This window comes from Pteronotus mesoamericanus, unplaced genomic scaffold (assembly GCF_021234165.1).
Source record: "Pteronotus mesoamericanus isolate MK-2021 breed Mesoamerican mustached bat unplaced genomic scaffold, CSHL_Meso_final contig_169, whole genome shotgun sequence".
Classification (NCBI taxonomy): Eukaryota; Metazoa; Chordata; class Mammalia; order Chiroptera; family Mormoopidae; genus Pteronotus; species Pteronotus mesoamericanus.
The window spans coordinates 27,027,964-27,098,680 of NW_026555068.1; the positions used below are offsets into that span (position 1 = coordinate 27,027,964).

Below are 70,717 nucleotides of genomic sequence, written 5' to 3' on the forward strand. Positions count from 1 at the left end.
TCCCCAGTTCCCATGAGAGGACTGCCGTGGACACCCACCCCACCCCCCGCCCTGTCAGGGCCGGTGCCCGCAGACTCCCTGGGATACCCAGCAAGCAGCGTGCTCCGCAGCCAGGCAGGCTCTCCGGGTGGGCCGGGCCGGGCTGCCCGCCCGCATCCCAGGTAACAGGGTCAACCGGACAGTCTCCCTTGGCCACTGTCGTCTAAAAGCTGCCGTTTCTGGGGCCTCTTCGGGGACAGCGACTTGCAGTTGAGTGCGGTCCCACGTCCTGTCTAAGTGCCATGGGCCTAGGAAGCGCTTTTCATTACTGTGGGTGGCAGCGGGGCCCTTCACAGGCCCCGGCGCGGGACTCGGCTGTGAAGAAACGGGCTACGGAGCCGTGGAAAGGGGGGGAACCCTACTGCGTGTTTCTGAGTGGAAGGAGACACCCCGAAAGAGCTCCCTGCAGCAACTCTCCGACACGTGCCGACAGCAAAAGGCCGGTGGTGCAGGCCGGGGCAGCAGCAAGCGGGGAGCGCGGGGTTTCCAGGCGGGGAAACCGCCCTGTGGGACACTGGAATGCTGGACACGTGCCACGGTATGTTCGTCCAAACCCACAGATGTGCAACACGAGAGCGACCCTAAGGTCAACGGCGGACCGGGGTGACGGTGGCCAGCCAGGGCAGGTTCACAAGGTGCGGCGGACGTCTCATCTGCTGGGGATGGGGCGGGGGGGGGGGGTGGAATATCTGCCTCCTTTCCCCTCCATTCTCCTGTGAACCTGAAGCTGCTCTTAAAGAAATGAAGTCTATTTTTTTTTTATTTTTTAAAGTTATACTCTTCTCAGCCATGACCTAAAACCTATGCTTCACCACTGACACATTTAATTGAGCACCTACAAGGGCCAGGCCGTGCGCCACGTGCTGGAGACAGAGGTCCGGGCCCTGAGGCTCAGAGCCTGGTGGGCGACGGGCCCACGAAAGGCGGGGCGGGCCCCCTCCGCCCTCCTGCTGCGGCGGCGGGTCACTCGGCCGGCGCGATGCAGCCCGGCTGTCCGCCGCCCGCAGGCGCTGTGCAGGCGCCACGTCAGCACCCGTGGGCTTGTTCGGAGAGGATCCTGGCTGAGCGGCAGGAAGGCTTGGCGGCCCCCAGGCTCCCGGGTGCCCGGGAGGCGTCTCCCTCAGCGTGCGGGCCGGCGGCCAGGGTCAGCGCTGCACTCGTCGGCCGCCCAGGGCCTGAGACCCTGTCGGGGGCGTGAGCTCGGAGCGGGCCTGTGTCACCCTTCGCGGTGTCCTCGCCTCTCTCCGCAGCAGGCGGCGGTCACAGCCCGCACCGCAGGGCTGTGCAGGGAGTGGAGTGGGGAAAGAGCCGCAAGCATGAGGCACCGACTAGCGCACGTCATTTCCAGGTGGGAGGCAGGTGGGGCGAGGTGCGGGAGGCACGAGCTCGTTATCTTGGTGGCTGCGTGTCAGTACACGGCTTTTCTCTGAGACGTCTGCAGTCCCTCCAAACATGCAGGTGCCCGTGGCAGCCGTCGCCTGCCCCGCGTGCGCCAGGAAGGGGGGCCCCATGCCGGCGGAGGGTGGTCGAGGGAACAGCACGCGCCGCCCTGCACGTTCTGAGCCCCGCTGCCTCCCACCTGCCAGGGTGTCCAGACCTTCACCGGCAAGAGCGAAACTCCTAGACGTCTTTTGGGACCAAAGATACAGACGAGGAGTGTCACGCCTAGAACTTTCTTTAGGAAAAAAGAAAGAAAAAGTTAGAGGGTTTTTTCTCTTCTGGGTCAGAGCTCTGACGTGCTTCCCCTTGTTTTTCTTCATACTTGGGGACAGCAGAAATGACACACAGCCTCTCCAGAATCAGTGGGCCGTGATATATTTACTGAGAAATTTTTAATAAATAAACCACAGAGTGAACCTCCGTGCCCTTACAAACCAGCCAGTTCTCATGGGGAGAGATCAGGAGCTTTTATGGAGCAATACGACGTTCTCATGAGAATTTTATTAGAAATCAGAGATTTGAAATGCATCAAGCAGGAAATTTATGAGGCTGCCTGGGAACCATCCTTTCATTTTGTCATTCTGGGTGAATTTACTTCTTCGGAATACGGTGATTTACTTTGGAAGTTTCAGCCATGAACGCTATTCTGAATTTCTCAGCAAATTCAAGCCAGCTAATTGATTCCTTGAACTTTTCACTTTCCATTTTTATCCTTAAACGCAGATAGATAATTATTGGTAGTCTGTATACGAAAGCCCCCAAATCTATGGGAAACACTTAGCACTCATCGGAAATGTGTCCCAACAGGTCTTTCCTAATGCCAAGGAATAAACAGAGCCTAATGGAAAACATTTTTATAACCACATGCAAGTCTTTGTCTCTAATGTTTCCACTTAATCGTTTCTCCAAATAATCCTTTTTTAATTGTGTTTTGTGAAGTACCCAAGTTAAAAATTTCACTCACCCAGAAAAACTTGTTTATCACCGTGTGGCCCAACTTGGAAGGCAGCCCGGCCCCAGAATAGCTGTTTGTGCCGGTGCCGCGGGCAGGAAGTTTTCTAAACAAGGCCGGCCTGGGCCCCGTCCAAAGGGTCGTTCGCTGTCGGGGCTGACGGTGCGAGGGTGGAGGCCTGGCCGGCGAAGGCCGCGGGCCCTGGCCGCCCATCGTGACCCCTTTGCCGCGCTTCCAGCCCGGCTCCTGGGTGAAGTCCCAAAGTGAGGCAGCTCCCCTTCACCTCTAAATTTCACCCTTAAACCGTGACTGTGGTTTTCCAGCCAAGTACTCGCTTTGGGAGTTGGAGGATATCGAAAGGTCTCCCTGGTAGGTCAGTTTCTTCTTTCTTCCCTACCTACCTGTGGCCCCCAAGTTCCCAGGCACCCACGTCAGCAAAAAACACTCCTCAAGCGATGCAGGAAGGCACCTTGGCTCCTGGGCCCCCCATTTCCCCGGGGCCTCTGGAGGAGACCCGCTGCCCTGCCCAGCTCCCCTCTTCTTTGGAGGCATGGGATCAGGTCATTCCTCCGAGATGCAAAATCGATGACCAGTAATCGTCACCATTCCCTCGTCTTCTCTTCGTATACGCTGCATGTACATCGGCACATTTGCTACTCGACACCCCTCTCGAAAAGAAGTCCTGTTGTTTCTTCATATTTCATAGACAGGGAGCGTGAGGCTCAGGGGGCGACCACAGAAGCAGGCGTGGCTCCTCCCCGGCTGGGCCCAGACCCCTCGGGGCCCAGTGACGACCGAGGTGGCGGAGCGGACAAGAGACACGGGCCCTGCCCTCGGGAAGCGCTCTCCCGATCTCAGGACCGGAGGGCGGGGAGTAAGGCCAGGACTCAGACCCGGCAGGGACGCTGCCGTTGTGGGGGGAACAGATGCCTTCCGGGCCGAGAAGCTCTGGGAGGCTGCTCCCTATCACGTGTCATCAGGGACACGCATGCCAAACACGTGTGAGACTATCCTAAAGCTGGAGCCCTGGCAACGCCACGTGCCGGTGCGCACATGATGCGGCAGGAACGCCTGCTCACTGCTGGCGGGAGCCAAACAGGGCAGCCACGTCGGACAACGGTAGGGTCATGTGTTAGGAATTAAACTGACTCTTAACCGCACGGTCCAGAGATCGCACTACTTGGTATTGATTCAAAGGCGTTAAAGATGTATGTCCACACAGAAACCTGCACACAGATGTTTATAGCAGTTTATTCATAATTCCCAAAACTGGGAAGCAGCTAAGATGTGGATACACTAAGACACTGTGTATCCGTTCACCTACAGAACAACATTCCGGACAGGGGAATGTTATTCAGCTAAAAAGAAATGAGGTCTCAAACTATGAAGACATGAAGGCACCGTAAATACATCTGACTCAGAGTAGAAGCCATTCTGAAAAGGCTACACCCTGTGTGATTCCAACTCAGTGCCACTCTGGAAAAGGCAAAACCAGGGGGACAGTGACAGGTTGGTGGTTGCCCGGGGCTGGGGGGAGGGGTGGGCAGGCGGAGAACAGGGAGTTTTCCGGGCAGGGAACCAGGTCGGCGTGACGGACACCCATCACTGTCCATTTATCCAAACTCACAGAATGTGCAACGCAAGAGTGACCCTGCTGGCAGCGTTGGACTCTGGGTGACGCTGACGTGTCAGTGCAGGTTCCGCGATTGTGAGAAATGTCCCACCTTGAGGGGGCGCTCGTGATGGGGGAGGCAGTTCATGGTGCGGGGGTGGGGGGCGGGGAACGGGCAGGGGATGTGGGAAACCTCCGCTCCTTCCTCTCAGTTTCGCTGTGAACCTAAAACTGCTCTAAAGAAAACAAAGTCTGTTAAAGAACCAAAACAAACAAAGGCACCCTGGGCTTCGGAAAGGGTCAGGCCTGCGTCCCAGGGCGCTTTGAAACAAGCCTGGAAGCAAATCCAAAGGCCCCGGCAGCTCCGGGCGGGTGCTGAGCGGGGCCAGAGGGAGGGCTGCCCCGCACTGGGGCCTGGCAGGGCGCGGGGCCGGGTCTCCCGGACGAGGGGGCAGAGGCGGGCCTGGACTGGGGCCTCCGCCCCGGAGGCCTGTGCCCTGGGGTTTCTGCCTCCAGATTCTTCCCCCCCCGCCCTCGCGCCCCTTTCCCTGAGAACTGTTGCCGAAGCCGGGTCCTCCACCTCCAGGCAGGCAAGACGGCCCTGGTCAGGCCCAGGACGGCGCCGCAGGAAATGCTTGTAAGCATTCGCAAGAAGCCACAGAGCCGCCTCCCCGGCCCTGCCTCCGCCCGAGGCCTGAGGCCCCAGGACAGAGGTCCCTGCAGGCCCACGCTGTCCCTGGGTGCGGCCGCCGGGGGATGAGGAAGGATGGACGGGTCTTGGCAGGGCCTCCGTCCGCCCTCCGTTGGGGCCATTCCAGCAGCCACACTCAGATGACAGCCTTCCAGCCCTGGGAGAGGCTGCGGGCGGCGCTCCAGAGAGCTCGCCTCCGGACGAGGCCGCGCAGGAGCGGGGCCGCGGTGGGGGCCGCCGCGGTGCGGTCCGAGGGTAGCCCGGTAGAGCCGGGTGGCCCTGACGGCACCCAGCCTCCTCCGCACCCAGCTGCCGGCCGGGCCTGTGAAGACCACGGAGACGCACGGGTCCCCCGTGAGGTTCCACGCAGGCTCCGGGCGCTGCCAGCCGGGCCTCAGGAACTTCCCGCTGCACTGAGGTTCGTCTGGCCCCTGAGGTCAGTTCCGTGAGGACGGAGCCCACTTGTCACCCTTCCGTGTGTCCCCTGCTCTCCCTGTGCCTCAGGGGCACTCAGAAAAGCTCCCCCGCACCGTGTTTGGGTGGGTTTCAGCTCACCCCCTCTCCCTCCCACCAGATGCCCGCCACAGGGACAGCTACACGGCTCTGCCCGCGGCTCTGACCCCTGCGGCCCCGCTCAGCACACAGCCCAGGACAGCTGGGCCCACGGGTGCTCCCTCAGCCCCCTCCACAGCTGAGAGCGCTCGGGTCCCTGATTCACGGGTCTCACTCCCTGCAGGTGGGGCGCGGCCTTCGGAGCTTAATGTCTCTCGTGTCCCCAATTCAAAGGCCTCCGTGGGGCCTGCGACCTCTGCCACGAATCCACACAAAAAGGCCTTGGAGTTCCCCTCACAGAACTGAGCCCCCGGCGGAGGCCCCGGCGTCTGCGGGAGCAGCCCTGCCCACAGGGGCAGCAGCCGGTGTAGGAAGAAAGGCCCCGCGCGGAGAACGGGAGGGAGCTGACCGGGGCCGCACTGACCAGCAAGGGTGGGACGTGGGTGCTGGCCGGTCTCGGGGGCGGTAATGCAGCTCAGAGACCTCCCAGCCCGCCCTCTGCAGCCCCGTGGTCTGCTCCTGCCCCATGTCCACCAGCAAAGCCGGGGCGCGTGGCAGGGGCGGCCCTGTGTGGCCGCTGTCTCCGCGAAGTGCTTGGGGAGTTCGCCCAAGCGTCCTCACGCAGCACCACACACCTGACCTCTGCTAGGAGCGCTCCCCCCGCCAGGGGCCAGCGTGGGAGATGAGGGACGGGTTAATGAGCTCGATTGCAGCAATCATTTCACGAGGCGCGCACATGTCAAACTGTCACGGGGTCCCCCTTCAGGGCACCCAGCTTTATTTGTCAGTAGCTTGTGGGTGGCATTTCCGTGGCGCTGGGAAAGGTTCTTCCCCGCAGCTGGTCACGCGCATGCATCTCAGAAGGAAAATTACAGAAGGTCCTTCCCTCCCTGTCGGCTCTGTGACCCGGGTGAGTGACAGAGAAGCGGCTCACAGGGCTGAGTCTGGCATCGGGGACGCCGCAAGGCCTGGGGGACGGACAGCAGCCAGGGACCCCGACAAGCCCCACACGCCCCCCTTCGAAGGGGGAGCCTCCGAGAGGGGAGGCTGCCCGGGCACCAGCGGCGCCCCCAGGGCCCCCTGCGTGGAAGTGGGGGGACGCAGGGACACCCGTCAGCCCCAGCACCACCCCCCGCCCGTCACCTGCCCGGCAGGCGTCTCCAGCGCCAGGCGCGTTTCAGGCTCTGGGCGCGGACAGCGACAGCGCAGGGAGAACAGCCGGCGGGAACCCGCCGGGGGACCCGCGCGGAACGAGGGAGCAGACCCCTGCAGCGCCACTGGGGGGCCTTGAAGGTGGCCTTGAAACTGGGCAGGATCCAGACGTGAAGCCTGCGCTGAACAAAGAATTGGTCGCAGCGACTGTCGTGCGCCCACGCCACACACGCGGGGTCGGAGCGGCGGGACGGAGCCCGGTTGAACGACAGGCGAGGGCCCGGGTCTGCAGGGGCACCGCCTCTCTCCGGGGCGGGCTCCCGTGCAGCTCCGGCCGGCGCCGGGGCAGAGGTGCGAGGCCAGGCGGGGCCCGCTACGGTGGCGGAATGTCACTGCAGGGGGACCGAGGGGGAAGGCAATGGGACAATAGCACACAACCATGCGGAAGGTATAAACAGCAGGAAAGGGGCCGTGGGGGCTGGCACGAGGACACCGCAGCAAGAGTGATGGGATGTCATTAAGGAAGAGGAAATGGGGGCTGCCTTGCCAGGAGAACTTCCTGCCGGCCTGGCCCGCGGACAGACGTGCAGCTCTCTCTGCGCTGGGTCCTGGCTGCCCCCTCGGGCTGCGGGGGACCATGGCTACGCCGCCCCCACTGTGGCCCGGCACCGCTCAGGAGCCTGGTGGCCAAGACCAAGAACAGGGGGAGCAAGGGAAGGGACCGAGGGGTGCCCGGGGCCAGGCAGGTGTGCGGCGGGGAGGTCAGCTGGGAGCCCAGAGGCCCCTGGACAGAGCGGACAGAAAGTGGAGGGTGATCCGGGGGACCGCGGCCTGCGGGCGGTCCCTGGACCTGGCCTTGGGCGGGGATTCCGGGGCTCAGCGAAACAGGGAAGCAGGGGGGGGAGGGAGCGTCCCGGCAGCCTCCCCCTCCACCTGCCTGCCAGTGAGCGTGGGTGGGTGGCCTTTTGCCTCTTGAGGAAAAAAAAGAAAACAGGGTCACTTCCTGAAATGAAGCTAAGTGAACCCCAGCCAAGTGGGCCTGTGATCCGTACCATTTGCCCATCTTGTCAAGGCCAATGTGGAAAACTACTGGGCTGAGAAAGGTGTCCCCACACCATAGAAAGGGCATGTGACAGAGCACCGCGATCCCGCGGGGGGCCCCCGCTCCACCCGGGTCGGGGGCCTCACCCACCACACCCACCTGCAGCCGCCCCAAGGGAGAACCCTGCTCGCAAAGCATGGGTTTAGCGATCCTTTGCTTGGTTCCATTTTTAGTTCCATGAGCTAAAGTAATTTTTAAGAAAGAGAGCATTGTTTGTAAATGGCCACTTGAGTAACAAACAATCCGTGGTGGTTTATGAAAGCGCCCGCGGGCGGGCAGGCCTGGTGGGGCGTGGGGTCTCAAGAAAGACACACAACAGCCTAGACGTGGGAGCCGCCGGAGGGCCCACCCCCAGGCGAAGGAGGGCGAACGCACGGCGGAGCAGCCGTGAGCCTGGAAACGGAAGGGCGTTTTCCTGTGCCCCACGACACGGACGAACCTCGAGGACCCGATGCTGAGCGACACAGGCCAGTCACAGAAGACCACGGTCCTGCGCGGTTCCTCTTATCGGAGGTGCCCCGAGGAGTCAAATTCAGAGACAGAAAGTAGACGGGTGGCGGGCGGAGAGGGAGTGGGGACTCAGCGTTTCATGGGGACAGAGTTTCAGGCTGGGAAGGTGGTGGGGATGGTGGCACCACACTGTGAAAGTAATTAATGCCACTGAATTTTCACATTAAAAGGGCTATTACATATGTGACGTTCGCTGCGGAAGTACATTTTATACAGAGTTTCATGCAATTAGACACCCTTCTCGCCCTGGCTGGGGTGGCTCAGTGGATTGTGTCCCAGCCTGAGCATCAAAGGCCTCTGGTTCGATTCCCAGTCAGGGCACGTGCCTGGGATGCAGGCCATGTCCCCAGTAGGGGGCACGCAAGAGACAGCCACACATTGATGTTTCTCTCCCTCTCCGCCTCCCTTCCCCTCTCTAAAAATAAATAAAATCTTAAAAACTAGAGAAAAAAGAAGAAAAAGGAAACCCTTCTCCAGTCTTCGTTGACTGCCCGCTGCTAACCATTGCTAACATCCCACGGTTGTTCCCCCTCGCTTTCTCTAAAACACAGCTTTAAACTCTCAAAAGTTAGACTCTGACTTTTCTGCAGGTTTTTCCCCAAAAGCCTTTATAAGCATTAGTCCTACAGCCTCTGACCCCTCTTCATCTCGCTCTGCTTGGCATTTTTCCGGCCACATGGTGGAGTCGAGAACAAACAGCGGGGGGCAGGGGGTGGTCACGGGGGTCCCGCCAGCCCTGTCCTAACAGAAATGATACTGGCTTTCCTGCCGTCTTGCTCTCTCAGTCCTAAAACTCCACCTCCTTCCTGTGCTGATGTTGAATGCACATCTTTAATTGGTGTCTCCAACCTCTGATTGCTGTAAAACAAAAGCTGTTTGGTATTGACTACTAGTTACAATGATGAGAACAAGAAGGCACTGACTTGAGCCCTCGCCAACGTGGCTAAGTGTGCTGGGCGTTGCCCTGCCAAGCCAGGGCCAGCGCCCAGTCGGATGCCTGAGTTGCGGGTTCCGTCCCTGTTGCAGGTGCATGCAAGAAGCAATCGATGGATGTTTCACACACCGATGTTTCTCTCCCTCTCCTTCTCCCTCCCTTTCCCCCTTTCTAAAAATAAATAAATAAAATCTTTAAAAAGAGAGAGAGAAACTGTACTGATTTGAGTCTGCAAGGAACAGAGGCGCAGAGGCCACCCTCAGAAGGGGCCCCGGGAAGGTCGGCCCTCGCTCTCTTCTTGACCCCAGGCTGCACAGCTCATGCGTGTGGGACCGGGCAGCGGTCCCGCACAACCCAGGAGGTGTCTAAAGCAAGAGCACCCGTGTCTCAGGGTCCAGCTCACACTTTGTACACCCCCGGTGAGGGGCTCCAATGGGCGGTTTGCACCAACATGGTGGGCCTGTGGCAGGGGGACACCTGTACCAGGTCGGCTGGAACCAGCCTCCTTCTCCTCGGCCTGGTCTATGTGTTGTTGCCCTAGGCCCCTTCCTTTGCCCCTGGGCCTGCAGGGTTTCTAGTGTCCTCCCAGTGCATGTGGTACAACTCATAATAGTTTATGTTGAGGGAAACCATCTAAAAAAGTAACAAACACCTTAAGTTTCAGAGACCCTTCTGGAAGTTTCTAGAAAATAGGCTAACGTCTATGCCCTTGCTGACAATGCTGCCTGGTGCTGACCTATCTTACAGAATAAATGGAAACTGCTTGGCCAACATTACAGACACTCTAGAAGTTTCTTCCTGTGGCTTCCACAGTCCCAGCCTATCCTTTCCCACATACAACGAAGGTATGCAAAAAGCATGGACCAAGGAAACCGCATATTCCTCCGTTTCAGCCTTTGTTGGTTTTTACTGCCTCGTGTTGCATGGGACTTCGTGAAGATGGAGAAAGAAGACCCTTCTCAAAGCCCTCAGGGTGGGGGCCTGACTCTGGCTGAGGCCCATTCATCCCCGAGCCACAGCCCCGTCCACGAGCGGCATCCACACTCACAGACCGGCCGCCGGGAAAATCCCAGTGATGCCAGATGGACTTGCACGTGTCCAACAGGGTCATGCCTGCTGGTGGCCCGACTCCAGGGAAATGGGCTAGGAAATGCTTCTGTCCGTCACGAGATGCAGAGGATTCCACGGCCTTGATTTCTCTCATTCAATGCGGTTTTTCCATGCGGAAAGAAAGCAGTCACCCAGCCCCAGGCGTCCCGTTGGTCAGCGGCCAGTGGGAACCAACCTCGGGGCAGCGCGGACATCACGGAGGGAAGCGCGGCCGCAGGGTTGGTCCGCCCGGGAAGGACATTCTCCACCGCCCCGTCCCAGGGGAGGCTGGGATTAAACGACTCCCCACAGTTGTAAATTTCCTTCAGTTCATTTGCTTGTTTACATTTGGGGAGAGGTTTTTTTTTTTTTTTTTTTTTTTTTTTTTTAATGAAAAAACTGAGCCAAAAAGAAAAACAAAATGGTTCTTTTTTTAGCCAAAAGATTATAGTTTCCCATTCACAGAAAGATTTCCACGGATGCCCCCAGGCTCTCTGAATGAGTTGGGCTGTCTTCAGATGACAGTCGCAGGCATCTCTCAAGCGCTGGTTGGGTCCCTTTGCTCGGCCCCCGGGTCTGACATCCGTTGAGCATGGACTTGAGGGCCGGGCTCTCAGCGAGGACCCTGCAGTGTCTCGTAGAAACTGTCCCCTCGCTTCATGTTTGCAGTGAGGATCTTTCCTCTGGTGTCCAGAGAGCAGAGCTGCCTGTTTCCAGCTGTCCTGCCCAGTGACCTCAGGGCCCCAGGGGGCAGTGGGTGTGCGCCAGCGAGGAGGCTGGCCCTGCACTGCTGGCAGGGGACGGAAATTGGGGGCCAGCCCGGCTCTGCCATTCGGACACACCGTGCTTCCTCGATGGGCCTCACTCAGGCAGCCATACACCGCCTGGGCCAGAATCGCCCGGTGGGTGGTTAGCAAAGCGCGTTTCTGGGTTCCTCTGAGACCTGATCACTCGGTCTCTGGAGGGTGGGCCTGGGAGATTTAACACCCAGAGGAATGGGGGTCCACTCACCCCACCCTCTCTGCTCATCCTGGGGCCAAGGGCGGATAAGGGCTGTGCCGCTCCCCAAGGGAGGGAGCCGCGGGGAAAAGGGCTGGGCTCCGGCAGCAGCTGGCAGGCAGGAGAGGAACGGGGTGGGGGTGGGGGGCAGAAGGGCACGGGCCCCTCGGTCGCGCCAGGGCCTCCCGCCCATGCACAGCATCTCTTTTCCGTCAGGGCCCAGGACAAAATGAAGACCAGCTGTGCTAACACGCACCAAAGCTCACGTGTTTTGTTGTCGTTTTGTTTTTTTCTATCGATTTGTGTGTGTGAGCTCGCCCCCCACCCGACAATTCACAGGGCGTGTTTATTCCCAGGCACAGGTGCGGCCTTGAGTGGCCTAAGCTGGCTGGCCCCCCTGCGCTGGCCCTTCGACGGTGCCTACCAGGCCTGCGACCCTGGACCCTGGAGAAGGGCCACAGCCCCCGTGAGCTGGCGGCAGCTCAGCGCAGGGGAGGGGAGGGAGGTTGGATCTGGCAGCGCCATTCAAGAGCAACGAGGAAAAGAGCCAAACACAACGGACTAAATCTGGAGGCTAGTGTGGGAACGCAGGGAGCCGGGGCAGGGCCTGGGGCACTGACGCTGGGAGCCTCCTGCTGAGAACCACGACGAGGCCCCCCAAAAGGCAAAAAGTGGATGTGAAACGGGGGACCCCCAACCAGAGCCCCTAACACTCGGGAAAAGCTCATCCCACCGGGCGCCCGAAGGCCAAGGGCACCCACGCTGCCCAACCCCTTCTCTCTGCGCAGGCGCCTCCTCTCCCAGAGCGGCCTCTGTCCGAGGCGGCTGCCCACCCCCCGCCCAGGACGCCTGCTGTCCACGCCTCTGCATCCACGGCCCCCCACCGGACACGCTCCCGGTGTGGACGAGGCTGTCGTAAATCTGCTGGCACCGCTGCGGGCCCCTCTCCTGACGGGCAGCACGCTGCCCCTCGTGCCCTGTCCTGCGGGCGCTGCCCCGGCTTCTGGGGGTCGGGGCGCGGCCCGGCCGGCCCAGCGGCTCTGAGACGCCACATCCTCTGCTGTCACTGGCCTGTCGGAGCCGCAGGACGCGGTCCCAGGAAAACAGGAAGGCCTGGGTGAGACGCTGTCGCCGCAGGGATGAGGCCCTTCCCGGCCCTCAAATGCCACCTGTCTTCCCTCTGCCTCCCCGCGAAGCCCCCGCGTGTTTCCAGGCAGACCCCGAGGGCGCCCGGGTGCAGCCACCTGCTGCTGACCGGAGCCCTCCGGGCCGCTCTGCCCAGGTGCCGCCTGCGCAGGGGACAGGCCGCCGCCCTCCCTGGGCGCAGCTGGCGGGCAGCTGGAGCCGGGCCCCGGGGCCTCAGCGACGGCGCGGGCCGCTCTGGCGGCCGGAGGTCCGAGCCGGGCACCAGCAGTCCCGCGGCTGCGGACGGCCCCTTCCGGGCTCCAGACGCGCCTCCTCCCGGTGTCCCCACACGGTGGGGCGGCAGCCCCGGTCCCGTCCTCGTCCCCCCCTTCTCGGGGGGCTACCCTCCCCGTCACACAGCCCCGTGCTCATGGCCTCATCCAACGCGCTCACCTCCCGAAGGCCCCGGCCCAGCGCCGCGGACGTGGGGGTCGGGGGTGCGTAATTCGCCCCGCCACGGCCCCCGGGGGCCCCAGGGCCGAGCGCAGGCGCCGGGCGCACTTGGGGTGGGGGGCTCTCCCTCCCTCGGCCAGGCCCGGGGCGCTGCACCCCGTCCCCGCCCCTCAGGAAGGCGGGCGCCGTGGCACCGAGAGCGGACCGGCCCTCGGGGCAGGCGCCCAGGCCGGGCTCCGACTCCCTCTGGCCTCTGTCTCCTTGACTGGAAGTCACTGTCCCGCGGGCACAAGGACCCGGCGGCGGGGCCCCAGGGGCGCCCCGGGGCCCCATCCAAGGGCGTCTGCTGCCCGCCTGGGGGGGGGCGTCCCTCTGCTGCGGGGGGGCAGCACATTTTGTGGGGAGGGGGCACACACGGCAGGACGCCCACCCACAGCGCCGTCCCCGTCGTGGGGCACAGGGACGTGGCAGCGTGGCACCCAAGGGCTCCCTGCGCCCCGGGCGCCGAGGGGCAGGGCGAGGTCCCTGGGAGGGGACGGCCGGGGGCGTGGCCCGCGGGAGTGGGTGGCAGGGGGGACCCGGCATCGTCCCGCAGGGCGCCGCCTTCAGGGTGCGCGTGGGGACGGGGCGGCCGGCGCCGCTCCCTGTGGGCGCGAAGGCGCCGCGCGGGGCGGGAGGCCTGTCCCCTTCTGGAGCCCGTTTCCGTCCTGCGGCGGCCGCCAGGGGGTGGCAGAGGCACTCGAGTGCGGCGGCGCCTCCGCTCGCTCGGCCCCCGCCCGCGGGCTGGACGTGAGGGCCCGCGGCGCCGTCGTGGGGGCGGCCTCAGGGGCGCGCCGGCCGCTCCGCCCCCTCCCACGCGCGAGGACCGCGGGGCTGCTCTCGGCCCTTCAGCCCTGGCCGCCCCGGGGGCGGAGCGAAGGGCTGCGGGGCGGGCGGCCCGGACGCGGGGCCGGCGCGGCGGCGGGGCCAGGCCAGCGGCTCGGGGACTGGCTACCGCCGCTGGGAAGCGCCCCGCGCCCAACCGGGGGCCCCGTGGGGCTCGGGAGGCGCTGCGCCGCCCCCCACAGCACGCCCGTGGCAGCCCGGGCCGCCCGCCCTCAGCCTCCGAGCCGGGCGGGACGGCAGACGTGCGACGCCCCGCTCGGCGCCCACCTCCCCCGAGCCCAGGGCCCACAGGAGAAAGGAGGACGACGATGTCAGTAAAACACTTTCGAGGGGGTGGCTCGCTTGCTTGCCCCCGCTCCTCCATCAGTCACAGGCCCCCCATCAGTTAGTCAGTCAGTCAGTCAGTCACTGGCTCCCCCACCAACCAGTCAGTCAGTCAGTCACTGGCTCCCCCACCAACCAGTCAGTCAGTCAGTCAGTCACTGGCTCCCCCACCAACCAGTCAGTCCGTCAGTCAGTCACTGGCTCCCCCACCAACCAGTCAGTCAGTCAGTCAGTCACTGGCTCCCCGACCAACCAGTCAGTCAGTCAGTCACTGGCTCCCCCACCAACCAGTCAGTCAGTCAGTCACTGGCTCCCCCACCAACCAGTCAGTCAGTCAGTCACTGGCTCCCCCACCAACCAGTCAGTCAGTCAGTCACTGGCTCCCCCACCAACCAGTCAGTCAGTCAGTCAGTCAGTCACTGGCTTCCCCACACAGCGCCGCCCTCTTCCATGGCAAGCGCTCCAGGTCTGACAGAGCTCCCAAGCTGTCATGCTGCAGGAGGGGGCACACCGCAGGGCAGCCACGGGGGCCCGGCCGGCCCACTACACTCTGCACACCCCTCGACCTGTACTGTCACTCCACATGGCAAGCCAGCAGCTGTGACACTCACTGCCATGACTTGTGGTGACGGCTCTTGCCATGTTTTTTGTGCCTGCCAGCCACCCAGCATGTGACTTGACTTCGTCCCCACAACCTCCCTGCACAGCAGACCTTACGGTTCGCAGGCCGGCGCTCCGTCCTCTGAGCCACACCAGCCAGGACTTCACCTGTGACATCCTGGTCGTGTCTAGGCGTCGCCCTTCATCGTCACGGTCCTTTCAGCACCTGTCCAGCAAGCCAGGCATGCCCAACTCACTCCAGCTTTTCCAACTCCTGTGGTTCCCAATGGTGTCACTGTACTGAGCCATTTAGAAATTTATCTTACATGTGACTATTAGTTCTAACCCAAAGGGCCAAAATTATTTACAAGATAATTTGGTCTGTTAACAACTCGGGGGGAGTTGCCTGGTTTTCTATGCACTTCCTGGAGTGATTAACTGAGACCTCATTTAAAAAATGACATTCTTTTGCTCTGAGCATGTTCAATGTGTCTTCCGAGGCCATTAAAGACATACTGTCAACACAATTCGTCCTCAGTAATTTGCTTTGGGAAGAATGAAAGCACCAGAGAGGAGTATAATAGCCCTTCATCTCTTCATTAGAAGCAGATGCAACGGCAAGAATTTTCAAAATTCCTGTTTGGAACCGCAGTACCACGTACTGTTAACTGCTGGCATTCATTGAGATCTACCAGGAACTTATACAAGGGTTTTCCAATATTTGCAGACTATAAGGTTGTACTGATTCCGTTCATCCTCGGATGAGTGACCGAGAAAAAGTGGGGACATATATAACTAGTGACTGACATGATACGGAATCGCCTTGAGGTAATATGACTAAACAAAGGCGGCCATGTGCCGAGGCTTGCTATTTTAACACTTGGACATACATGAAGATGTAAAAACGCCCCCGCAGGACAGCATGATGTAGCCCTGCAGGCCCAGGCCAGAGCGAGCACATCTCAGCGCTGCTGGGACCGCCTTCGGTCAGGTCCTCGGCTGCACTTCCTTGCCTTGGACATCAGCAAATTCTGGATGACCCTGTGGAATCACAACTGCCCTATCTGTTCTTACATGTTTAATAAATACTATTAAAAGCCATTTACTTCTTAAAAGAATTTGACTTCGGACCATGAGATGAAAACAACTGATTTAGAAAACCTTCAGCCAGTATTTAACCTGATCATCGTGCTGACGAGGCGAACCGCACAATGTCCCGCCTCACATCTGCATCCACTGAGTGAGGTCAGCCCTGTCGCATGCCCCTTACATGCTGCAGCTGTAGTGGTCTTGGGGTGCAAGAGTTGGCGCCAAGCCCCCACCCTCTGTCATCCTGGAGACTAGGTCTGTGCAAGAGAAATATATGAGGCAGGCAAATGTAGGCCCACTGTGCCCTGTGACATCCTTTTAAATTAACGCCATGGTGAGAATCATCACCTGCACGTCTTTGTCTACACGAACAACTGTAAACCTCTCTTTTCCCATCCCTGTATGGCCAGATGCGTATGTGACTGCATTTCCTGGTAGCCACATTTTAACAAGTAAAACAGGAAAAATTAATCGCAATCTTTTATTCAGCATGATAGATCCACATTATCATCACAAGGTGTAATCAATACAGAGATTAATAAAGCAGTTCACATTCTTTTTTTGGAACTAATTTTTAAAAATCTGGTAGGCATTTTATACTCATAGCACATTTCACGGGCTCTACCACAGAGGACTGAGGCCATCAGCCAGACAGCACAGAGGTGAAGGTGGGGTGTGACTCACATTCAAAGAGGCTAACTGGGAACGGGCAATGGCCAGGCGCTCGGGGGCCAGGGGCTGTGGGCGGCGTGGAGGCAGGTAAAGAGAGGAAGCTGATGGCGGTGAGAAGAAAGGATCATCGTGTACGCTCTTCTGGGAGACAGGCAGGTCTGACTGCGGGTGGCCCGGGCACCAGGTGGGCGCTGGGAGGGCGCTGGAAAATGTGGAGTGTGGGGGCAGCCGGCTGGAGGACGCGACGACCTCAGCCGCTGTGATTCAGCCCTGTCACACAAGACTATGGTCTCGACAGAAGGGACCCACCATCAGGGATTTGGCACCTGGCCCCAACTCCCAATCTCCTGTCCCTCAGATGAGTGTCTCTGTGCTTTGCGCTGCCCTAAGGCCAAGTTCGGCAGACTCGCCTTGCTGGTTTTGTGTCAGATTGGAGCTAATGGTCCGTAGTACCACGTATCAGGAAACGGAGTGGCAGCCTAGAGAAGTCAGACGTGGCTGACACCCAGGGGGTGCCTGCGGGCCAGCTGCAGAGCCGGGAAGTGCCAAAGACAAAGACACAGGGAGGGGCCTTTGTACTGGATTATTGCTGATCTGAAATCCTTTACAGCAGAGGGATAGAAATACAGAGACAAGAAAGTAAACATATTAGCACACAAGGAGAGGGCTACAACGCTTGGCATGGAAGTCTTCAAATACTTTTATTTCATTTCACAGCATCACATACCAAGTCAGCCCACAAGCCAAATAGCTACAACAAAAACGACGCCAGCGTTAGTCCCATGCAGAGCCCACGTAGGGACAGGAATGGGGACAAGGATCTGATGTGGTTTACAAAAAAAGGCACGAGTATAACAGAATTTCAGATAGCCTAGTGGCTCAGTTGAATCCTGGGATTCTGGGGAGAGGTGTCCTCACCACCGTCCTGGCAGAAGATTGTTAGAACACTGGTCGTAACATCAAATGATCCTGGACGCTTTGCATGGGGTGGGCTCAAGTCCAGGATCCTCCAGGTTTGCACTGAATCCTCACAACCACCCTAGGAGATAGGCCCCACTCTTATCATCGCTTTTAAAGGAAACCGGGGCACAGAGATCAGGAACTGGCCCGAGGCACTCTGTCGGCAAGGGGATGCCCCAGCCACACCTCCCCAAACTAGACTCCCCAAACTAGACGTGTGAATAGAATGAATGATAAAGAACCAGTTTCCACCCCAGGGAACAGAAAGCTGCTCTCCCGAGGACACAGTGTTGCCCTGTCGTAGCCCTGATGTGCCCACATCCACAAGCTTGCCTGGGTGGGGCTGGTACCTGCTCTCCCTCTGGGTTCAGGTAACAGACACCTCCCTCCCATAAATGGCAGGCCTAACCTGGAAGCATCAGAAACACTCTAGGTCCCAAACATCAGGCATGGACAGGGTTGGGAGGACCTCGCCCCTTGGCAGAGGGCGAGATGGGAGTGGGCAGCCACCAGGCCTTGCAGGAGGGCGGCGATAGTCCCTTTCTGTCTCTGCTTTGCTGCGCTCTTCACACCCCAGGTACCAGGCACCTCCGACAAGAGCCGTGTTAGTTCAGCCCCAAGCCCAGCACCTAACATCGCAGGCCAATGCACGACACTGGCTGCGGTTTGAATTCCTTGGACAGGAACTTAGTCGCAGCCCCGGGAAGCTTTAACAGGGACAACAGCGCTGCTGCTAGCACTTCTGCCTGACTTGAACTAGAAGGTGAGACTTCAGCTACCACCACCCAGAATCAAATCAAATCAAATCAGCCCGAGCACGCCAAAGCAAATCCCGGAGGGGTTTCCAGAGGTCCCAGACTCCAGGACTTAAGCCACCTCCTCCCCCCCACCCTGGGCCACCCTGCAGCCTGACACTCCCCTTCAGCTCTCATTGTCAACTGCTCCTTACTTTGGAAGTGCTCTTCCTTTGAAGTCAGCTTTTCTCCATCCTTGTTCCTATTATATAAGAAATGATCTCCAAGAGTGGCTTCTGGCATTTTCCGTCCTGGCCAGTGATAAAAGATTGGGATGGCATGGTGGGTGGGGGAAAAAACACAATTTTCTCTGCCATCTTACCTGCAACGAACACCCAAAGACCTTATAAAAGGTGGGTGCAGGTGAGCGAAGAGGACAGAGGCTGCCACAAACCGACGGGAACTGGTTACCTGTCCGTATGTTACTAGAAAACAGGTCTGTGACCCACATAAAAGCAACTGACGGATGCATGGAGAAACACAACCCAAGGATGGTCCTGAGTGCCTGAGAAATAATAGTAAGTATTCCCGACAGTCATGTCTTTGGGTTCCTAAATACACCAGAAAACAAAGGTCAATTACTTATTTATATGGTGGGCAGCTGAAATGTAGGGAAAATGCTCATCTCTCACATCTAGGTGGAGCTTTGTATGAGAATGTGTTTTGGCAACTATCATTCCATTGGACTCTTCTTCTAGGTTCTCTGAATAAGGTGTGTCCTCATTTCACAGACAGCGGAGGGTTCCCACGGGGTGGCAACTGCCTTGCACGTGCGCGTGCCTGGCCACAGCGCAGGTCTGCAGGGCAGGCTCTCCATTAGCACGGAATCTACTGCGGGACCACGGCCACTACTGTTGTCCTGTAGCCACTGCAAGGAAAGGCCTTAGGATCTGCCAGGACTCTTCACCTCTCACTGACCTAAGGACCCTCTGCCATCACCATGGGGACCCACAGAGGACAGACTGTGAGACTTTCTCATGAAAGATGGATCATCTCTCCTTTTGTGATCTCTGCGCTGTGTGGTCACATTTTAAACAAAACCTGTAGTCTTCAAGTGGCTGTGACTGTACTTTGGACCACTTACTGCTAAGGGCCCAGAAGTAGCCTGAAACGCCACACTGCATCTTCGTTCAGTGGGCAGGAATGAGCGCGCACCTGTCAGCAGCCAGTGTTAGCCACGTGGTTTGGTGCCCTTTGTCCACGCATTCTGAGCCCGTTGCCTTATATATCGGTAAAGCAAGGAGCAGGAGAAGTCCAAGGACAAGATGTGTTTAGCACTTGCTACATTCCTCACTCGACAGTGCTTCACACACAGCGTACAGAGACCTCAGCAAAGCAGGCAAACACGATGATTGTAGGTGTTTCACCAGGGAGAAAATGGGGACGCAGACACTAATACAAGTGGGAGCACCAGACCCGACACCTGGAAGTCTGCCCGTGGGTTCCCTCCCTCGGTCAGGCCTGTTCTACATGTCCTCCGTCACGAGGATTAGACCACACAGCGCCGCGGGAGGTTAACACGCTGCCCAGTGCACAGCAAGTGCTCAGCACATCCTGGCAGGTATCAGAACAAAATGAGCTTATTAAAAATTACATATAGCATTCTGTAGCGATGCTTGGGAATAAAATATATATATCATATAGACATATCATCACACATATATGAAAGTTATCACCAAGTGGATCTTTTATTATACATATCACCAAATAACTAACTTTGCAGATTTGTATTTTTTCTTCTTTTTTTTTTTTGCTGAGCTAATGAAGCACCAACAAACACAAGAATGTTAAGTCAGGATCAACCCTGAACATACCACAGGGAGACAAAGTTGTCAGCCAAACATTCTCTCCTGCTGGGCACACAGGTCGGTGACGTTTTCTGTCTCCTCTTTCTTGAATATAACGATGTTTAAAAATAAAATTTTGGAGTCTGTCTTTCCTACATGATCCTGAGTCAAACCCTGAGCCACTCCTCCCTTGGTTGAAGTAACGCATCTGTCTCGTCTCTTATCAATCAACATTTATGGGGCTCACCTCCCATTTCAGGTTTCCTTCAGTACATACAGTAAGGAACTGAGCTATTTGTTGTGGCTTTCTGAAAAAGCAGCTGCTTTTTTTCCGCTCAGGATATCAACTAGGTATTTGTCTCTTGGACCTCATACACCTCTACTCCAAGACTGACTCCATGGTTGGTACAAGTGATTGATTTACTCTAGCATCCAAACTTGGAACAAACGCCAAATAAGCCTTGGGGAAAATGTCGTCATGACTACTCTAAACGGAAATCAATTAGTGATTCTATACACAGCACTCCAATATATAAGGAAAAAGTTTAAAATTCAATTACTTGGATATTTTGTCTATATAATAGCAAATATCTGAATGCTTCCAAATATTGATACTTTGACCAAATACTGATTTTCATCCTAATGCTTGGGTATTAGATTGTTAGCCTGTCTTAATGCCAATTATACTAAATAACAACATAATATTCCAAGTTAGACGATCTTTAACATAAAAGTATGTGTAACTCATAATAAAAACTGTCCTCCCAAAGTCCTCCTTAAAAACAAAGATAATGTAACTTACTATAGGTGGTATCTGGAATATAGCCAAGACAATCCTTTTCCCCAAAATAATACTTCAAGAACAAACATTATCAAGGTTAAAATTTATTTTTATTATACACTGCAATTGTACACAGGAAATACTACTGTGGTAGACATTTCTCCATCTTCTTAGATGTGAGTCTGGTGTGTATCTGACAGGCACTTTGCGTTGCCCATACTTGGTGGGCAAATTTCCTGTACATTTCATTTTTATTTTTTTTAACAATCAATCTAATGAGATCACTTTATTGACGCAGACCCATTCAGTAAACATAATGATAAACCATATAATGTTACAAAGAAAAGGACAAAGCTTACATCCTCTGCACGTAAAGGTACCACATGAAATGAAACAGAAACCCCGTGGACGTGAAGCAGGAAAGGAATCATTACAGTGAGCGACGGAAGGATGTGTCCTATGGGTGCCCGGCTCACCAGCCTGCTGCTGTCAGGCATCTGACATCTCCGCAAGCTGTCCCCATGATTAAAGAATCATCATGCAATTCACACTTGCCATACATCTTATACAATACAGAGAAGAGTTTATATAACCAAACTAATATGCTGTACACAATTTTGAATGTTTTAATTTTTTTTTTTTAAACTGGCTCAGTAGTTTTCAGAAAGTATTACAGTTTTATATATTCAAAGTGTGGGGCCAGCCATAAAGCCTATTTCGTGTGACAGAAAACTGTTGGTGAATTTTTGGGTCGCAAAATGTTAAATAGCACACACGTTACAGACATTGAAAGATTTTATTTTTTCTTTTACTTTCACCCACACACACCCTTTTCTGAAAACATAAAAGCATGCACATTGATGGTGTTCTTATAAAGAAAAACTAAATAATAACTAAGCTGTAAATCAACAATAACACAAACAAAAGCTTAAATGATATTATATGAAGAGATTTACAAATAGGCATGGGGCACTTAATTTTAGAAAATAATTCAAATGATATCAATACATGTTAAAAATCAGCTCCTAATTTTCCGAATATTTTGATAGACTTTTTTACTAACACTTACTTTAAAGACCTTTTGTGTTAAGAACATAAGTATAGCAATAAAAAACATGATTTTCAAGTGATTTTATGCAGTTCACTTTGCCTTTTTAAAATCAGTTATAATCAACAAAATTCTAATGGTATTGCTTTTTAAAACTTAAAATTTAGAGCGTATCCATTATGTTCAAAGTAACACAACTTACATTTATTTAGATCTAATCAGAAGCAGGGTCAAACTTTAGGACTTAAAAAAAGCGTGTAACAAAGACACCTAATAGACCTGAACCTCACTTCGCGGGTGAGCGCACCCTGCGACCTGGCTTGCGTGCCCCTCGGGAGCTTCCCGACGCCCCACGTGACCCGGCCCATCGCCCCGAGCGGAGCGGTCCCGCGTGCGCACACGAGCAGGCCACCCGGCGAAGCCCTCCTCTGCCCTGCCCGCCAGGGGTGCTGCCCGAAGCGGCTGGCGCTCCGGTCCCGGAGTGTCGCAGAGACAAAATCTCTCTTGCTTACTGTTTCCATTGTGTGTATCCTGATTCCACTGGTGTGTTTCAGCGGGAGCAACGATACACGTGGAACAAAATCCACCAGCGGCACAAACTTAGAGCAGATCGCGCTTGGAAAACGTCCTCCCGCACAGAGTCTCGGTCCCGGACCGAGCTCCGTGCAGCCTGGTGCCTGACACCAGCCCTGGCTGCGAGCGGCGCGGCGCCGCACTGGCGCGAGGAAGTAGGTTCCCTGACGTGGAACAAACGCGAAGCGTCTTTGCCGCTGCCAGCGAGGCGCCCCCACCAGAGCCGACGCAGCGCACTGTCACCCGGGTCGGACACCGAGGCCCCCCCGCCGCGCCCCCCCGGGGGGGGGCGCATACCCGCAGGGCAGGCCCTGCGGCGCGGCGGCAGCGACGGCGACAGCCACGCGGCTGCAGGACCAAGGGCTCCGCCGGCCTGGAGCGGCGGAAGGCACGGGCGGGCATAGCCGGCGGACGCGTAGAGCCGCCCCTCCTCAGGCTTCAGCGGAACCAGATCCGACAGGGGAACACAAGGATCATTTTGAGATAAAAAAATAAAAGGAAACCTTCCGGTTTTCAAGTACTCATGGCACAGACGTTGCGAGGTTCTGAGCGCTTAGCTGGAGTCTTCTACATGCCGGGCAAGTTCAAGCTCTGCTGCAGGAACGAGGGTCCCGATCTTAACTTACACTTAATTCTTGCACTTCATACATTAGTCTTCTGTGAAGAGCACAGGGTGTGCAAATTAAGCTGTTTCAATAAATATTAGAAATGCGAATTATTTTTGCAAATACAGAGTGGAAATCCGCACGTGTCGCAGGCGCTCCCCAGAGCCCCTCGCCAGGGCCGGCCTCGCCTTCCTCCTCAAAGCCTAAGGACCGTTCCCTCCACCGACTCGGGGAAGTTACGCCGAAAGCCACGCATCACACAGCGGCAAGCTACTCAATGCTCCAGTGGTCAAGCGCCTCGACCGGGGAAGTTGCAGGAAACCGGAAACAACACACACAGTGACGTACAGGGCGAGTGAGCCTTCAGGAGCCCCGCCGCGGCCACGCGGGGCGGCGGCCTCCGCCGCCGAGGGCGGCACACGCTGGCGTTAGCTTTTCGCGCTCTCCGCCACCTCCCGCGCCGAGGCTGCGACAGCAGGCGAGTCTGCCCAGGCCGACTGCGGCTTTAGTCAGAAATTCTGTTTTAACCAGAGTTCAATCAACAAGGCTTTATTTACGCTCCGTATTTAACTGCGGAAGCGACGCGACGGAGGGCGCCGCCGCCAACGCGGCCGAGGCACCGCCGCCGGGCGGCCTCAGGCTTTGATACCGACCCACAGGCAGCCAATCAGGGTCCCGTAGACCCACGTCTTGACGTACAGCTTCCGCCCCGCCTCCGTCGCCAGCAGCCCGGCCGTGAGGCCACCCAGGACCAGCAGTGACGGCAAGGTCTTCTTAAGGCTGAGTTTAGAGGGCACACTCTTCCCGGGAAACCTGTTTCTTCTCTCTGGATCCAGCGAGTCATAGAACTCGATGAGCAGCCTACGGCAGGAATGGAGGAAGCTGTAAGTTTCACCTCCGGTCATTTCAGTACTTGAACCCTACAAACGCCTCCTGGGCACCTGTCATGTGCCGGGAAAGGTACAGGTCCTTGAGAAATAGAGATGAAGAGGCAGCAGCCAGAGACCAGGCTTAGCTGGAGTCTGTAGACTTTAAAAATATCCTGGATATGCTCCATGAGTAATGTACGTGTATTATATTACATGCGATGGTTTCAAGCCATTTTATGGAGATGTTTTGTTCTATAAACTTCAGGTCAGTTACGTTTTACCAGGACCTGACCCACAGCGGGGTGATGAGCCCTGCCCCCCCGCCCCCCAGCTCCCACCACATCAGGGACCGGTCAGCAGTGCTCAGGGCACAAAGCCTTAGTCCCTGGAATTATAAAAGCAGCCAAGAGGGAACGTATCATTAATTCGTTCCCCATCTTATTTTAAAAATGTAAAATTTTAATAGCAGAACATACTGAATAATCTCTAACACCAATGTATAAAAATTAAAAGTCCTGCTTTTGCCTTATAAATCATTCCCTAGAGATAATCACTGTTTTAAAATATCCAGACTCATCCTAAATGTGTACAAATACTCATAACACAAAATAAACTGGACATTAAACATATTGTTCTGGCTCCCCCCCCCCCCCCCCCCAGAACAGATTTTCATGTCAAAACACAGCTCTGGGAAGGCAGATTTGGGACATCTTACAGTGCCTTATCTTTTCTTATTAAATTTTATATCCTACCACAGTCTCACTTTAGAGATACTGTAAATGAAAACAGAGGGACCAACTACAACAAGCTCTTTTCCAGGGACGCAGAGCGGTAAAGGTTCAAATGTGAATGGTACTGCAGGACAAGGCTGACTTGACTTTATGAAAAGCACTTTTTTCCAAAAAGATTTTATTTATTTTTAGACAGAGGGGAAGGGGGGGAGAGAGGGAGAGAAACATCAATGTGGGGTTGCCTCTCACACGCCCCCTACTGGGGACCGGGCCTGCAACCCAGGCATGTGCACTGACTGGGAATTGAACTGGCGACCCTTTAGTTTGCAGGCTGGCACTCAATCCAGTGAGCCATACCAGCCAGGGCGCAAAAAGCACCCTGAAGATAACAAAACTCTACGTCCGTTTTAAATGGCTTAATATATTGAAATTTGGCTGAAACAAAGTTCTTGAAGTGCAAAACTGTTGGTACTCACTTATCTTTTATTTCAAAACGTTCATGAAGCCATCTTCTCATGTATACTTGTTCTTCTGGGACATCTTTTTTGTCTATACGATCAATGTGAATATGGATTTTTGGACATTCTTTGCAGAGAAATTCTAAAAAAAAGTATTTCACTTTTTTTAATTTTAGAATTCACATTATGTAAAATAAAACAGGCAAAAAATGTTTAAAAATAAAAAGGTACAGATTCCTTAGCAAAAGCAAAATTAAAGTACAGACTGTCACTGGTGGTTTGGGTGTCAAGCTGAAGGGGAGAGTGTGTTCCAGCTTCCACATCTACCGCCACTGCCCATGTTGCCAGATTAAAGCAGCAGACCAGCGTCATTGTCCATGTGCGGCCAGCCCAGGAACAGGAAGCTGGACTCTGTGGGAAGCGTGTCCCCACCCTCTGAAGGACTGAAATGGTGACCCAGAAATACAAACAACTTGGTAAGACCAATGAAATTTAAATTGTTGCAGATGAATAAAAAAAAATTGAAAACTCTATCAGTCTATTGACTAGGAAAAGCTATCAGGTCAATGTAACGAAGTGGTGTCCCCTCTGCTGCTGCCAAAAAGGGAACAACACAGGACAAGGGCTGACTTCCTGAACACGCACTTACCGACCATGGACGGCGCTTCCTTCCGCTGCCCTCTTTCATCCACAGTCCCTTCGAAAGCCACTGTGACATCATAAACCGCATCTAAATAGTTCTTCATAGAGTCAAAAGCCACATGGGTGGCCTTCACTCTCGGGGTCAAGACATGCTTTAACACTGGCAGGCCTAGAAGAGAAAGGGACCCAGTGTGGCTGCCTCGGAGCTGCAGAGCCCCAAGATGGAACCTGCACACTGCTTGTCACTGTCCACGAGCAGACGCATCAGAGGATGTCTGTGCCCCGTTCTGCTTCCGGGAATCGACTGCAGAAAGTGCTCTCACATGATTGTTTGTTATGCATCCGCCTGTATGGACACTGCAGGAGGTGGTCAGAAAACCGCCTAAAAAAGCTCCCGACCCGTCAGAAACCCTTCGACCTGGTAAAGCACGACGAGGGCCGACACTGTCCGCCTCGGCTCCAGCCACAGGACAAAGGTGGCCCTGTCGCCAGACCTCGGTCAGTCAAGAATCCACAGTTCGGTTCAGTATTTCTTGACTCCAAGCCCATGATTCTTCCAGTTCTACTGAATTTCCTATTCAGATCAATGACCGAAATGTCCCTCGCTGTAGTGAGAGACGCGTGGGTGGGCACGTGAAGTGAAATACTGGCCTGAACCTTTCAGGGGAAACCACCAAAATTCAGTTTCTTGGTATATTTTTTTTTACATTGACATCTAATTCACATACATAAAATTTACGATTTTAACATACACAATTCAGTGATTTTTTTTTTCACGTGTATTCAAAGTTATGTGCAACCATCACCACTCAAACTCCAGAGCCTTTCATCACCCCAAAACGACACCCTGCGCCGCGGGCAGTCCCAGCCCGCCCTCCCTCCCCACCCTTCCCCCAGCCACCAAGAGCCTACTGTGGGTCGCTACAGATTTGTCTGTTACGGACCTCGCACACAAATGGGACCACACTGCAGGTGGGCTCTGGTGACTGGCTTCTTTCACTTTGCATAGCCATTGACCAGGTGATACAGCCTTCTAGGTTGTTTTCGCCCTTTGGCTCTTGTGAAAAATGCTGCTACAAACATTCATACAAACTATATATGAATGCTGCATATCAACAAATTTTTGTATAAATATATATATATATATATATATATATATGATAATTCTCTAGGGAATATTTGATATAGTTGCACATATACTTTTTTTTAAAAATTTACTTATTTTTAGAGAGACGGGAAGGGAGGGAGAAAGAGAGGGAGGGAAACATCCATGTGTGGTTGCCTCTCACACACCCCCTACTGGGGACCTGGCCCACAAACCAGGCATGTGCCCTGACTGGGAATTGAACTGGCAACACTTTGGTTCACAGGATGGTGCTCAATCCATTGAGCCACACCAGCCAGGGGGCCATATACATTTTTTGTGAAAGCTTCTTTTAAAAATCTTTATCTGAGAAAATACTGCAACTTAATAATTAATCACCTATTCGTCAGTGTTCCTACTAGTGCTAAGAACCTGCTGTGCCTCCCTGTTTCCTACTGCCTCCTTGTTCCTGGGTTAGACTATTCACTGTGTCACAGGAAAGGGCTCTCTGCAGAAGTGACATGAAAATAGACTAGAAAGAAAGTTCAATTTGTAACTCCTACTCCCTCTCTCCAGGGAAAACCAGCTGCATAAGGAAGAACAGTTATAGCATGTTGGGATCTTCCGCAGAAGAATTTTTAAAATGCAGAGCGGTGTGGGAAAAGCAGACATTCCCACACCACAAATCCAACCTAGTCCCCAGGGCAGAAGCTGCTTAATTTCTTCACAAACTTGTAACAAAAATCTGAACAGTGTACCAGCTGGGAAACATACATTTGTCAATTAAATTAGTACTTCCTTCTTTGCTATTAAAGCACACCCAATATTTAAATATTATTTTGTATTAGTTGCAGGTATACAGCATAGTGTAAGATCACCTAATTTTAAGACCAAAGTTCCACAGAATCACCCTGTGGTATTCAGTAAGAACAACTAATTAGTAGACAGTAAGTAAGACGACGAAAAAGTAAAAGTAGCGTTTCTCAAAAAAAGCGTGACACTTAACGTTTGGAATAGTCGGCTTTGTGGGGGGTGACTGACACCTCCGCCCACAGCCCAGAGGCGGTGGCAGCAGCCCTGACCAACGCCCTCTTGCAGGGGTCCCCCGGGGGGGTGCGTCCCCACACTCTGTCTGGACTCAGCCCCTGCCCAGCTCCAGGGAAGGACAGCCCACGAGGGAGGGACAAATGTGACCTGGCAGCAGAGACAGGCAGAGAACGGGCATCTCAAGAAGGAAACGGTCAACCACGCTCACTGACGACAAGGGCAGGTGCTGCGCTGAGAGCGACCACCTGGGAAACGGAGGTCCTCTGTCACCTGAACGAGAGCTTGCAGAGCAGGGAAGCGGGAGTGGCTCCAGTGAGGCGTCAGTGTGTGAGGAGACAGCACACAGGGGACACCCTCACCATGACAACAAATGGAATGTGGCCCTTCTTTAACCTCATAGCCCTAAGCCTGAGCCCAGCGCCCCGGCCCACCCAGACAAGGGTTTCCAGTCTCTCGCGGAGGGGGCCTCAGGGATAAGGTCCACGGAAGAGGGCCCTCTGATCCCAGAACCTCAGGACATGGTCACAGGAACAGTTCACATGGGTCACAGAGAGGCCAGCTAGAATTTCAACGGCGAGCTGGAGACACGCCTGCGGCTTGCTGCTCAGACCCCAGAGCCCGCCATGGTCACGCTGACAGACGGGGCTCTGCCTGCAGGGAGCCCCCGAGTGCCCGGCCCTGAACTGGGAAAACAGCAGCTACTTCAGTGGGTTTGTCTGGGTCTGGCCCACACGCCTAGGCTCTCTCAGCCTCACCCCCATCCCCGCAGGTCCCGAGCTGCCGCTCACCCTCGCCCTGGACCTGGCTCCTCACCGAGGGCCGACCTGGCGCTGGCCGCTATACCTGAAATGTTGCTCTTAGTGCTCCATTTCGGAAACTGGTACATGACGACAGGCACACGTGTCCAAAACCCTCTACTGATGCCTGCGGGGGATTTTACAGGACATGTGTCTCCCTCATCCTCTTGCTGGCCTGCTTGCTGCTCAAGGCACACAGCCAGGGAGGCCCCATGATGCCTTGCTCAGTACGTTTCTATCCAGGAATTATTGACAAGACATGGCTCTAAAACTATAAACATGTAAGTTAGAGTCACGGGGCAATAAAATAGATACCTAAGGTCCAGTACGTGGCAATGCCCTGAAAGGCAGGAAACGTTCTCAGAGCGTAAAATTAACAGTCCCACTTAAAGGCGGTTTCAGTGCCTCCTAGCTGATGGGCGAGAGCTTTGGGAAGAAGAGGACGCTGGAGAGAGGCCAGCACGGGGGTCGTGGTGCAAAGACACACAAGGGGACGGCATGGACCGGGGCGGGCGCGGAGCATGGGGACACGGCTGGGGGAGGAAGGCTGAGGAGCGCTCCTGGGTCCCCATGGTGAGAGCTTCCGGGTGGCAAGGCCCAGGCACGTCTGCTGACCTGTGGGACCCTAGGGACGTTAGGCCACATGAGAGAGACAGCATAGATGCTAAGGAAGCCATCTATTTGCTCAAAGCATGAAAATTCTAGGTATTTGGTTCACTACTACAGATGAGCCAAAAAATCCTTGTTTTCTAGTACTAGGGTTCAAAAAGTTCATTTGCTCTTGCAGGTTGCTCTTGGTAAAAAGCCACTATGGGGCTCACTGGGGCGGGCTCAGGATGACGACTAAGGCACACTGCCTTCCTCGCTCCTTAGCAAGCGCTGAAAGCAAAACACCTAAAAGGATTCTGCAGAAAACTAATTACAATGAAATACTTTGTATAACTGAGAAAGATTTAAGTTGTGAAAGTAGTACATATGGGAAGGTTACCAGATGGAGGGTCTCTTCCTCTTGCCCATCTCTAATGGGTGTGTAACTATTTTTCCTTCCTTTTTCTTAACGAAACTTGAGTGTAAAATAAAGTTTTATCAATAGATATTAATCCACACGTTCGGGTGCAAACAGAAACTCTGAGCCACCTAACCTGACCACATCACTCGTCCCATTCAGACGAGCGAGCAGCTAGAAAGCGTCGGGACACTCCCGACCACGGCCCATGTGGAGGCCGAGCGCCCCTCCGCCTGCTGACGCGGCACGTCTGGGCGGGCCCTGAGAACCCCTGCACCGTGCAGCGCCCAGAGGCTGCGGGCGCTGCCGGCTCGGCGCCACTCAAGAGCGCCCTGGCCTTAGAGCTCAGACGGAGCAAGAAGCCACAACAGGGCGGTGAGACAGGGTGCGCAGAGACAGGAGGAAGAGACCACCCCATGGCTTATTTCCATAAAACTCCGCAAGCCAACGATACAGACATGGCCTCGGAGGTAAAACCCGGCTCTCAAAGTCACCGCACCCCTGCTGTGTCCACAGCACCAGGCAAGTGACGACAGGTGCCCTGTCCCCCCGCGCCACCCCCCCGGCCCACAAGCACTGCGCCCTGCTGCTGTCATCCTTAAGGCTACGTCCTGACCCAGGTGCCACTTGGAACCAGGCTCTTGACACGAGGAGTAAGAGGAAGCCAGAGGACTGAGAAGCGACCCCCAGCTGCAGGTAGACACTGAGGGAGGAGCGTGCATGCCAAGGGGAACGCCAGCCTCCTCAGTATCACCATAAACGAACCGCGAGAGCTTCCTCACTCCCCTTATTCATTCCTCGTCTCTCCAAAACGATGAGCACGCCAGAACAGAAACTCGACCCTGGGAACATGAGGTTGGAGCATGGGATCCCAGTATGGTTCTTCTGCCTTTGTATCCTGACTGACGTTGATTCCATAGAAATCGAGGCCCATGGCGGTGCCTTCGTGGCCCACTGGGGGCAGGCAGCGCCCCCAGCGCTCTGCAGGCCGCGGCAGAGCTGGGCAGACACCTGACAACACCAGCAGCAGGGCGCGCCTCGCTAGGGTCGCTGGACCTACACTGAAATGCTCAGTCACCAACAAAACAAACGCCTTAGAAATACAATTACAAAAAGATCATTTATCTCCCATATTATTTTATTTATATTTACTTAATTCTGCTGTACTATATAGTGCATTATATTGCTATATTTATACTAACTTATATTTATACACTATTATCTTCACATATTACTTTGAACTCCTCCTTACTAAATGTTTTACCATTGTTTTCTTAAGTGACAATAATAAAATAAAATTCTCTCTGCAAATAAAATTCTTTCTCTAATTACTATTGTAAAAATGAGCAGCCTCCAATATATACCTTGTTTACTTGACATTACATAGTTTCATGAAGACTCTACCTATATTTCAGATTTCTCAGAATCTTAAGTATTGTCCTGGGCAGATTGTAGTTAAAAAAAATCTTGAGTAGCTTATGTGGTAATGTGAATTAGTCTTTTTTAAAAGAATGACTAACATTTAGTGTCAAGTAAGAAGAGAATTAAGAGATCATTAGCAATCTTTGAAGTAAACAATATTAAGAATTCATGGACAAGTATCTTAACACAAGTACCATAACACAAGTATCTTAAATAACAGCCCTAACACTGAATCAACATATTTTGTGCCGAGTATTTTTTTAAACAAAATATTGCTAGGAAACAGCGGCAAGCGGAGCCTTGGACTATTCAGGGTTGAGACAGACCTCAGACACCCACAAGCACCAGCTCTGCTCGGCGAGCCGGCCAGGCCACCGTCCACAGAGAGCTGAGAGGGGCACACGGTGTGATGGCTTAAATGTGCAAACAAGTGGCAACTTTCAAAAATCTATTTTTTTAAAAGTCAGAGTCAAAGTTACTTTAGAAGCAAAATTAATAAGGTTGAGAAACAAAACATATCACAGACTAACAAATGCTATGAGTTTCAACTTTCGGAAAGGAAAATTAACAAATGCAGAAACAAGTTTTTTGGTCATTTTTGAGTAATTTCACTTAGTTGTGACCAAAAACGGAAATAAAACCAGAAGCACTTTTTCTAGATATACTGTCCACAAATCAGTTTTCTTCGTGTATGGTGGGAATAATTACCTTTGTAAGTTCACAAGAAAATATACTTCTGATAGCAAGAGTGTTCCCAGTTAGAGGATTTAAAGAACAGGGAGCAGTTAAAAACTATATCCATAAGACAAACTTTTCTTCCCCTTTTGGTAACTTTGAGAAAGATCTACAGCTCAGAAAAATAACAGACCAATCATTATCAATTATATTTAGGTGACTATACCATCCTTACACTATTTTAAGAGTTATTTAAAAGTACTGGTTTTAAAAAGCGTTACAAAATTGCTGTGGAGTTTTTAAAAAAACTAATCTTAGTAGGTATGTTAAACAGTTATCTCAGTTGATGAGGTAAACAATAAAAGGTAAAGGTTCACCTTAAATTGATTTTAAAATGATGAGTGAAGAAATGTCAGTATTAAATCTCCTCACATCCGGAAAGTAACCGAAGGTCCTGCCAGGGGCTGAAGCATCTCTGCACACCTCCCCTCCCGCCGTTCGCGCTGAAGCCCGAGCCCCACTGGGCAGCCCCGCACACGGGGCCTTCGGGAGAGGGGCAAATGTGCGCTGAGGTCACGGTAGGGGGCCTCAACCCAATGGGACTCGTGTTCCTATGAAAAGAAGAGGCACAGCGGCGCCTCCCTGGAGGCGCCCCTCCCCTCCGCACGGCCTTGGGCCACACTGACACCTGTGACTCGGACTTCCAGGCTCCTGAGGTGGGAGGGGACTGTGGGAAAATGTGTTGTTCAAGCCACCTAGTCCGTGATGATTGGTACAGGGCCTGGAACTTGGACGGAAATGATGACTCTGAATAAATGTAACAGTACGTAAGTCTGTCTGCATGTAAACATTTCCTTTGCCCACCTGGAAAGCACACGCCAGTGTGTAACTAGGAACACACACAGGACAGGTCACATACAGCTAACCCTTGAACGTGCGGGCTGGGGCTCCGGACGCTCACAGTCAACGTTCCCGTGTGACTGTGGACCCTGTGAAGACCCCGTCACCCCTCGGCAGCGCAGGCTCCAGGACACCTGAAGACACCCAGGTCCGCGGGTGCCCGAGTCCCTCACCTGAAAGGGCACAGAACAACGCCTACCGTCGGCCCTCCCCACCTGCCTCAATGGACGTGATGTCGCCGAACCTCCCGAAAGCCCTGTGCAGGAGACGTCAGACTCCAGGTTCACACACGGGGAAAGAGCGGGAGAAACCAAGCAACTGCCTAAGGTTACCTAACGTGCGCGCTGCAAACCGCAGCCCAAAGCTCGTGGTGACGTCCACCTCAGGCTGCATGCTGGCGCAAGAGTGATGCCCGGCAGACGCCACAGGAGAGGCTGAAAGGAAATCCGAAGAGATGCCCTGCTCCTCCCAGCTGCGGTGGCCAACCAACGGAGCTGGAGGCGCCACCTAGGACCTGCCCAGCTGACACCGGGCGAAGCCCCCGGGCCTTTGCGGCCCAGTCAAGCTCCTGCCCAGGGCAGGTGAAGGAGGGCGCACAGCTGGTCACTGGGACAGAGGGCCGCCTCGCCCGCAGCTCTGCTCAGCAGGGCCCGCACGCAGAGCCGGGCGCAGAGGGCAGCTGCTAACCGCCTACAGTCGCTGAATTCGGGGGTGGGCTCACATCGGATTAACTAAAAATAGGTGAAATGAAGAGCAGAGATCCTCTGATGCTCCACCACACCCTGACACTGGCCGGCCACCCATGGGCAGGACACCGCGCCACCCCTGGGTCGTCACGGGCACCGGTGCAGCACATCCCTGCCGCGGGTGTGGGGGCTGCGCGCCAACCCACGGCCAAGCTCCGGACACGCTCGTGCAGGCAGCACGGCCACCGCCTTAGTTTACCTCCCAGGTCGGTTAAGTTGAAGGGCTCCCTAGTGTGTCAGTGACCCGATTTCCCAAAACACAGTCAAGAACATTCTCGTTACTGGGGACATAAAACAGTGTCATATACTGGGAACCGATTTTGTGTACCATTCTCCAAGAGAGACATCCCCCACCTTGGAACATTCTAGTTCTTACACAGGTTGTCCTCTGCCCATGAGGTGTATGTTTTTTAAGAGGAGAGAACACTGAAGCTCAGTGACATCAGGCAGCTTGGAACCAGGGAGCTGGTCAGAGTTAGAACTAGGGTTCCCACCCAGGTCTGCCCACCGGCAGATGGGCAACACATTCCAGCCCACAGAGCCCACGCTGCACAGAAGGGCGCGCCCATGTACTCCTGCACCGAGGCGGGTGTTTCCCAAATCCACAGCGCCAAAGTGTGCCCTGTGGCAAGCCTTTGAATTCAATCTCTCAGACAGTCGTAATGACATGCACAGGAATTAATGAGAAGGAACTTCATTTCCTAAGAGGTAATGCACACATTCATTCAAGGAAAAAATACATTCATTCATTTTAATTGTTGTAAAACATAAATATCTTCTCTCGGAAGAAAAATTTAAAAGGTCATTATCTTTAAAAATGACTTTTGTCAAATACAGGGACATTCTGACTTACCTTCTTGAGCAGCGAATGCCTGACTAGCTGAGATGACTTTCGTTAGTTCTGGATTGTACCTTGTTCCCTCTGGAAAAATCACAAGATACATCTGCAGAGCACAAAGAAAGGGTGGTTTGTTTGTGTTAGCTTTTTTGTTGTTAATTTACCAATGTTAACCCTATTAATGCTAAGAGAGTATTTCCTACAGTGGGAAAAACGTGTTTTCATTTACATATGAGCTTCACTTAAAGCAGAACCACCAAAATGAAAAAACTCAAATAAGTCTGATCATAGACTATATTTAAAATGCAGTCTGACATTCACTGGTAGGTCAGTCATTAAGAGCCTAACATTTCTAATTACATGTTAATATTCACTAAGGAAAAATTTGGCCATGAAATGTTGACTCACACGCCTCAATTAATTAATAAAAGAGCTTTCCCCCACTAAGTTCTGCAAACTGACTTTTAAAAGGTGCAAATTTTAGACAACTGTGTCCCTAAGTATACCTTATTTCAGGAAAATCACATATAAATATGTAAATTTCCACAACATAAAAGGTAGTTGTGTTCATATTTCAAAAATCATACAGTATGATTTTACAGTTTCCATGATACATCTCTTTTTAATCCTCACCCAAGGACATTTTTCATTGAGAAGAAGGGGGAGAGGGAGTAAGGGGGAGAGGCAGGCATCGATTGGCTGCCTTCTTGTACAAGCCCTGACTGGGGGTCGAACCCGCCGACCCTTCCGTGTACGGGATTCCAACCAACTGAGCCACACTGGCCAGGGCCGTAATACATTTTAAATAACTTGATTTATAAGCCACTCCTTGAGAATGTCAAACTGGATGTTTACTAAGTAATCAATTAGTCTAAGCTTTTACATTTATTTACTTGGAAAAGTCAAAACAGAAACAGTAAAACTAAACAGTGAAAAACTTCTAATTTTAGAACTGAGTTACAAAAACTACACCAACATGTTTAGTAGCCAAAAGGCAAAATAAGACTTTCATCAAATCTTTTCAAATACACCATATACAAAAATTAGCTTAAAATGGATCACAGACCTAAATGTAAAACTAAACCTATAGAACTTCCAAAAGAAAACAGGAGAGAACCTCATACCCTTGAGTTTGACAAGGAATTCTAAAATAGGAAATTATGGGAGAAATCAAGAAATTGGACTTAAGGAAAATTAAAAACTTTTGTTCTTCAAGACACTGTTATGGATATGAAGAGGCAAGTCACAGATACAACAGAAGTTACATTTTTAACAGCCCCAAACAGACAAGCTGCGGTATAGCCACACGATGACAAGCTGCTCGGCAGCAAAAAGAAACAAAACTGCTGATCCACACAATAACATGGATGAATATCAAAATGATGAGGCTAAGCGGAGGATGCCAGACCCACTCCCCCTCAGAGTACGAACTGTGCGATTCCATTTATACAGGATTCTAGGGAACACAAACTAATCTCTAACAACAGAGCAGACCAGTGGTTGCCTTGGGACGGAAGAAGCACAAGGAAGCTTTTGGAGGCAACTGACACGTGTTCATCACCCTGACCGTGCGGGTGGTTTCATGGCTGTGTACTCACAGCAAAATCCATCAAATTCTGCACTGCAACTGCCTGTAGCTTCCTGTATGTCAGTCACTGCACTAACAACACTTCAATAAAGAAGTTTCCTGTGCTACGCTGTCACAAGTGACAGGATTTACTTCTTTTCTGAGGCCGAAACTACTCCGTCGTGCACGTACAGAGACTGCACTGTCCTTATCCACTCATCTGCCGATGGACACTTGGGTTGCTTCCAGGATCCTGGTCGCTGGGGTTATCACCGCAGTGAACACGGGGATGGAGGTAACTCTTCAAGACAGTGTGTGTATATAATACAAGGTCTGTCCAGAAGCTATCCAGCCATGTACTATGAAAAATAGAGACATTTATGGAAGAAGATACAAGATACAAGAAACATTGCACATAGGACAATGGGGCCTCAGTCCTCTTCAAAGCAGGCACCTTGGGACCTCACACAGTTCTCCCGGTCGCCATCAGCTGCCCCATCGTATTTTCCTCATCTCATTGACTGTCTGAAATCTCTTCCCTTTCAAAGGTGATTTTAGTTTTGGGAAAAGCTGGAAGTCTAGGAGCACCAAATCTGGGCTATAGGGGGGCTGAGTCACCTGGGTGATTTGATGTTTTGCCAAAAAACTCTGCACAAGATGTGATGCATTAGCGAGCGCACTGTCGTGATGAAGCTGCCAATCACCAGCGGCCCATATCTGTGGCTTTCTAAGTCATCTGAATAGCTTCCTTGGAGGAACGTTCAAGCTTAACGCAAAATCCGATGCAGATTCTTTGTCCTATTGGCTCAGTCATTTTGAATGCAATGGCCACACAGCGCACATGCTCACTCAACGGCGTCTACTGCCCCCACTGACTAGTACAGTGAAATGGTCATTCTTCATGTATGCGCATTCCAATCCACTCTCCTTGGCAGCCAGGTCACATCAATGTCGCACAAATAGTTCTTGTTACATTAACAATGGCTGGACTTTGTCCAGACAGATCTTCTCGTACACCCGGAAGTAGAATTGCTGGATCACATGACAGGTAGTTCTAGCTTTAATATTTGAGGGCCCTTCCATTCAGTTTTCCATCATGACTGCCCCAGTCTGCATTCCCACCAACGGTATCTAAGGGTTCCCTTTTCTCCACATCCTCACCAAAGTATTATATTTTGACTTTTTGGTAAGTCATTCTAACAGGTGTGAGGTGACATCTCATTGTGCTTGTGACCAGCATTCTCCTGATGATTAATGATGTAGAGCACTTGTTTCATGTACCTGCTGGCCCTTCGTAAGGCTTTTTTGCGGAAACATCTATTCAAGTTCTTTGCCCATTTTTGAGTGATTTGTTTTCTTGCTAGTGAGTTGCATAAATTTCTCATGTATTTTGGAAATTAACATATTACAGGATATGTGCTTTGCAACTATTTTCTCCCTTTCCATAACTGGCTTTTTAATTTGGATTTTGTGTATCTAAAATTATCCCAAACTTTAAAATTTATTAATAAAACAAGTAGGAGGAGGCTTTCATTTGGGATATAAGATGCTAGAAGCACATGGCTCCTAAGCCCAGAAGACCAGTGAAGGCTGGAAAGTCTGCAAGCCGAGCCCTGCGCAGAGGTCAGGTTACAGGGCGGCCACAGTGGAAAACCAGCCAGAGAGCGTTTGTGGGTAAAAACCCTGAACATCATGGCACTCGATCAGCTGACCGGAGAACTCTTCCTTAGATACGAGCCCTGGAGAGAGGAAAAGAAGACAAGAGAGCGGAAGGTGGAGAGAGGGGTGAGAAAGGGACACGAGGCCTGCAGCGGCAGGGGGTTTCCGAGCAGCAGGACGGCCGCGGCGCGGGTGCTGGTGACGCAGGCGCGCAGCCGAGCCGTCCGGGCCGGGGAGCCGGGCGCCCCGGCATCTCTCCGAGAGGGCTCTTTTGGGGGAGCAAAGTGGTGTGAAATAATGTTTATGCTGAACGATTCTTTGTAGACATGAACGTTATTCTTAGCTTTTCAAATAACTCAAGACACACAAGAAATCTCAGCTTACACTCGGAGACAGGAAGCAGCTGCTTCTCCCTCAATGCCCTCTGACACCGAGGCCGGCCAGGGTCCGGAGCTCCCAGGCGGCCGAGTGCGCGGTGACCCGGGAGTCCGCCTGCCATTTACAGACTGCGGCCGCCAGCCTTCTTCCCGTGACTGCTCCGCGGCCAGCCCTGGCGACACCCAAGCCCGGGGCCGCGTGGCCTGCGGCCCCCTGACGCCCCCAGGGATGCTTACCTGTGTCTGGAAGGCTTTTGCGCCTTCACACAACTCTGAGTTATTCACCACACCTGGCACAACACATTTTCAAAACAATCCTTAAATCGTAACTAAGCTCTGCAACGAAAACGCGGGCTGCGCGGGCAGGCGCAGCGCGCAGTCTCACCGGCGTCCCGGCGCGCGTGTAGCTCTGCAGCTTCCTCCGCATGGCCCGCTCGTCGAAGCCGGCGCTCCTCCGCACGTAGACGCCGCCGTGCTGCCGCGGAGAGACGAGACGGGGCGCTTACTGCCTCTGCGCGCCGCCCCGCGGGGCGCCGCGCCCAGCTACGCGTCAGGGGCTAAACTGCGTTTAATGCGTCCCGACGTCGGCATCGAAAGAACACTAGCTGAAAATTCTATGTTTCAACATAATTCAGATAACACCGCTTACTGTACTGGAAAATACAGGAACATTTACTTTTGTTGGAAGTTAAAGGTGCTTTCTTAAAACTACATTTCTAAAACCAAAAACTCGACCACAGGTGCATCGTACTCTTTAATTTCCCCACTAATTACAAAATCACTAAAACGTGTCCCTGACGCTGCCCCAACTACAGACATGTACATAAGCACTGCGGTGCTTACTCTGTCCCCCTCCGTTCGGAGGTTAAGCCCCAACGCGCAAGGTGACGGTGGTGCTGGGGGACGGGACCTTCGGGGAAGGAACTTAGGCTCCACGAGGTCCTGAGGGTGGGCTCTCAATCAGGAGCGTGTGTGCTTCCTAAAACGTGAGGAGGTCACAGGAGCGCGTGCGCCCACGGAGCGAAGACCAGGGAGGGCGCGCGCTCCGCCTGCCCCGGGCTGCCTCGCAGGAGGAGAGTTTCAGAGCGCGCGCCCCTCTGTCCTTTATTCTTCCATCTGTTATTCTAATCTTATTAACAAGCACGTCTTCCATACAAATTTTATACTTCATACTTAAAAAACTAAATATCAGGTCAGAAAAGGATTAGAAAATGCTAGTAATCCCTCTCTGAATTTAGACTATTTTTTAATAAAGTTTAAAGTTACCTGCAAAATTGAGCGGATGGTAATTTATTCCCATATACCCCCTGCCCCTAAACCCTTTCTGAATAGAAAAGAGCCTGTTACACAGAGTTTCATGACCTGAAGATTTTTACGTGATTTTCAAGGGCATTTTGGAAAATAACATATGTTGAATATTAATTGTGTACTTGGCGCTCATGCTAAGTACTATTCATATAAAGCTACTTTTTTCTATATTCTCAGTAATTTTATTATTAGTTTCTTAAGGTAATTGTCTATCAAAATCTATGCCGTTAAATTTTTCTATTCATTTGATTTTTGTACATTTGCATTTTTGCTATTTAACTCTCTGGGTAATCAGACATGTATATAAATATACACACTAAAAATCCTAAACAGCCTTCGCGAGGTGGCTCAGTTTGTTAGAGCGTTGTCCCCATACGCCGAGGTTGCAGGTTTGACCTCGTTCAGGGCACATACAAGAATCAACCAATGAATGCATAAATAAGTGCCACAAATCAATGTTTCTCACCCCCCACTTCCTCTCTAGAAATGAATCAATAAAAAATTTTTTAAAGTTAAAAAATAAAAAACCCTAAATAAAATTACTTCATTTTAGGAAAAGCCATTAAACTCATAAAAATAACCCACCACGTACATTTATATTAAGTGTATGTTCAATTTTAAAATCTAACATTTTTAGAACTTACATACACTTTAAAAAAAGCACGGGAGAAGTTACCTGAGAAAAGTAACAGCCGTACAAGGGAAGCCACTTCAACCCGTCCTTCAGCACATAGCGCACGTGCCCCAGGGCGCTCTGCCGCACGGCCAGAATGTTGGCGACGATCCAGTCCACTGCAAAGACAGAGCCCCGTGAGCGTGGGGACCCCCAGGCCAGCGCCCGCAGCCCCGCCGCGGGGACAGAACCAGCCTCCTCACAACATGCAGCAGGGAGTGCGCTTGGGAAATACGATGATTCAAATTTTAAAATTACTTTAAATCGACACATTTAAAAAACAAAAATTCTGTGTCTTTTCATTTTTTTGTTGTTGTTTAGGGATTTTTGCATTTCTTGAAAGGCTTTTTATTTCATGAACAAAATGCAAAGGTTACAACCAACCAAAATAGCCCAAAAGCAGCATGAACACAGAATAAAGCTTCTTCAATTCTCAGCCCAGAAAACACGACAAAATGATAAGCAAAAAACCGGTTCCATGAAATTGTCAAGTACAAAATACACATGCTTCATATACTACTGTGTTCAACGGAAGGCAAGGGCCCTCCCCTAGCGCGCTTCAGGTCACAACAGCAGGCCGTAAGCGCGCGCAAAGCGGGTCTCGCGCAGCTCACCACGCGCCCGGCAGACGCCCTTAACTGCGGAGACCGGCTGCGACACCATGGGTTGCAAAAGCACACAGCAGAGGGCCTGAGTGGGTTTATATCCACTCGTAGCAAGAAATGAACTGTTAATCGAGCTTTCGAAGAAACGCTGAACAGGGCCCTTGCTGTTGGCAAGGGCCAGGAGCCAGCAGCGTGTGCGAAGATGGCGAACAGGGGACAAGCTGGAAAGGGGGGAGGGAGCAACCCAAGGAGGGCAGGGGGCACGCGGTCAGGGTCTTGAAGGCCCAGAGAGCGGATCTGAGCGTGAACGGCTGCACGCCACCTGGGCTCCCGAGAGGGACCGAAGCCGTAGGAACGGAACGTGAGGGAGACCACGCCAGTCCCTGCGGGGGAGCTGGAGGACAGGGCCCCTGAAACACAGCGAAGAGCCTCGGTGAAAGGGACACGGTTCCGGGATCACAGTGCACAAAGTAAATTCGGGGGCGGGGGTGTTTAAGAAATACAAAACAAAAACCTAATAAAATAAAAGCCGAGAAATTAAAGGGGTCATAGGAAAGTTTTAACTAAAGGGGTTGACTTCCCCAATTATAGGATGATGAACCCCCAACTGTGACAGAACAGCCCAGAGAAGATTTAGCCAGTTATCCTTTTGGAAAAATATTGTATCAGTTACTATAACTCTCTTTTTAAACTTTTTAATCATTTGCCAGCTAACTCTTCCACGATGATTTAAGAATTACAATGATTATTACAAAGATCAATTCGGTTACAGCTCCTGTCAAGCGGCGATGCCGAGATCTCCCTGCGAACAGCGAGCCCGCCTCACGTCCCCCACCAGCGTTAGTGGGGGACACCTCCGCCAGGGAACTGCCGCCTGCCCTTCCTCAGTATTGAGCCTCCTACAGGCACCCTGCGGTCCCCGCCCCCCCCCCCCCCCCCCCGCCATCTCGCCATCTATGCAGTCAGCGGTGAGCTCTTCTCTTCCTACTCATGTCTTGGAAACCAAACCCTCAGGCTTGGCGAAGCTGTACCTAATGTGAATCGACTCTCAGTAAATTGGGAGACCTTAGTGTCTGGTTTCCAGGCTAAAGCGCATCTTGGAACACATGCAGGGGACGAGGCTAAAAACATGATTTGGTATCTTTTCCTGGAACAATTATTTTTAAAGTCTGGAGAGGTTTTTTACAATGTATTTTTATATTAAAATCTGCATGGTTCTATTATGGCTTAGGATGTCTCTTCCAAACACTTTTAAGAGAGGGTGTAACATTTTAAACATGTGTCCTGTTTGTAATCAACTGTCCTGGGCTTTGCCCTTAGTCTTTCAAAAATTTTAGTGGAAAAATTTAAGAAATAGCCTAGGTAGCCAAAAGACAAGCTTTGTGCCATCAATTTTTGCTCCTCAAATATCTTTTTCACTTTTTCTGTTTATTCTCAATGAGGTTTCAAGGTAGGAGACAAGACACAGCTGGGCTCCTGACGGCTGAGGAGGACATGTGTCACCTGTACAGTAACATTTACACCGTGTCCTGGCATAACTCAATCAGGGTACCAGGCAACGTGGCCGCATGCGAATTCTTCCACGGGGGCCGGCAGGGCAGTGCCACGGCCCCCGACCGGGGAGAGGGGGAGGCCGAGGGGAGAGGCAGCGGGAAGAGCAGGGCTTCCCGTGCACACGGCCACGTAACACGTTCCTAACTCAGGGGTGTGCAGAGGCTCGATGCCGCGGGAGAAGCTCTGGCCGGGCCCGGACCCGTTCCCATTGCGGCCGCCGCCTGCCCCTGTGAGCCAGGCACCGTGCGATTGCGGGCCAGCTCGGTAGCTAAACTGCCTCAACGCCTGACCTGGAGACCTCACTCACACCGGCCAGTGGGGCCAGCGAGGTGCAGTGACCTGCCCGCTGCCACACAGCCTGCTGCACAACAGCAAACGGCTCGGCCCGACGCCCACGCCTCGGCATGACCATCCGCTCACCACACAGGCTGTCAGTCAAGAAACATGGCACCTAAGCCAGGAAAAGGGGGCTTTCGTGAGACTAATGAGGCGAGTGGGGCCCAAAGCAGCCAGGTGAAAAAGGCCGGGAGGAAGGAATCAGAGCCACCATCCCCCTGCTGCCTCTGGAGAAAAGCAAGGTAGCAGGGACCAGAAGTGCCGACGGCAAGGACGCATCGCGGGGCAACGCAGGGAAATGGGAGGGGTGCATTACCCTGTCAGCTCTTGGAAAAGCCAGGCCAGGACGGGGCCGTGCTCTGGCCGGCCCAGGAGAGAGGGACGGGACTGTCTCAGCCAAACAGCAGCCCTTGAAGCGTTCTTTCCGCTCCTTACGTTTTCAGGTCCTAGGCTGTGACTCACAGCATCGCGTGAGGGCTTTAGAAAGGGCACCTGGATACACAGGCCAGTGTCCCAAGACCACGGAGAAACTCTAGGGGCCTCGAACCTAAAGCCAAATGCCCATTTTTATGTGCCCCTGACTGTTTCTTTCTGGGAGAAGGCTCCAAACCCATCACAGGGTGGGCGAAAGGAGGCCTGCTGTCGTCCGTGTGGGAAATAACGCGACAATGAATAGCACAGGAGTAAACTCTGCGTTTCGCGCACACAACTGCACACCCACGTTTGTCCCACCCTGTGTTCTGAGGCCTGCAGTTCTCAAGTAATTTAAACTCACTACCTCGTTACGTTACTAAGTTACGGGTTTTAAAGGCACACAGACGGGCCCTTCACAACCTCCCAGCGGAAGGGTGCAGCCGTGGCCCGGGACAGGCGCCCAGGGGAGGCCGGTGCCTGCACCGGGGAGCGAGGGGCTTGAGACTGGACCTCCAGCGGGCCTTCCGGCCGTAGCTGGAGCCTCCCGGCGCCTCGCCTCCCCGCCCCGCCCCGCACAGGAGCGGTTTAAACACCTGCTCCCCAGCGCTACCCCACGTCCTCAGGGGAGGCGCCCGAGGGCCGGCGCGCAGCAGGCACAACCACGACAGTGGCGGCCGTGGCGCCCGTCACGTGACCAGCCCACCTCCGGGCGGTGGGGAGGACCCGTCCGCCCAGGCGCGCCCCGCCGCCCTCGGAGCAGAGCCGTGTTTCCACCAAGGCCCAGGTCGAGGGCAGCGGGCAGGGAACTCGCAGGTGGGATTTTAAGAGAGAATCTGTTAAACAGGGAGAAACCCTATACACATGAACACACCAGCGACTCCCCGGGAAGGAAGCGCAGGCTTCGGGAGCCCGGGCGCGGGGGCGCGGGGGAGCCCACGCGCTCGGCCTATTTGCGTAAAGGGGCCCTGGCGGGAGCAGGCCACAGCCACAGGGGGGAGAGCGGGGACGGTTAGTGGCGCAAAGCCCACCGACGTCTGGAGACACAGACGCGACGCCCGGGTTAGGCGCGGCGCCCACCGCGGGCGGGCTGCTTGCTCATGCCGGGGGCGCTGTCACCGAGTCATCTAGGCCGACCACGTGACCGAGTGCCAAAGACACAGCCACGTTAATACGCCTATCAACGCCGCGAAGCGGTAACTTGTCCTATAACACTGAATGTAGTCATTAATAAGCTAAATGCAGAAAAATGCGCTCCAACTCCTCCCACTTCCTTTGCCTTCTTCAGTCGCAGAGACCCAGGGGCGCGGGAAGAAGGGGGCGGCCGTGGGCACAAGCGGCTTTCCACCCAGGCACTGCCGCCGTGCAGGCTGGGTTTGTTTACGTATTTTTACATAGTTTTTGTAGACTGCATTTATTTATTTTTAGAGAGAGGGCAAGGGAGAGACTGGGAGAGAAACACTGGCCGGCTGCCTCTCGCACGCGCCCTTACCAGGGACGGACCCACAACCCAGGCGCGCGCCCTCCCTGGGAATGGAACCGGGCCACACTGGTCAGGGCGGTCACGTTGTGCTTAGCTTTCAACTTCTGGGCGCTGTATTTTTTAAAGTAACAATCACATTTAGGAAGTGTGCCTCAAGAGCAGTATCAGGTTTGAAAAAATATGAAGTGGGTTTTTTTTTACCCAAATTATCTGTAGAACTAAAAAGCACTTTAAACAATGGGAACGCCGTGGTTTTGATACTGTACACAGTTACGTAAGATGCCACCCCAGGGGGACACTGGGTGATGGGGCCATGGGACTCTGCATTTGCAAATGCTTGTGAGTCTATAATTATTACAAAGTAAAAAAGTTCAAAGAGCACCTTGACCTAATTTAAGTATATACTGCACTTTACTAGAGATCAAGGTCCTCTGTGATTCCTCTGATAGCGCAACAAGCTGTGACTAAATCGAAGCTCTGGGGAGGCAGGGGGCGCTGCAGGCGCCAGACACCCGTGCTGGCTTTAGGGAGCGGCCGCGCACACACTGGCACAAGCTTCGTCCAGTGTCACACTCAAAAACACGAAATGTGTGTACGGGGTGACCCACCAATCCCGCACCCAGGAACATAACTGACAAAAGGAAGAACTCATAGACTCTTTAAGGAACTATTCAGATAAATAGAAAAAAGAAAGAAAACAGCTCATTCATGCCCAGCAGAGGGAAAAGGTAAGACTAGGAGAATTCAGGGTAAAATCACAGACATACAAGGTCACATATAACATCTGCATTAAAAATTCATATTTCAACAATAACAAAAATTTTTTCATTTAAATACGTAAGAACATCACCTTGCCCACGCATTTTCTGTAGAAAAACCTGTTTCACGCAAATGAAATACAAACCTGTGCATTGATGATTTGCTAAATATATTATATTTTCTTTATTTTTTGGCAAATCTCCATATAGCAATATCTAAAAGATAAAACAAAAAGAAGCATTATTTTGGTATTTTAAAGCATGCACTGCTGTAACATCCTAAATAGGACAAGGTCAAAAAACTGACCAACACATGATGTCATGGTTATTTCCAATCATGACTAACAAGTTACTTTTTCTTAGGAGTCTCCCAGAGCATAAATGGAACACAGTTAAAAAGTAAAGGTGCGCCCCCCCCCCGGGGTGCACCGCTCCCGCCGGAGCGGGCCTGCGCCTTCTCCCCTCACCCCGGGGTGCACCGCTCCCACCGGAAGCGGGCCTGCGCCTTCTCCCCTCACCCCGGGGTGCACCGCTCCCACCGGAAGCGGGCCTGCGCCTTCTCCCCTCACCCCGGGGTGCACCGCTCCCGCCGGAGCGGGCCTGCGCCTTCTCCCCTCACCCCGGGGTGCACCGCTCCCACCGGAAGCGGGCCTGCGCCTTCTCCCTCCCACCCCCCGGGGTGCACTGCTCCCGCCGGAGCGGGCCTGCGCCTTCTCCCCTCTCCTTCCCTGAGGTGTGTTTTCTTTGCCCTTTTTGCTCCTCAGCTCCAAGGGCCCCCCCTCTTGCCTCTGTGACTTGCTCCCTAAGCCCACGCAGCCCAGCCGGCTCACTTCTCCCACCTCCGTGATTTTCTAACTAAACTTCTGCTTGTTACAAAATGTTAAGTGTAGGACAGGGTAATAGTCATAAAGTGAGACACAATGATTGCTTTTTCTCTTGAGAACAACACAGGAAGCGCTTGCTGCCTGCTGACATTTGCTGACAGCGACCAGGAGCCGCGCCCGCGGAGCAGCGGCAGAGGCCAGTGAGCATGCAGTGCATGCACGGACACGCAGTGCGAAGATAATGCCACCGCAGGGCCCTGTGTCTGAGAGAGCTGGGCGCTGCCGAGTGAGAGAGAGGAAGAGTGTTCATCACGCAAAGATGGGAGTGACGGGGGAGCCGCGGTGCCTGGGGCCTGCGGACACCCAGGAGGGTCGGACCTTCAGTTTTCCTCTTTTCTGAGGCCCTGCTGCACAAAAAAGTGTAAACACTACTAAAATTTGTATGACTTTCCTCCGCTTAACTTGTCTTTTGTCAGTTTAATTTGCAGGCCCCCACAATAAACCTAAGACAGAGGAAATGTTTTTACTCCTCTACACTGTGATACATTAGTCGCTAAAAGCACAGATTCCAAAATCCTCTATTTGAAATTTTTTTGTCTTCTTTTCAGGGGGGACCTGCCTAGGTGGGGATGGGGCCAAGGGAAGAGGAAAGAGCGAGCAGGAGGCCAGGGGCTTTGGTGCGGTCCCGGGGTGTCTCAGCCTGTGAGCGCACGCGGCGGAGTGGGGGGAGAGCCCGCTCTGCGCGTCCTGGCCTCCGGGCGCCTGTGGGCTGGCCGGGGCAGGAGGTCAGAGCCCCTCCTGGCAGCTGGGGAGCCCTGGGCAGGATCTGGCCACACTGGAGTTGGGGGAGGGGGCGTCTGCTCGGGGCGGGTGGGGGTTGGCTGGGTCTGGGCCACACCGAGGCCACAGGTCTTGTTAACATGAACTGTTTATTCAAAACTGGTCACTGACGAGAAGCATCTCGCCAGCCGACAGGCTGTTCGGATGTCCTCGCCGTGAGAAACTCCCCCTTCTCGTCTTCAGGAAGGGCACGCTGTGCCGTAGGTAGGCGGCAATGCAGAAGGGTGCTGTCGCATGGCCTGGTTTCCACCCAGCCAGTCCAGGGTGTCCAGCGGGCCAGACGGGGACAGCGCATTTGCCGAATGGCTGGGCCAGGCCTTCCCGGCACACGGCGTGGACCCGACACCCAGCTCGATGCCCTTCCGCCGGGGCCAGAGCAGGAGCGCCGGCCTCTCCACACCTGCTCCGCACCCTCAGGACGAGCGTGCCCGCGGCGCCTCCTCTGCACCACCGGGCGAGCCCCGCGAGGCCGCGGGGTGCCTGCGCCAGTGCCTGGGACACAGCGCCCGCCCGCCCGCCCGGAGGAGGCCGGGCTGCGGCTGCTGCCACCGCCCTGGAAAGGACGGTTTTTATTCCGAACTGTGCGAAGTGATTAATGAATAAGAAAAACAGCTATCTAGTCTATCTTCCTAAGAAAATAGTCTCTGATCATGTAGAAATGCACCTACAAAGAATTTCAACCTGAATAAAGTTGCATCTATAACTTAAACTCCATGTTTACAATCATTTGAAATGTATTTTTAAATGTGTTTTTATGCCAAGGAAACACCTCACCAGTAGTAACCCATGACAAGGTTTCTACTATAACGCATACAAACACCACGGCCCTGTTCGGCCCCATCTGCCACATTTCACTGACGAGGAAAATAGCGGGGCCCTGCTTCCCCCCGGAAACTAGATCGCAATGTGAACTCAGTCACTGTCTAATGGCAGGACGCAAAGCTCATCACCGTGCCCCATCTCAATGGAACCTGACGACCGCTGAGCCCCCTCGCACGTCCCCACGCATCTCTCCGGTGCCGTCCTCAGTCTCGGGGCGTGTGTTTCTGAGCGCCTGGGAGGCACAGGTCGCTGAGCCGGGCAGCCTCGCCCACCGCCTCAGGAAGGCGGCAAGACCGCACGACGGTAAGTGCTGCATCTCGGGAGGAGCGCGGGCGGGGAGCCGCCCTTCTGCTGGACACGCCGTGGGGCAGATGGGGGTGGGGGGGTGGCGTCCCACCCAGGTTTTTCGCACTGAGACCCAAACTCTGTCCGGTGTTACAAGATTGTTCTCTGCCAACGTTCCAAATAAAAAACGTCAAATGAGAAGACTTCCTGCGTGTTAGGAGCTCGTATGTTTCCACTTTGAATACCCACCAAAAGAGACAAGAAACTTGGAAGAAAAAATTAAAAACTGACATAGAAAAACTTCTATAGAACAGCATAGCGAGACGGGCAGCGAGGCAGCGCCGGGCACAGGCGGGGCTGGCAGTCCCGCACGCAGCCCCCGGGCCCCGCCGCGCGCCAGGCCCCGGAGCCGCGCTGCCCCGGCTGACCCTGCCGGCGGGGGCGGGGCGCGGGGGGGAGCGCTGGGAGCCAGCTGCTGCCTCCTGCCTCGGTTTCCTCATCTCCACTTCCCTTTCTCTGCTCTGAAACGCACCCCTCCGTGCAGCTTCATTGTTGAACGGACTCCTGTGTACACAGCCCAAGTGTGTTATCTGAGGGTCGAGACTATTTCATCAGAGGAAAACGCGAACACCGGGCACCAGCTTTGCACTTGCCAGAGCTGCCTCCTTTCCAGGCGTCACCAGCCTCGTTTGTTTACGCCTCCGGATCCCCAGCCGGGGTGGCACAGAGTGGGGCTGCCTTCCCCAAGGCACTCACACGGGCACACACATGCACAGCCCCTAAACTAGCCAAGCAACGCCTGCTTATTTGGGGTGTTCGTCGCTAGTTCCTACAGAGAAACAAAGGAAACATAAAAAACCTGAGAGAAGTGCATTGGATCAAAAATTGCAAAATGAACAGGTTTTTCCTGGGAAGTGAACAAAGGTTCCCCTGTCTCGCTGGCGGCTGCAGAGCTCCCTCCGCCTTTCTCCGGCCTCTGACCGACTTCTGTGCCCCGCCTCACTTCTCTGGCTTCGGAGGGGGAGTTCCCGTTTCTCCCCGCGTTAGCTGAGTGAAGAACGCAATTAGACTCTGTATCTGTAGGTCCTGTTAGGTCACAACCTGGCACCTAGTAAGGCCATGTGAAACCCCACCCCTAATAGTGGCATTCACCCCCATTTCCACAAACGCAGACCAGGCGCCCCTGTGGCCTGCTCTGCCCGTTCGCTGCAAGGACAAAAAAATCAAGTCAAGTAGTTCTCCCCTCTGCTGCCACCTCCAAGGGGTTATAATCTGTAAAAGGGAAAACAGGCCTATTAACGCAAGCTGGGATCCCCAGTGCCTACGCTAATGTTACAAACGAGGGGCTGAGGCTTGAGGTGGGGAGAGGTCACGACAGGTGCAGGGGGCTGGGGGCTGGGGGCTGGGGCCCGGGCGGGAGGGGGCACAGAGTCCGGAGCACGCTGGCCATTTGGGGGGGGCCGGCGGGCGGATGCCGCAGCCGGGCCCGTGGAACCGACGGGGGCACACCTGGCCGGGGCAGACTGAGGGCCTCCGTCTCTGCCGGCCGCCTGTGGACACGCCGCGCTGCTCCCTCCCGTTCCAAGGCAAGAGCCGCAGCAGCTCTCAGCAAGGGACACAGCCTGCTGAAGATCCCCAGCAAGGTCCTTCTCTTTGGGCCGCGATGCTGATAAGCGCAGACCCTCCACGTCGAGTGCCTTTCTTGACTGCCCACGTTTTTCCCAGTTGAACACCCTGAGAGATGGCATCTCAGTTCCTCCAGTGTCGCCTCCCCACCCAGCAAAGCGCCTCCGCGGAGCCGGCGCGGGAGCCAGGCTGCCTCGGGTGCCCGGGCTCAACCGCTGAGTGTGCATGTTCTCCGAGCCCGGCTCCCTTGAGTGGAAAATGGGAAGGAGAGGCCGCCTGCAGGGCAGAATGACTGCCTCCTCTCCTCGTCTGCTCTGCTTGCTGCCAGCTGTCCCCGGGATGACCACAAAACCCTGCGGACCGGTGCCCTTCAGAGCTCCAGCAAACATCCTTTGCTCAGGGACGCGCCCCCCCGGCCCAGGGCTAACGCCTCGCAGAGCACAGCGCCCGTCAGCCTCCTCACCGTGCCCCGTCCCACCGGACGGGCGTGAGCTGCGTGGGTGCAGGGGCCTTGGCCCGGCTCCCCCGTCTCCCGCGGGGGCCGGCACAGGGCCTGGGATGGCGTGCACGCTCCGGCACCGAAGGAACGCATGGGAAGCAGGTTCGGGGCGTTTCGGGGAGATGCTGTGTTATCGCTTGGCTTTGGATCGTCTGTCAATTCAACCTTTGTTTAAGAAACCATAGTACAGTAGGAAAATATTAATGGAAAAATTAACTTCTAATTCCGTTTAAGAAGAGGCAACTCTCAGTGTATTCAACGCCACAAGATTAGACAAATTTATGAGAGAGGCAAAGTAAATTGTGAATATAGAATTCCCTGCCATTATTTTACAAAGTTGGCTAGTTGAAAAACTAACTTACTGTATATCAAATTTCACATTTTATTGTTACATTCTGTTAGCATTTGGGGAAGAGGGAGATAGAAAACAGAGAAATCAGACTAAAATCTATGTCAAAATAAATTCCAACAGATTTAAGTGGAAAGAAAACGGCGACTCAAACACGTACTAGGCGTCAACGAGAAGGCGTCTATCACATCACAGACGCTTCCGGCCTACAAACACCAGTGAGCAGTTTCTGGTGCGTTCTATTGGAAGCACGGGAAAGAGCAGAAATTTGTTAAAGAGAAAAGAATTCCAGCGTTAAGAAAAAGTTACAATAACTTTTATCAGCTTCCAAAACATGTTTTAAACAATATTCATTATCAACCACAACTATTCCACGTATCGTTCGCGCAGCAACCTCGGCACCGAGGACAGGCATCTAGGCCAGACACGCGGTCCCTCTGGGGTCCCCTTGCCAGGAGGCCCCGGCACCTGCACGCCCCTCCGCCCCCCGCTCTCTGTACCCGCATTTTTTCACTCCCAGAAGCTTTCCCTCAGCTCCAGCTCCGACACATACACGCGGCCTTTCTTCTGGAGCCCCAGGCACCCCACCCCCAAGCCCCTTCTCTGGCCCTACACAGCTTCACAGCCGTGACCATGCCAGGTGCCAATGCAGTCACCATGTCTATGTACAAGAAATTCTTAGTGGAGAAGTTCTATTGCCTCTAATTTATTAGGTTTCTCTGGTAAGCTATCACAAGATGATAATGTAAGAATCAATTAAGAATTCCGAAAACACAAACACATGAATAAAAAGTTGGTTATCATTATATAGAATAAAGACTGGTTCTGAAAATAAGGCAGCTCAAGTGCTCTATTTGAGGAATATGTGAAGATAACTTTGAAAAGGAGACACTAAAAGCTTATGGGAAATTTTTTTTTACAGGTTTCATTTATTTACTTTTTAGAGAGAGGGGAAGGGAGGGAGAAAAAGGGAGAGAAACATCATTGTGCAAGAAATTGATCAGTTGCCTCTCGCACACCCATAACTGGGGACCTGGTCCACAACCCAGGCATGTTCCCTGACCTGGAATCAAACCAGCGACCCTTGGGTTGACAGCAGGTGCTCAATCCACTGAGCCATACCAGCCAGGGTGGGAAATTATTTTAAAAGTAACCCTGGCATATAAAACCAAGCTCCCTTCACTTTAGCATGTTAAAGAAGGAAGATATCAAATGCTTTAACATACCTAAAGAAACAGGGCAAAGTTAAACTAAAAAACAACACACAACACTGAATGAGCAGAACTCAGGAGTTACTGTTGTAGTGGTTTTGAGGATGACCCCCAAAAAGATGTGCCCATGTCCAAAGCACAGAGCCTGTGAATGTGCCCTTACCTAGAAAAAGGGCCTTTGTAGACTGTTACTGATTCCGAGCTAAAGAGATCATCATGGGTTCCACGGGTAGGCCCCGTAACAAGTGTCCTAAGAAAGGCGGAGGGACATTTGAGACAGACAGAAGAGCAAGAGGCAATGTGACCCCAGAGGCTGAGACTGGAGTGATGTGGCCCCAAGTCAGGGAACGCCAACAGCCACCCGAAGGCGGAAGGGACACAGGAAGTGTTCTCCTCCAGAGCCTCCGCAGGGCATGGAGGCCAACGAACACCTCGATTCCCGACACCTGGCCTCCAGAACTGCTAAAGGATAAATTTCCGCAGTTTTAAGCCACTAAATTTGAGGGGCTTTGTTATGGCAGCCACAGGAACACAACACTATCACCTGAATCAGTACCTCCCGAGTAGCGAAAAGGTGTGTTCTAATTGTCAGTGCATCTCAAATCAAGAGACAGACGCATAAAACTTCTAAAATCCCGAAGGAGTAAAATGGTGAAGAAGGTACCCAGTGGAGTTTCAGTACTAATGAGATTCTAGGAGAACCTTAAAAGTTATAAACAGTAATTTTAGTAATAGCGGTTGAAATGTTTTCCTGTCTGCAAGATGCATATTAAAATAAAGTAGTGAAATCAGGAAAGAACAGAATGTTTACCTAGAATCCAATGTTCACTTACTGGTTGGAAGCAGGTTTACCTGCCAAGCACAGATCATGAACTTCACGGACCTACTTGTTCTTCACCTTAAAAATTCCATGCATAAGAAAATTCTCTGTCTCACAACTATTACGGAGCATTATTTTTAAACTTAGAACTTAAAAGCCTTAAAAGGCTGTTTTTAAAGAAATCTACTTTGAAAATACTTCTGCAATGTATATAATTTAATGGCGAACTCCCTTTCACTCAGAAACCCATAGAACAAACAGGAGGGTCACCATTGGCTTTGCAAATGGAAACTGATGAACAATTCAAGTTAAAAAAAAAAGTCCCCTAGCAAAACAAGAAAAACACACAAAAATGTTCATGGAAACTTGGTGATGACAAAGTCACTGATGAAAACTACTAAGTAAAAAATAAGAATAAGGTGACAGAATGTCTGTTCTTAAAAATCCTTCTCCTTTGGGTTTACATTTTTACATAGCCATTTTTCATTTATTGATTTAATCTTAAAAGAAACCATTAGAAATATCGGAAGGTAGCCTTGTCTACATAGGAACCTCAGATTCTAGGAAAAGGCCCCGAAAAAATAACCTGCTCTATTACTAACCAGCAAAACAAATAACTCTTTGCCACACACACACACACACACACACACACACCCCAAACAAACAAACAAACAAAAAACATGGACAAGAAACTCTTGGGCTTACATTTTTATTAGATGTTCATAACCGGCATTTGAGGATCAGTGTGCACTGAGTTTTAGGATTCCTAACAAACTTCACCAAGGGACCCACATTTATAAAAGGGTATCTATCTGATGGCCCTGAAGTGTAATTCAAAATTTTATCTAATGTTGATCTCATGGTGAATTTTGTTAGGAATCCTAGAATTGATTGCCCAGTGATCATCGACAGATTAATGCCCATGTGCTGAGAAGTCAAAAATAAATTGGAAGTCTATACTGAACAGTAAGATACACAATTTCAGAAACATGGCAAAATTTTACAATCATTTCTTAAAATGAGAATCTTCCTAAACACCAAGAACTTCAATGGTGTATTGTACACGATGTTGCATGGAACATGTTACAGTCTTTGAACAACAATAAAATAGCCCAGCACAAGGAGAGTTGTTTTTCTGAGAGACAGCAGACATTGTCGTATGTTCTGAGTCCAGGCCAGCTGTCATATGTGAAATTAAATACTTAATCGTGGTAAAACCATGTGAAGAACACAGGGGAAATGACAGGTCCGCAACAGTAAAAATCTTAAATGAGGCCCATTTTAAAAGTCAGCTCATGGGAAATCTTTTTCTGGCAGGGCAATCTTTCTCCCCTGGTAAACACAGATTCTGGTTTAAATGGGGACCCAGCTTCTCATAATTCCCCACTCCCCAAAACAACCTGCAACTGGGGCAAACTCAGGTCCTCAGGGACCAACAGCAGTGCCAAAGGTCAAAACAGCAGCCGGGTGGCTGACAGCGGGGTGAAAACAGCTGCGTGTGGGGGGCGGGGGGGGGGAGGCAAAGCAGAAACACAAAAATAAAAAGGAAAAAGAAAAAGAAAGTCATCCTAGTCCCTCCACACCACCAAACCAAGAAAAGAAAAAGGAAGAAAAAAAAAAAAGAGGAGCAACTGAACATAAGCAATAACCTAGAATCAATCTCCTTTTTTCCCAAACTGGGAGATAGGAAAAAAAAAATCACAATTGTTATTTCGTATGAGACTTCAAAAGAACCCAATACAATTAAGAGGTCCTTCTACTTGTTTGTTTTACAAATTTAATCTACACATCCAATCTCCATAGAGAAAGAAAGTAATCAGACAAAAAAGATTAGCCACACATTTAAACCTAGTCCAAGTTGGCAAGAGTTTTATCTATGGCAAGGCTTCTACAGTAACAAATGTATTCATTTGCTCGCCCAGCTTTCACTGGGGAGGAAGGCAAAACAAAGTTGCATTTCTTGTCCAAACAGTAACAACTTGTTTCAAGAGAAAGTCTCGTCTCCGACTTTTCAAAGCGCACTTCTGAGCTTAAACATGACCGCCTTCTCGCAGCAAACGCCCCACACTGTCCACTGCTTGCCCTACTTCCTGCTCATCTGCGCTCCCCGACGCAGGGGTACGGGACGGAAAGGGGGCCCCACTTGCAGCTCAGAGCAAGCGAGCTGCAGCCTCCCAGCGAACTTGGGGGGTCTGCAGGGAGGCACTGGGCCAAAGCTCAGAGCAACACCCGAAACTTCCCCTGCCGTGGGAGGATATTCTGGCAGCACTTGCTCTCGGGGCACACCTGCCCCGCAGGGAGGAACGATCCTAAAAGTCACGGCGCGGCTGGCTGCTTCCGGGCCGGGGTGGCGCCCGTGCGCCCGCGGGGCCCCGGCGGAGAGGGGCAGCAGAGGGGCGCGCAGAGCCTCACCTGCACCCCGGTGTAGTTCTCGAAGAAGAAGAGCACCGTGCTCTGGTAGATGCAGTAGAGCCGGTCGTCCACCGCCTGGTAGAAGCGGGCAGGCAGGAGGGCGGAGAGCAGCCTCCAGGCCCCCCAGGCCAGCACATAGGTGGGGGCCGTGCCGAGCAGCACGACTGCCGGCAGCACGCAGCGCAGCGAGTACATGTGGAGCACCAGGGACAGCAGCATCTTCCCGGCTCCGCACGCGGACTACTCCGCCAGCCCCTCCCCGCGCGGCCGCCTCGGGACGCCCGCGGCCCGCGGCCCGCGGCCGACGGCCAATCACCGGGCCGCGCCCGGCCTCGCCACCGCCCCCTCTCCTCCCCGGGCCGCCGGCCGCACCTGAGTCGTCCCGCCCGCGCGCGCTCGGGCCTCCGTCCTCAGCCGCATGGGCCGCGCCGCCGCCGCGGCTGGGCAGGTTGGCGGGCGGACGGGCGAGTGCGGGGCCGGGCGCGCTGCTCGCGGCCGCGGGCAAGGGAACGCCGCAGCCCTTCGGGGGCTGGTAGCTCAGGGGCGCTCACACCCCATGACCCTATCCCATCACCCAGTGCCCCTGTCGGGGGCGGGGCTCCGCGGCAACAACAAGCCTCCTGATTGGCCCTCCGTTTCCATAGTCCCCCGCCCTCCTCGGCAACAACGCGCCTCCTGATTGGTCAAGTGCGGCTGACGGTTAAAGTGCGATGGCCAAGGGCACGCGGGGTCCGCCGATTCCGGTCTCTGCGCATGCTCCGGAGCTTGTCCTGGCTTGGCGCGGGTCTGAACGGCGGCTGGGGCGAAGGGCCGGCCGAAGGTGGGTGCCGACCGGAGGAGGGCTCTGGGCGCCGATAGGCTTGAGGGAACGCCCACCTCTGGCCGGCACGCCCTGTGGGCCCCGGGCCGGGGATGCACCCGGAGCCGAGACGTGCCCTAACTGGAGTGCACAGGTACGCGCCGTGCCTGGAATGCTCTGCAGAGGCGTTGTCCGCAGTTAGAAAGCCTCGTGCATGCAACAGGTATTAGCCAAGCTCCCGTGGGAAGGACAGCAAGAGAGACTCGGAGGAGTTACAAAGGGGTGAGATAAGCGCGAAGTCCTGGCCCCCGTCATCCGCACGAGGCCAGGCCTAGGGACGTGGTTACCTTCCTTTTCAAGGCGGCTCGACCCTCCCCCTTCCTGCTCCTTTCCTCGCCCAAGAAGGTGCGCTGGACCCCCGCCCTTCCCAACACGCGCCACCTGGGTGTTGCAGAATTGGACCCCTTCTTTGTTCCATCGCGGTAGCGAGGCCAGGGAGATGTTGACGCGTAGCTGGACAGCCTTTGTCCAAGGTTCTCCCCGCACTGGTTAGCATCAGGCCTTTTCAGATCCACCTGCTGCACTTCCCAAGGGCCTAGCTCTTCGACCTGTTTCTGATTTTTTTTTTTTTTTTAAATGAGGAGCCTCATGTATGCGTGTAGTACTTAGAGTACTTGGCGCGTGTATGTGGAGTCCACAAGGTGCTGACATTATCTGTGACCTTCCCCAAAACCCAGGAAGGCAGGGTTGCTGTTTAATTGAGGTGCAAACGGATTCAGAGGCTTTCTGGACCCTGCTACTGCCCTTGGACTTCAGGAAATGCAAGTGAATTCGGAACCCGGCCCAGAGATAGACACACTTTAAAAGATGCAGAAGGCATTTTAGTGGAAAACTGTAATCAGGGCCAGGGAGGCGGCTGCGCTCTCAGGCCGCCTGCCTCTGCGTGATTCCAGCGGGACTGATCGGCGGTGCTCGGGGGACAGGGGTGGACGGAGATCTGAGGGGAGCAGCCCCCTGCTGTGAGCGCCCTGGGCTTGGGTTGGGAGGGAAGAGGCCCCGGCCACTCGCATCTCCGGGAGCCGACTGAGACCAGACGCCTGCAGCTGGAGAGGCGCTGGGAGAGACGAGGCAGGTTCAGTGTCCACGAAGCCCATAAATGTGTGTGGCTGTGCGGCTGTGCCCCTTCCTGTGAATCACTCCCATATCACGATGGGCCGCGAGTTGAACGTTCTGGGCAGTGTCTTGGCCTGGAGAAACCCCAGTCCCTTTTACCCCATTCACACGCAGGCCCAGTCGCCACCTACTCGGCGGGTCCCCGTGCCCCTCACTGCAGTCACCCCCTTATCTGTCACTACCCCCGCTGAAGCCCCACACCCTCTGCTTCCACCTCCGTACCGCACACACTTCCGACGCCGTGCGCAGGGACCGCTTTCCCGCCGCCGGGTTCTCTAAGGAGGGGACTGACCCGGCCTGCGCTCCGGGCCAGCGTTCATGGGCCCTGGACGCGGCCGAGAGGAGCCGGCTCCCCGGGCGCTTGCCTCCCGCTCACATTCAGCGAGCACTTACCTGCGGGTGTTCAGGAGAGCTCACTGGCTCTGGGACAAAGACAGCTCCCCCAGTGGAGTGACATTTGAGATGCAGCTTGAGGGTGGAGTGAGCAAGGCCAGAGCCAGAGGTGAGAAGGGCGGAGAAGGGCGGGGAAGCGCGGTCACGTGAGGACAGCGCACCCGAAGGACTCGCGGTGCTGAAAGCCCCGAGGGGTGCCCTGTGACGGGCCACCGGTTTTTATTTTTTAAGTGGATGCCCCCTAAAAGAATGCCATGTGTTCCCCACACACATTTTCAAGTTAATATCTAAAATTATTTTACTGTAAGTCGAGTTGCAAAAGAATTAAGTTCTGATGAGTCGTAAATGACATTTGAACCTAAAGTGGCAACAGAAACCTTCTGAACGGGCTCCCTGGGTTATAAATACCACAGGGATTTAACACCTGCCACCCGTTTAAAAACACTTAAGGTTTTTACCAATTAGAATTTTACATTGATCCTTTTTGTTTTTGAAACATTCTCCTTCCACAGAATTTATCTTAATGGAATGTCTTTTTTGCTTCAAAGCCTTTTATTGATCAGACTATGTCATCAAGGTTCTGAGTTGAAATTTCTTCCAGATTGAGCCGTTCCTGTTGCTAGCAATACAATTTAATCAACATGTATTGCAAACTCTGGCATGTACTTACTGTAAATAAAAGTAAAGTTTTACTTGCGTGCCTGTCTCTGTGGTGCCTTAATTGAGAGAAATCGATGCCGCGTCTCTGGGAGTCCCCAGGGCCGGCACAGCTCCGCCTCGGGGCAGCGCGCTGGGCAGGACCGGGGCGGGCCCGGGGGTCGCACCAAGTGTGGGGTGGCTCTGGACTCCGCGGAGCCTCGCGGGCAGGTCAGTTTTGGGCAGGCTGAGCATCCGATGACTGGGTCCCTTAAAACTCCTTGGGACCCCCGGGCCCAGTGTGAAGGGTGAGGGAGAGAAGGCGCCAGGAGGCGGGAAGGAGGAGAACACGAGGGGGGCGACTAGCAACAACCAGACGACCTCGTGTGGGACCTGTGAGGACTTCAGCCTTTATCCCCAAGGTCCTGGGAAGCTACTAAAGGTCTTAAGGAGGGATGGGACGCGATTCCATTTGCCTCTTTTAGAAAAAGGTTCTGGTGGGCTGTGTGGCAAGTGGGCTGGGAGCCGCGTGGAGACCGGTGCCGTCGCCCCGCCAGTCACGGTGGCGCTGAGACTCCGGCCGTGGCCCCGCACGGGCGGCAGGGAGCACACAGCCTTTTCGGAGGAAACCTTGGCCATGCTGACTGAAAGTGGACCCAGAAGTCTGAGCAGCAAAGCGGAGCCTGAACACGTGACGGGGACACACGAGAGGCTGCGCAGCCACGGGGAGGAAACAGCCGCCCTGTCTCTGGGAAAACTCGCCCCGTACACTTCCATAGGCAGGAGTCTAGAAACGTCTGTTCACAGTAATTCTCTGAGGGAGGAAGCAAGATCGGGTGAAGGTCGCCTGGACTTCCCGTATTGTGTCAGGGTTTCACAAAGAACTACTGATTCAACGGACAGTCGGTGCCTCTGTGGATCCCACACAGGTGGTGCTGGGTGTCAGAGATAAAGACAGGGGACAGATAGAGGCCCCGAGGTCACGGCCTTGTATCTGGGGCGGGGTGTACTAATGACAAGGCCGGTCTAAACAGGTGAAGAAGGAAAGCAAAGAGAGGACCTTGTGCCAAAGGGAGCGACAGGCATGGTCCACGGGAGCGAAGATGCAGCAATAAAAGGGGAGGCGGGAGGTGCCGGTGGCCGGGGCTCCCTCTGCTGACGCCGCGGGACAGGCGTGCGGCCGCGGGCTGACAGCACCCGTGAAGTGGGGCCCTTGAGGAAGAGCACGTGCTGACAGACACCACGTTAGGTTAGAACACGGGGACTTCTTAGAACGAGGAAAGAAAATCTCAAAAAACAGGATGTTAAAAGGTGACATATCCAGAACAGTAACTGTTGTGTGTCTGCAACAGAGGGTGCCTTTCTATGATTATGAAAACCTTTCAATATTTTCTCTACAGAGGAAGAAAAGTAATTCTTCCCTGTGGTGTGATAATTGGAAAGTTGGCTTTTGTCATCGCTTGTCAGGATGTATAAAATAGCCTCATGCCGTGACTTTCATATGCAGTCACTAGAGGCCCAACTACGTTGTTTTTGAGCGGGGAGCGGCCAAGGAGGGAGCTAGCCAAGCACAGTGGGACCTCGACAGATTCATTCTAAAACTTATGTAGAAAAACATCAAGAAATTTTTGAAAAGGAAGAAGACTGACTGTGGCAGAGACAATGACGTCTGCCCCCCCCCCCCAGATGTCCACACAACTTCTGGGGCCTGTGAATGTGTTCCTCTGCACGGCAGTGGCGCCCGTGGGGCCCTCGTGGAATTAGCACTGCCGGCCAGCGGGCCCCAAGGCCTCCAGCGTTGTCCGTGAGGCCCAGGGGCACCTCCAGGGCCCATAAAAAAGGAGGGGTGCAGAAACGGAGCTCAGAGGGAGCCAACCCGGGGGCCTCACTCCTGCTGGCGGGCTTGGAGGGTGGCGGGGGGCCAGCAGCTCAGGAAAGTGGGGGGCTGGCTCCAGAAGCTGGAAAAAGAGGATGTGGGCACCGCCCCTCCCCCACCCGAGCCCCACGCAGAACCAGCCCTGCTGCCCACGGGCCTCGCCCAGTGCGGCCCGGGTGGACTGGTGACCTCCAGACCTGCGAGCGAAGCGTATGCTGCTTAAGCTGCTGAGCATGTGGCAACTTGTTAGAGTGGCCACGGAGCCGACACAGAGAGGAGAATTCTAGCAGGCACCACACACACCGTACAGCCCCCGGAATGGTGGGTCACCAGTGCCGAAATCGGTGGCTCTGAGCAAGACAGAGTCCGGAAACCCATGGACTGCGTGTGTGCGTTTTGTGTTGCGAATGACGTAAGTGGCATTTGATAAAATCCAAAGAGGAAGAATGAATTAGTCAAAAAAAAAAAAAATTAGTAGCACTGTTATAAAAATTGTTATAAGCAAACAGGACAACCTGCACCAAAATAAAAGCCAGATCAGATTTAAACATAAAAATATGAATTAAAAAGCTAAAGACAAACATACTAAAAAAGACACAGGACAATAGCTTTATAATCTTCGGGTAGAGAAGACTTTCTTGGGAGGAGACTAAGACAAACAATCACGATCAAGTATCGCTTGTCGAAAGGCTCCGGCATCTCCGCAGGGCAAAGTGACAGCAGCACCCAGTGAACTCGGCTGCGCCCGAACCGCAGACAGACCTCAGCCTGCGGCCAGGCCCTTGGGGACGCCCGGGATGGGGACCGGAGCCGGAGGAAGCGCAAACCGGAGCGGCGTGCTCTCCACGCACGGTCCCAAGTGCTCAGCGCTCCAGCGGCTGGTGGGCGAAGGGCCGGAGAGACCCCGCGCTACAAGCACAGCTGCTGCTCTCGCCAAACCGCGGCCGGCGCGCTGCCGCTGCCTGGCCAGTGCCCACTCAGGCTCTGTTTGTTTTTTTAATTTGTAAAACAGCAAGGCATGGTTATTGTGAAAGACTCGCACCACAGTCTGTTCTGAACTCCGAATGGAATGTGGGAGCTTCCCCAACTCACTCACTGCCGTCCCAGATCGAACCTTCTCGTCTAGAGGTAAGCAGCTGGGATGAACACCTTCCTCCTGATTTTCCTGAGCTGCTGTCGGTGGCTGTTTGTGGCCCCCATTCCCCTTCTTGATGTCGCTAGGATTTCCCTTCAGATCAGATGTCTACCCCTGCCCCCCACAGCACACATGCTTTGGGGAACAGGGTCCCCATCACCCTCCCGGATGGACCACGGATCCACGTAAGGCAGTGTTTGTTTTGAAGTGTGGCCTCGAACCTCCAAAGCCCTCCCAGGTACTTCCAGGTGCTCCGAGCCCAATGAAGCGTCCTCATGACACTGAAGCGTGATGTGCCCCTTTCGCTGTATTGAATGTGAGGGGTTGGTGGTGGCAGCCCTGCTGGTCCCTTAGTAGCGCCGGGCAGCGGCACCCAAGCACCGGGGGCCACGTGGTCTCCCCGACCGTGCTCTTGGCAGGAGACTCGCGCTCACGTCGCTCGGGCTCACCCTCGATGCCCAACACAAACACATCAACTTCGTTAACTCCCGACCCTTGCGCACACATCCTTTCAACGCCCGTGTAGCTGGGACGTGCGTGTGATGTGCACCCAGATGCACTAGTTCTAGGGAGGAAAAATGCCTTTGGTTTGTGAGCTGAACGTATTTTTTCATCAGCCCAGTGACGGGTACGGAAGGCCTCCCAGCTTCCCTTCCGAGTTAGCGGTTCTCAGTTTGTTACTGATGCCCCTCCGCCCCCCCGCCTCTGTTTTCCTTGTGTCTGTAACCCCGCCACGCTCACATTTGCTAGCAACGGTGATGGTTTTGTTACAGTCAGTGTCTATGGCCTTTCGTGCTTTCAAACAATTGTTGAAAATTAGGAACATTGTTTTTCAAAGGTTTTTTCCTACTAAATTGCTTCAAAATGTCTAAAATAAGGCTGTTAGGACTCAACCACACCATTTCTCTAATCTGCACTCTTCTAAACCCATTGCTTTTCTTCTGTTGAAGGATGTGCATTTTGGCAATGTTCCTTTCCCCCATCTCTCATCTCTGTACAGAAAGCCCTGCCCCGGGGGGCCGGACCATTTGAGCGACGAGCAGCTCTCTGTGACTGCGCATCAGTCGGTCTTCAGCTCCACTAGAGAGTCCCCCCGATAATTCCCCTCGTCACCTGCCAACGGGCGTCAGCATCCATCCTATACGATGTCGTGCCCTGCACTGATGACCCGAGCTGTGTGTCACTTGCCTTGACCTGTGACCATTTTATTACCTGGCTTCTCAGTGCCTTTCCGATGGCGCCGTTTGGGCCACGGGGACAGCGCCACGGTCCCTGGCTCGCGCTCCTGGTGGCAAGCTTCCTCTCCCCTTTGTTTTCCACACTGCGTTCTATGGCTGCTCTGCTTATCAGACCTTAAAGGATTGTTCTAAATGAGTGTTTTTTCTCTTTCGGAGATCCATGCCAATTTCTATTGTTTACTGAATCGTATATTACTCTCAGATTTGTCTTCTCTGCCAAGAGCTTTATTTATTTAATATTACAACTGCAAAATCCTTCCAGTTAAATCTTTCAAAGCCCTCGTGTGTCTACAGAGCGCTCATCATTAATCTCATGTCTTCAGCCAAAGCTGTGTTATTCTTACAACATCATCTCATGTTTAAACAGACTCCCTACACATGTTTTAGGTTAAATTCTCTTTTTTTCTTAATCACTTCAATCTTCTCTTATTCCTCCTTCTTCGCCCAGGGTCACGTAGTTGAACAAGTACTTTGATCTCACCGTGTAGCACACTGGGTCGGGCCCCGGGTGCAGCGCATTGCACAGGACGGTCCTTGTCCTCAGGGAGCTTATGGACCCGTGAGGGGACAGGCCAGACTCATTTTCTTGGTCACCAAAGGCCTGTTAGCGCCTACCTCTCTCATGGACTATGGCTAACATTTCTAGAGGAAACACGGCAGTGACTCCCTGAAACTGGAACGTAAACAACAGCAAGCAAAGAGGGAGGGAAATGACAGCTTGAGAAATGGCCTGTCTGGGTAGCGACCACGAGAGATTTTTACCGCCTGACTCCCCCGAGGCCCAGCAGCCGGACTGCAGAGCCACCCAGGGGTGCAGGGAGAAGCCGGCCAGAGAGCGCAGAACAGGCAGGCGCCCCGTGAGCTGCAGAGGGCAGGGGAAGGAACATCTTTTTCACTTTTCCACTCTCTCTTGCTCCAGCTGAAAGCCAGCTCACCCCCAGCGCCCCCAGGGTGGCACCTGAGGCACGAACAGACCCAGAGCAGCCACCTCTGCGCACAGGGGACCTGGGAGAAGCGGCCCCCAGCCCTCAGCCGGGGCCAGGGAAGGCCCGGCGGAAGCGGAGGAGCCCACTCCCTCCGCCAGCCTGCGAGTCCGCACGCGTGCCCCACCCACCCAGGCCGCGTGAACGCCAGCCCAGGCCCAAGGAGCAGGAGAGAAGCCTCAGAGCCAGAAGGAAACCTGCAGCGCCCGCCTGACCAGGCTGACCCCCTGCGGAAACAGCACAAAATGAGCGGCCCCCAAAGGCCGGACCAGGGGCTCGCAGCAGGGCACTCGGTGTGCCCCAGGCACCGCGCAGGCCTGCTCGGGGCAGGACGGGCGGGGGGGCGCAGGGCCGCTTCCCGAGGGAAAAGGCGGCCGGTGCCCGGCGAGGGGCGCCGACGCTGGGGCCCGTGGGCTGCGTCTGCAGCCGAGCCCGAAATAAGCAAGAGGTGGGAATGAGTTCTCAACACAGAAAACTATTCTTAAAAATAACAAATATTTTAGGACTGAAAAGTAATCATAATTTCAGGTTCTATTTGAAATAAAAGAAATTTCAAACTAGCTTGATGGGCTCAATAGCAAAATGGAGGCATCAGAAAAAGGAACTAGAAAAGAATCAATAGAACTTATCCACTCTGAAGTATAGAAAGGACAAAAATTTAAACCAACATTCATAGAGCCCTCAGAGACCAATGGGACAGACAATACCCAAACTTCTAACATTTATTTCATTGGAGAACTAGAAGGAGGGAGGTAGAGGTTGGTGCAGAAAAATTATTTGGAAAAAAAATGGCATGCTTAAAACTAGGCAAATTTGGGAAAGAACATAAACCTCAATATACCTTAATCAGAAAAACTCAAAGAAAACCCTGCTAGGCATGACATAATCAACTACAGAAGGAAAAAGGAGGGAGGGTGTTGAGGGGGGAGGGGCAAACAAAGACACCAAAAAAGAGGAAGGAAAAGACAAATATTATGAAATCGTCACTAAAAACAACATATTACATATAGAGGGGAAAACTGAATTAATGAAGGTTTCTCACCCAGAACAATGGTGGCCAGAAGACAGTGGGACATCTTTCAAGGGCTCAGAAAGAGAAGGGGAGCCTGTCAACCCAGAATTCTGTATGAGTCAAAAATGGGCTTCAGAAATGAAGGCAAAATGCATTTTCAAAAGAAAGGAAAGAAAGAAAGAAAGAATTTGACACCAGCACACCTGCCGTTAAAGGGAATTTTCCGGGTGAAGGCAAACTCAGATCTTCCGGAGCAAAGGGAGAGCAAGAGAAATGAGGATTATCCGGGTGAATATAATAAAGGCCTTTCCTCCTTGTAGCGGCTGGAAATGGGTAAGCTGGCTGGAAGCAAAGCAGGGCAGCGAGGCCAGCAACGCCCTCGCTCGGGTACCGTGACAGCCATGCCGGAGGCCGGGGGCGGGGGCGGGCTGTCCGCCGAGGCACTTTCTTCAAAAGGAGGAACCCCGTAAGGGGACCAGAGACGTTGGTGCGTGGTAACACTTAGGGCTGCCAGTAAAAAAGTGCAATGAGAGGTGGTTTTTTTAAAAGAAGATCCATTTAATAAACTATCTTTAATATTAATAGATATTTAAATAGTACGTTCCAAATAGGCAGGGAACAGGGATGATGGGAACAAAAAGGACCAGGACAAATTGAAAAAATGATACGTCTAAATTCAGCCCCATCGATAACGTTAAATGTAAATAATCTAAACACACTAAGTAAAAGACAGATTTTCCCACTGGATGTAAGAACAACATTTCATTATGCACTGTCTTCAGGAGACCCATGTGAGATACAGTGGTAGGTCAGAGGTGAGACTATGGGGGATGTAAGAGGGAAACACTAACCCAAAGAAAGCAGAGGGGGCCATATTATTGAATACATAGATTTTAGAGGAAAGACAATTACTACAAATGAAAAACAAAATACATAATGATAACAGGGTCAACTGACCAAGAAGACAACAATCTCTGTACTTTACTACAGAGTCTCAAAATATATGAAGTAACATCTGACAGAATTGCACTAAAGGTTCAACAACACTGTTAAAGATAATAAACAACTGAGCAGAGTTGCAGGGATACAAAATCAACACGTAAGAAATGACACAAGGACAACCTCAAATGGAAATTAAAACAATTTTATTATAGAATTCAAAAAACCTTAGAAATGAATTTAGTCAAGGGGACCAAAGACATGGGCACTGAAAACTACAAAAAGAATTGCTGAAAGGAGTTAAAGAAATAAATGGAGAGACAGCCCATATTCATGGATTGGAACACAATATTGCTACCATGCCAATACTACCCAAAGCGATCCACAGATTCAATGCACTCCATCTTGCTATGCTCCTTCCATATTTTTACAGAAATAGAAGTAGAAAAGCCCATCCCCAAATCCATGGGGTTACAAGTTGTGTTTGTGAGCAACACAAACACCCCTGGACAGGAATGAAGCTGGAGCACTCACACTTCGCTATCTCAAAGCCATGAATGTGGAGCCTGAGCCTCGGGCATCAGGACAGACACACGGCCCACAGAGACGAAGCAGCCAGCCCGGGGGTGAGCTGGTGCGCACGTGGTTGGCTGGCTTCTGACAAAGGTGCCAAGACCGTTCAAGGGGGAAAGGCCCATCTTCTCCCACGATTGGTGCCAGAACAACCGGCAAACGGATGAAACCAAATCCTTCTCTTACACAGTGTGCAGAAGTTCATTTGAAATTGTCCACAGACCTGTGAGAGCCAAAGTTATAAAACTCTTACAAGCAAACACAGGGGAAAATCCTTATGACATAGGATTTGGCAATGATTTTTTTTGGCTGTGACATCAAACGTACAAGCAGAATGAGAAAAGCGGGTGAATTGGACTTCATCAGAATGTAGGGCTCTATCAAGAGGGTGAGAGGGAACCCAGAGAACTGGAAGGAAATGCGTGCAGCTTATATATCTGATGAAAGATTAATATTCAGAGTATAGAAAGAGCTGCCTCAACTCAACAATGAAAACCAGCTCCATTTAAAAATGGGCAAAAGACCCAGCTGGACATTTCTCCAAAGAAGATACACAAACGGCCCAAAAGCACATGAAAAGATGCTAAAGGGCAGCAAAACTCTTATTCCGTACGATGCTGTGATGACGAGTACATGCCACGCATGTCTCAAAACCCACAGCGTGCACAGCGCCAGGAGGGAGCCCTCAGGCCCAGTGTGGACGCCGGTTGATAGCAATGCATTGACGTCGGCTCGTCAGTGGTCACACACACACAGCACTAACAGAAGGCGTTACAAACAGGGGGCTGGGTGCTTGCTGACGGGGCTTTTGAAAACTGTACAAAATTTTTGCTCTGTGTTTTCTGTAGATCAAAACCGGCTAAAAGTTGTCTATTAATCTTTATAAATTCCTAATTAAAAATATTTTATAGCCTTTCATTTATCCTTTTTAAAAAAATCAAAATATAAAACGGGGCATACGTTTTACCAGCATTACCTGCCCTCGTCGCCGTTCTTTCTTGGCCTCATTTCCTTGCCATTTGCTCAGACAGGCTCGACGCTCCTTTCTTTCTCTCCGGGTTAAACAGCCGCCAGCAGGGGGCGCGGGCGGGCAGGCGTCCGCTCGCAGAGAGGCCCCTCTGCTCCGAGCGGGCTGAGCTCTGACCGCGCCCCCGCGACGCTGGGATGCGGGGAGTTTTCCCAGCGCTTAGAACCGGTGTGTGTTCTGCAGGGCGTCGTTCGGCTATTCCTCAAGACGACGACGACAGTCCGGGCACCAGAAGTGAACTCACATCTCCTTTTCTTGGATGTAAACGTGTAAATGTTGAAACAACGATTTTTCTTTCTTTTTCCTTTTTGTGGACACCAGAGTCCCCCACTTAACGAAGTTCTCGAGAAAGAACAAATTTCCCTTAAGTTAACCGCTGTTAAGTGAGTGATCCAGGTTCTGGCTTAATTTTGTTTTTTTCAAATAGAACTCCAAGCAATGAGCGTGAATGACTGAGGACATTCCAAGCCCAGTTTAAGCACACGTTTCTCCGAACTACTTAATGGCTCTGTAAAACCATCCAAATTGCAGGTCTTTCAGGGCCGAGGTGTGCTCAACGCTGCCAAAGGTGCCCCCGCCCGCCCCCCACCCCCAGTCCGAGCCCCAGGCTCCCGCAGCAAAGCCCTGAGCGTGGTTCCCCATGTTTGCAGAGGCGGCCGAGAAAGGAAGTGGAGAACGTTCTCTCAGAAATCATGAAGTGGGAAAATGTTTAAAACTATTTATAGCAGCACTTAGCTGTGGAAATCCCAGACTCCACTGTCTATTTATAGTTTCTCTTTGGGTTAAAAGGGTGAAACCAGAAATCTGGAAAATGCTGCCTGCTTTTATCCCGCAGTTGAAACTAATCAGCTGTCTTTCTGAGGCTGTGACAAGCAGATACCTCGCAGAGTCACGGCAGCGGCTCCGCCCCGGCTCGGGGGCCGGGGATGGGGGACTGAGGATGAAAGAACAACGTTTTTTTCCCCTGATTAAGTGGTTTTTACGTGGTTTTCTTCTGTCTTCAAGTTAACTGCAAATGGGACTCTGTCCATAACGTGGGGCCTCACCTAGTGGGATGTGGGAAGAGCGGGGGTGGCAAAACCCGCCAAGGGGGCCCCGGACCACTCTCCAGCGCTGGCCGGCCCAGCTGAGTGACAAGAAAGCCAGGGAAAGTCCCCCAAGGGCGGACGGCCGCCCCGAGCATGCCACCAGGCTGCAGCAGCCCCCTCCCCCGGCCCCCACGCCGGGCCGGACCTGCCACGCGGGCGGCCCGGACCGTGGGACCGGCCGGCCCTCCAGAGCGGGCCTGTGTTACCTTCCCAGCACCTTTTTCTGGAGGAAAGAGACGAGGGAGGCGGCTGTTGCCGTGCAAGGCCCGGAGCTGCTGGGGGAGGGCCGGCCCAGCCGCGAGCCTGGGGCCTGCGGGCAGGCCGCAGGGGTGAGGAACGGGCTGCCTCCAGCCGGGGGAAAGGTTTCGCCCCATCGTCACGGGACCTTGTGGGGTCAAGCTTAGAGATGGTTAGGAGTGAAGGAAAAGGTGGTAGAGGAACACGCACACAGCCGCGCCGCTGCCTCGGCCGCCCTGGCACACACCCCACAGGAAACCCCACTTGCCCAGGTGCGGCCTGCGGTCACTAACGCAGATCTGTGAGCGAGCCCCCGGGACCCCGCAGGCGCTGCTGCAACCAGCTGAGGCAGAGGGCCTGCCACCCCCACCCCGGCCCCGGGGTGGGCCCGAGGCTCCGCACCGTTCCCGGTGCGCCGGTCCCTGCTCCCGTCCGGGCAGTGCCTCTGAGCACCGCCGATGCCGCCCTGCGCACCAGGCCGGCCCTGCCTTTGGAGCCAAGGACGACCCCCAGAAACGCCGTTTCTGTCCCCCTGCGGCGCGGTCTCCCCTTTTCAGCTCCCCGACTGCCCGCTGGCGAAGACCGCCTCTGCCCGGCTGTCCCTTTCCTCCCGCCGCAGTCCCGCTCGAGCCCAGGCTCCGAGTGCGGCTCGTGTGCCGGCCCCGCCGGAACGTGTCCTCCGCACCCTCACCCGGGAGGGCCCGCCTGGCCTGAGGGGGCTCCCCATGCGGGGGCGGGGGCCACAGAAAGGGCCGCGGCCTGGAGCCGGGAGGACCTGCACGTGGCTGGCCATCAGCACTCGCATCAGGACGGCCTTCGGAGCGGCCGCCCCTTGCCACCAACCGCGTCACACCGCCCTCCTCCAACCCCCCGCGGCTCTCCAGGGCTGGCCCGATGAAGGGAACTGTGTCCGCGTGGACCAGCCAGCCTGCCCCTAAGCTGCTCCTGTCTCTGTTCCTGGCACCCGGGCGCTCCGGCCGCCGGAGATGGACCCACCGCTTCCTCCTCCGGCGCCACCCGCACTCTTCCCTCCGCACCTCGGTAAGGCCCACGGCGCCGTAAGTGCACCTGCGGCGCGTGCGCTCACCGTGAGCTCTCTATGCTCGCCGACGGGCTCCTCGGGTACAAGGATTAGATCCGTCTTTAGAAACCATGTTGAACTGGTGCTTTGTGCATGTCTGATCGCGCTGGACGTGGGTGGGGACCTTTCTGTGTTGAGCTAGAACTCAGGGGGCCTGGCAGGCCCCCCGGCTTGGCTTTGTCCTGGGCAGCGCTGACTCCCAGCCGCGCGAGTGCCTGTCAGCCACTTAGCGCGAGAGCAGCGGGCTGGCTTCCCAGGGGGCTAGGGGTCAGCCCCGGCCTCTCCGGCTTTCCACAGGCACGGCCTGGCTTAATGCTTCCGAGGTTCTGGAACAGAGGTTTTTTGGTGAGCACACTGTGCTTTACTAGGACAAGAAAACAGAGAAAAAATTTTGAGAGGTTTTCAAGCAGAAGGATTGAACTCAGAAAGGGTTTCTGGTTAGCCATACTAACCAGGGAATTTGGAGGACCGTGGCCGCCTTGTCTCTGAGTATCTTGGTCAGCGGGAGGTTTATGAGATTTGAAAGCCGTAAATAATGTGGCACATTTCTTAGCCGGCTGTGGCGTTCCAACAGTGAACCTACCGAGGAATCAAAACCCCGCTTCCTGCACCAAATCCCAACAGCTTCGTTTCACTGTATGAACGTAATTCAATTTGGATGGGGTATTGATTCTTTACATGACTTTAACTTTTCTTATCTATGATGTTTTGTTGGGGGAAACTGTACTTGTGACTTTGAGAATCTCGTCCATTTCATGAGAAGCAAGCAGGCATCATACTATTTGTTGCTTTTATCACCAGGGATCGTTTCTCTCGTTTGGCAGAGAGCATTATATCGTTAGTTAATTCTGCATAATCTCGAAATTGGCGTTTGGGTTTGGGAACATTCACACGGTAACAACTAAACACACTGAAGCGATTTAAATCCTCCTGTGCTTCCCTTTCCAACGCTGCCGTGCGTCACCACGGCTGAGCCGGTACCTGCTGGCCGGCACCGGCGCTGGCGGGAGGTGTTCCAGAAGGCGCCCGCCCCCAGCCGCACAGGGCCGGCACCCCAGGGCCGCGCCTGCGGTTTTGCCATGCCAGCCGCATCCCCCCGCCAGCCCCCCGTAACTCCGCCGTCCCGAGATGTCCCTGGGGAGCCAGGAGGTGGACTGCGGCTGCACCTGGGTTCGCCGCCTTACTTTCATACGGAGGCGGGGGAAGGGGCGCCCAAGCGCCGTGAACCCCAAGTCCCTGATGTGGAAGCAGCCGTCGCAGCCTTGAGTCTGCTCACATCGTTGCCTTTGCGAGCGTCTCTGGGAGGCACGCGGGTTCTGGAATCAGACAGACGGCCTGTGCCTCTCCCTCGGCCCCTGAGAGCGGCGACTTCGGCGCTCCTCGCCCTGCGCTGTCGCAGACCTTCCTTCCGTGAGGCGCGTATGCGGGGCCCTCGCCCCTGTCACGGGTCTGTTAAAGAGCAGCTGACCTTTACGCCTGGCTCCGAGCTACTCTGCTCAGGTCAGGGATGAAGATGGTCAAGGAACACAAGTCCCAATTTGGGGACAGAAACCTGGGCCTCACGGGCTGACCCGAGGACTGTGCTTTGGCCTGGGCAGCTCCTCGTGGGCGGCATCCCTGGGTGGACCCTGCAGGTTGCCAGTCAGCGGGGGGCCGTCTGCAGGCCGTTCCGGTCTTGGTCCATCCTCCCCTTTCTCCCAGTGGAGGGGAGAAGAGGGAAGGGGAGAGCCAGACTCTTCTGGCGTCTTCCACCCCTGCCCCTTGGAGCTGCCCAGGCCTCCCGCAAACCAGACGCAGGGTTTCCTCGCTTCTGTGACAGAGGGATAGAGCTAGGATGCTGGACCGAGGTCACTGTGTGACGAACGCAGGTGGTCACACTTGAGGCTTCTTTCATCAGCTGAAGCCAAGAGAAGAAACAAGGCAGCAGGTGTTTCTCTGAGCCGACAGGAAGCCCCTCTCCACTGTTTTGGGCGCCCTGGGCGTTGGCAAACGGGATGAAAATAACTGGACACATGCCCTTTGGTCCCTTGACCCCACACAAGTACATGCGCAGAAGCCAGGACGCGGGCCTGCTGGGACAATCAGATCCGGGGCACCTCCAGCTCACCGTTCCAGGACCAGCTGA

The 70,717-nt window shown here is 53.6% G+C and overlaps 1 protein-coding gene across 2 annotated transcripts; it reads right to left on the reverse strand.

The window, feature by feature from the left end:
* Positions 1 to 22,489: 22,489 nt before the first annotated feature.
* On the reverse strand, positions 22,490 to 54,717 carry AGPAT5 (1-acylglycerol-3-phosphate O-acyltransferase 5). Of its 2 annotated transcripts, XM_054566204.1 has the most exons (8): positions 54,403 to 54,717; positions 44,861 to 44,930; positions 39,571 to 39,686; positions 37,972 to 38,061; positions 33,999 to 34,089; positions 25,476 to 25,637; positions 24,845 to 24,968; positions 22,490 to 23,629 (listed from the first exon to the last, which is right to left on the reverse strand). In XM_054566204.1, the coding sequence occupies exons 1-8, from the start codon at positions 54,619 to 54,621 to the stop codon at positions 23,404 to 23,406; spliced, it is 1,098 nt and encodes a 365-aa protein (XP_054422179.1). In that variant the 5' UTR covers positions 54,622 to 54,717; the 3' UTR covers positions 22,490 to 23,403. The 2 variants fall into 2 exon arrangements, with proteins under 2 accessions (XP_054422179.1, XP_054422180.1); XM_054566205.1 differs by lacking the exon at positions 37,972 to 38,061.
* Between the last annotated feature and the right edge of the window lie 16,000 nt (positions 54,718 to 70,717).

Excerpts from the sequence above, each read along its gene's own strand:
- AGPAT5 (XM_054566204.1), bottom strand. The coding sequence starts at position 54,621 with ATGCTGCTGTCCCTGGTGCTCCACATGTACTCGCTGCGCTGCGTGCTG. Across the intron at positions 39,687-44,860 it reads AGCAAATCATCAATGCACAG|TGGACTGGATCGTCGCCAAC; the intron begins GTTTGTATTTCA and ends CTGTCTTTGCAG. Across the intron at positions 34,090-37,971 it reads ACACGCGCGCCGGGACGCCG|ATGTATCTTGTGATTTTTCC; the intron begins GTGAGACTGCGC and ends TGTGCTCTGCAG.